The sequence below is a fragment of the Quercus robur genome, chromosome 2, assembly GCF_932294415.1.
Source record: "Quercus robur chromosome 2, dhQueRobu3.1, whole genome shotgun sequence".
Taxonomy (NCBI): Eukaryota; Viridiplantae; Streptophyta; class Magnoliopsida; order Fagales; family Fagaceae; genus Quercus; species Quercus robur.
The window spans coordinates 39,864,597-39,936,685 of NC_065535.1; the positions used below are offsets into that span (position 1 = coordinate 39,864,597).

Consider the following 72,089-nt stretch of genomic DNA (forward strand, 5'->3'; position numbering starts at 1 on the left):
CCCAAAAATCTCATATAAACAACTTATTAAACACTTGGTATGCAAAAGCACATGCTCACACTTAACTTGCATAAATTCATAGTTATCACTCCACACACCCACATTTGCCAAAGTCATTTAAAATGCAAAGAACACACTTCCAAAAATCAACCTAAACTTCCACAAAATCAACCCACACGATTGCTTAAGGAACCCAAATTTTAACCATGTAGAAACCCCAAATGATTACCATTTGTAAAAACGCTTAACCATTTAACAATTAAGTCCACCAAATCAAAAATCCATGTACTCAATCACATGTATATCACTCAAGTAGCTTAGATTAGAAAGAAATCTTACAACAACTTGAAAAGCTACCAAAATAGTTAAAGAGTTTTACCTTTAAAGTTTGAGATAATGGAGCGTATGGGGTTTCTAATGGGGTTCTCCGGTGAAATCCGCCAAAGGTGGGGGTAGATGGCTGGTTTACCGATGAGGGAGTGAGAGAAATAGAGGGAGCTAGAGTGTGTAGGTGTGTGGGCTTTGGTGGGTGGGTGAGATAGAAAGATAGAGAAATAGAGAGAAGGGGTAGCCAAGCAAGAGGGAGAGAGAGATATCAATGTGAGATGAGGAAGAAAAGAGGGGGGGAGGTTGGTGACTTAAGTTGATAAGCTTAATTACCAAATTGCCCCAAAAATATCTTTAGTAAAATTATCAATTTGCCCCTCAAGCTTCCTCTAATATACACTTAATAACTGGGATGTTACATATTCTATCCTCGCATTTTTACCATCCTCACTTTGTCATCATCCCCACCAAATAGAGCATAAGTGTAAGAGAGAAAAAGAGTGGTTTGATGTTGACTAATTGATAAGAGCCTAAGAGGTGCCTTTAGAGATAGAGGGAAATTATATGCTAAATCTAGTTTTTAAGAGAGAGGCGGAGACATAGATAGATAGAGGTTTGACTGAAAGCTGGAAAGGATTTTTTAAGAGAGAGAGAGAGAGAGAGAGATTAATATTAGTCAAACATGGACTACTTTAAAAAAAAAAAAAAAAAAAATTCTGGGTGTGAAATATATTTTATTTTAAATTCTTATAAAAGTATAGTATTATATTATAAGACTAAAATATGGGGGCCTTCTTCCATAGTACTAATGATAAAGACTTTCTTCTTCTTATTTTATTTTCTTTTATATTTCGGTAGTTATTATGAAGGAGAGGTGATATGAGGCACGGACATCTCCGTTGAAAATTAAGAGGTTCTGAATGAATTATAAGGCTCCTGGCAGAAAGGCCTTCCTTGGCCTTTATATTGGTTACTATTCCTTTAGTTAGATTAGTAGAGATGCAAACAATTTTGTCCATGTTTTTGCCAAAAGTTTGCTTATGCTAATACATCCTTTGTTTGCGACTTTGTGGTAATAAATTTTCCCTCTGCCCTTTAGTTTTGAAAGGGTGGAGGAAAGATGTTGATTTAATTTCCATTTAATGAATCGTGATTTAGAGAGAGAGAGAGAGAAGAATTCAAATTTATAACGAACATCATTGAGAGTTTCTTTTCAAGATAGGTCAAAAGTAGGCTAAATTGTAAATTGCACCATATGACTTTGACTAAAATTCAATTAATTCTTCTAATTTCATTTTTGTTCAATCGGGCTCTGTAAGTTTCAACCTTATTCAATTAAGGCATCCCAATTAACTTTTATTAGATGTTAATGGCTTACCACTAAGTGTTCCAATTTTTTTTATCAAATTTTTTAAATTAAAAAAAAAAAGTTTTCCAAAAAATTTGAACGTATATGTATGTATATATAGGGTTGGGTTCAAGTTACACTTGATGTAACTGTAAGCAACGTTACACCATCCTATAACTTGTTATAAAATTTATATTTTGAAAATATCACCATTGAATTACATGTTCTATACGTTCTTAACAATTATGTCAATTAGATGTTATTTTCCTTTTGATCCATAAACTCCTCTTTTATGCATTATTTTAAACTACAAAAATTTGAATTTAAAAAATTGATTGATGACATGGTTATTAATCTTTGATCGTCTTGAAATTTTGCAAGCATTGAGAATATACGAAGATAATGGAATCTAATGGTAGATTTGTCAAAATTTGCATCCAATTAAAAAATATTGAGTGATGTAACATTACTTAGAGTTACACTAGGTGTAACTTGAACCCAACCCATATACATATTTGTCAAATTTGTTCTTATTCTAGTATATGCTAATATATATTTCATTCTCAAAATAAAACTAATATGCTATTAATATATACTAGTTAGTTACCTATGCGATGCACAGATGATTTTGTGATATTTTATGTAAGACAATTTTAGATAATGGTGAACATATATTATAAAGAAAATATAAACTAAATTAGAGTAAAGAAACATATATATTTTGAGATATTAAAAATTAGTTTAGTAGCTTCACTACATATTTGTAGACTTCTTAAGGTAAGATTAATTTTTTTTTTTAAAAATCATGAAACCAAAAATAAATGCAAAAGAGTAACAGGACCATGAAAATCAACTAATTTGTGTTGTATTTACATATTTCATATGATGAAATGAAAATATGCCCAACACTCTGATCGTCTTTCACTCATCCATAGTGCGACATTAAGAAATGGTGTGGGCAAGTGTGTATGCATGTGTCTTATAGATGATTTAAAATTAAACCATGGTAGAATATGGCTTTACATTGTGCACCAAATATTATCTCTACTTATATACCCAAAAAAAAAAAAAAAAATACCCAACCAAATTACCTAAACCTAAATAATATTGAACAAAGTTTCTCTCCAAACTAGTTTGGAGAGAAACCCTACAAACTCATCATGTATATTTATATTGAGTATGAATTTTGAAAATATAACTGTTGGATTACATGTTCTTATTACATCCTTAATGCTTACAAAATTTCAAGAAAATCAAAGATCAATTGCTATGTCATCAAATAAATGTTATAATTTCAAGTTTTTGTAATCTAAAATTGTATATAAAAAATAAGTTAATTGATCAAATAGTAAATAATATCCAATTTAAACAAAATTTGATATGCATGTTAAGAACATAAGAAACATAAAATCCAATAGTTAAATTTTCAAAATTCACACTCAATATAAATATATGTGATGAGTTTATAGGGTTTCTCTCCAAACTAGTTTGGAGAGAAACTTTGTTCAATAATATTTAAGCCCCTAATTTAAATATATATATATATATATCCGTAGGGATTTCGACATCTTGATAGTGGTGGGAGGCTAGTATAACGGGGGTGGTGACCCCTCAGATTCTATTTCTCTCTCTTTCAAATGTTTTGTTAGTTTTAGGTCTTTTATTTTGGTAATATATAGTGAAATAGTGTGTTTTATTTAACAATCCACAATATTTTTGTGTCTCTTTCTCTCTCTAGGGCCTTATCTGGTTAGTTATTATTATTATTATTATTATTATTATTTTGCTCTTTTTTTTTTGAATACTAAAACAGTGGGTAAGATAAAAGACATGAAGAATAGAGAAATGTGTGGTGTAAGCTTAGGCAATTAATGAGATAACAGTAAAATAAGTTAATGTGAACTTTTGGGTAACAGTAATAAAAAATAAAAAATAAAAACTTAATGAAAGAGGTAAAAAAATGCTAAATGTAAAATTAGAGTACCACTTGGCAGGACCTCATGTACTCTTGCATGAGGTCTTTGTTTGTGTGTGTATATATATATTGATTTCATTTGACAATTCTTGATAATTGCCTTACATTCTCATCTAAGAGTTAAGCAACGCATTGACTCGTCTATTGGCATGTAATGCATGTCTTGTTGGGTGATTGTTCTTTATACCAATTTTTTTTATTTTAATAACCCATCTTCTAAAATGGTGCACTGGGTCTACAAACATCACCACCGTCACCATGTGAAGCGGTGCCAACCCTACCACCGGTGAATCAGTGAGCCATTATCGCCAAAAAAATTAAAACTTCAACTGCTTGTAGCTTGTATGATTCACTTCTCTCTTGATTCCAAAACTTCAACGCTTCTCTTCTCTTGACAGCAACCCTACAAACATCACCACCATATGATTCACTTCTCTTCTCTATGTGTGTGTGTGTTTTTTTTTTTTTTTTTTTTTTATATGAAAACTATTTTTTGATAATTAACTAAACCTTTTTTAATTCAAAAAATTTGAAACCAAAAACCTAAAACGAAATTGGGACACTTGACCATAACATTTAATGAAATATAACGAGAATGCTTCAATTGAATAAAAACTTGAAACTTAAAGGATTTAATTAAACGAAAATGAAGTTAGATGATTGAATTGAATTTCAGTCAAAATTAAAGAGTGTATTTTATAATTTTGCCTAAGGAGTATTTGACTTTACTTCTACAACTCTTATTTGATGATTAAAATTTCAATAATTAAGCTAACTGAAACCCATGCACATGCTGTCTTTCCTGGATTATTCTTTTATTTATTTATCTATTTATTAGGTGGAATCAATTTAGGATTATTCTAGGAAAGACCTCAAGCTAAGGAGAAATTTTCTCATGTGTTGAGCGTATAAGACATCTTTTTCATTAAAATGTGGGATCCACTTATCAATGAGAGATATGTCTCATATGCCTGACGCATAAGATACCTTCACCAATCTAAGGGGGCGTTTGGTTTGTCATATTATTACATTACACCGTAATATTTCATTATTGTAATCTTACATTAATATAATCTCAATACAAGAATACAACATTACATTATTTAAGAAGGTAATGAGATTAATATGATATAATATATTTTGTAATTTTAGATTATAGTAATATTAAAAAAAATAAAATAAACCAAAAATTTTAATATCACATTATCATAATGTACATCACATCAAGTACATATCACAATGAATCAAACACCCCTAATAGTCCATAAACCAAAAACGTGTTTTGTTCATAGAAGACAGTACATGCAATGCAGCTAGCCACCCACTTTCTCCTTGCTTTAAACAGGACTAGCTAGCTAGTTACCCACACCAAAAATATCGGCCCAGGAATACATTCCTTTACAATATTACCAAAAATATCTATGAAGCAAGGCATTTCTTTTACAGTATTTGCCCCAATTCTTCTATCTATCGACACGCACTTGTTCATGTATATATTTTGATGTAACTTGCATATTTGTTAATATGTGATTTAATTACATTATTTGCACATAAACAAATGTTAAATCATAGTACAATGTAATCCAGTCAGAGCTTAATTATCATGCATCTAAATTTTGGTCAGAGAGACTTTATGTATTTGTTCTAAGAAAATAAAATGTCGGTATAGACTTCAGATCATAATATATAGCTGGCTTCAATATATTACTAAATAAAAAATAAAATCCTCAAAGCGGGCTTCCTCTCAGTCTCAGAGCAGCAGATCTGAACAACAGAAAACGTACAGATTGATCTGGTTGATGACGTGGTGCCATGCAAAAGGTGCATTAATTTCTTATACCGTAACCAACGCGAAGCAGAGTCAGAATATTATTATGTCATGACTAGATGCTGTGTCAGCGGTCCAAGCTTTGCTGCATTAAAGATAAAACTCAAATTAGGATGTGATATCCACGTAAAGCTGACTCATACCCTGCGACTTGGGGTTTCACAATAATAATTAATAACCCGTTTTCTTCCTATATAAACTGCCCAAATTAAAGGTATGCACCCCTTTTTTTTCTGTAAATTATACTTTCTACAACCTTTTTTGCTAATATACCAAATTTTACTTACACGTACGTACTGTTAGAATCATATATTATATGTTGAATACTTTTTGTTTTTATAAAGTATTAAACATGTTAGTATATATTATTCAAAAAAAAAAAATTTATAGAACAAGATAAAACTTACTTTCTCTTATAATAAAAAAAAAATATATGATAAAACTTAATTTGACACGGGCCAAATTGTCAACTATTGAATTTGAATCATTTTCTTTTTAAATAAAGATATATAATTTGAAGGTGACCCTAACTCATCACAATGAAATTTGATTGAATGTGATTTACACACGCAGAAATTTGGGTGCATCTAACATTATTTACACATGTTTTGGATTCTTTTGAACGCTTCTTTCGGAATTATTGGATAAAATAGTAAGAGAACTAGATTTTCAGTTCAGGACTTCAGTTAAGGACTCCAAGGTTTTCAATATAGCAGACAAGGACTTTTTTATTTGACTATAAATACTCACATTCAAGACGTGTTTAACTACAGCCATTTATACCATTTTCAGTGATTCTATTTCTTTGGTTTTTGAGTTATATACTTATATTGCGTCAATTTTGGAGGCACAATGACCATCCTCATTGAGCAACCACAGCTTGGTACCATTCTTTTCTTCTTCTTCCTTTTTTTTTTTTTTTTTTAATTAATTATTTCTTGGGGTTTAATTCCTTTTCTTGATCATTGGGTCTCATTGCACTGGTTCTAAATTCTAATTTTGAGTTTGTTACCTTTGTTTGTCAGACTCACAAGTGGAGGACCAGAAGTTTTCTTCTGTGACGCCTAAAACCGTATCAAACAATGGATTGGTAGCAGAAGAACTTGTTTCAAGCAATGAATTCATGGCACCAGAAATTAATTCTTTTGGCCACTCATTCAGGTCTTTTTTTTTTTTTTTTTAATAATTACGATTCTTTTCAAAGATTTACATTTTTTTTTTTCATAAAAAAAAAAAGGTTCTTTTTATTAATGTACTTCATTGAATGAAATCTAACATGGAATTATGGATATAATGCTTGACAGAGATTATGATGCAGAAAGTGAGAGGCAAAAGAGTGTGGAGGAATTCTATCGCTTGCAACATATTAACCAAACATATGATTTCGTAAGCAAAAAACATCCAGGGAACTATATACATGTTTAAATTAACCACAAAATGTATAAGATGCCAAAGAAAAAGGCCTAGTATATATAGCACATGTAACGTACATTTAACTGACATATCTTTGGATGCAATTATAGGTGAAGAGAATGAGGGAGGAGTATGGAAAACTGAATAGAGTAGAGATGAGCATATGGGAATGTTGTGAACTCCTCAATGAGGTTGTGGATGAAAGTGATCCGGACTTGGATGAACCTCAAATCATGCACTTGCTACAATCAGCTGAAGCAATCAGAAAAGATTATCCCGATGAAGACTGGTTGCACTTGACTGCTCTTATTCATGGTATATACCTCATTAAATTTATTTTGTTCTATTCTATAAATTATAAACAAGGAACATGATATTATCAAAGTTTATATGTTTGCCTTTCAAAAAAAAAAGGTTTATATGTTTGACCTGTCCATGAAGTGGGTCCCACCCAATCTAAATATTATTAATTTGTTTAGCTCTTAATGCTAAATATATAATTTGTGATACTTAACAAAGTATAAAAATCAAGAACAATGACAAAAAGAAAGGTGAATAAATTAACTCTATTGTTGTATGGTTTCAGATCTTGGAAAAGTTCTCCTTCTTCCTAGCTTTGGAGGGCTTCCTCAATGGGCTGTTGTTGGTGAGTGAAATGTCAATTTTCTCTTCTTTTCTCCCATTGGGTTTAGAGTAAATATAATTGAAAATTCAATTTCAATCTTGCAGGAGACACATTTCCTCTTGGTTGCGCTTTTGATGAAGGAAACGTGCACCACAAGGTCCTTTAAAAAACTGAACTATAGTAGTAGTAGCACAATCTAGATAAGGTTTTTAATCAAAGTATACTGAGAAAAAAAATCCTTTTATATTGCAGTATTTCAAGGAAAATCCTGATTACAACAACCCTGCTTACAATACCAAGTATGGAATTTATTCTGAAGGATGCGGACTAGACAATGTGATGATATCATGGGGGCACGATGACTATATGTACTTGGTATGAATTTAGCCTCTCTCTCTTTTTCTTTTTCTTTTTTTACATATTTGTAGAACTTAATTTTGAATAATAAACTTGTACTGTTAAAAAATAAACAACAAAAACAAAACAAAACAATTTGATTAACTGGTATTTGTAAACTACTACAGGTGGCTAAGGAAAATAGGACAACTCTACCTCCGGCAGCATTATTCATTATCCGATACCACTCATTTTATCGTAAGTATTATCTTCCAAGCTTCTTAATTGTGCAAATTATTAATCCTCTTCGCTAGTCAACCATAATAATTAATCTTACTTCCTTCGATATATTATTGCAGCCTTCCATACAGTGGGAACATATAAGCACCTAATGAATGAGGAGGACGCTAAGAATTTAAAGTGGCTTAAAGTATTCAAGTAAGCTTTTTGTTCGTTCTCACCAGATTACTTCATATCTTCATTCCATATCTTGTTGCTTTAACCAGACTAATCATATATGTTGTACTTTGTAACATATACAGCAAGTATGACCTGTACAGTAAGTGCAAAGAGAAGATCGACGTTGAAAAAGTCAAGCCATACTATCTATCTCTCATTGATAAGGTAAGATTTTCATTTTCAATTTTTTTTTTTTTTTTTATACAGGAATTTTGTTTTCTGATTTCTTAAGTTTTTGAATAACTTAAATTTATCTCACTCTATCTCCCATTTAAAAAGCTTAAAATCACACTTGTTACAAGTGTTTATTGAGATAGAAGTTGGACACGCACATAAGAGATAGATAAAAGCTTAATTACAAGTTTAGAACCATTCTTTCTCAAATAAAAAAATTAAAAATAAAAGTTTAGAACCATCACGTTTATTTTCTAAATTGAAAATTTTTGTTACAGTATTTCCCAGCAAAGCTCAGATGGTGAACATTGGAGTTTTGTTACCACCGGATCAAGGAATAGCTACATGGCGTGACTGAGTGATGATATACTTGTGTAAAATGAAAATGTGATGTGTTCCATTCTCTGTTTCTAATTGACGCTAAGTTAGCGTGCTGTTTATGAATTATTTATTATATTCCTTCATTGTTCATTTCAGTCATATTATTATTAATATTAATTCTATTTACTAAAATTTTCTTATGGCTTTCATCCGTAATCAATTAGCTCTGATGTGCTATTGAATCTCCTGATTCTTCCAGAGGTTTTTTTTTTTTTTTTTAGAAACAATAAATAAAAATAAAAAGTAGGAAAAGAATGTGATTTCACAAATATGTCAATAATATGTAACCAAGCCATTAAAAAGTGTGACAATTGATGGCCAGGTCTCAGAACAAGAGAACAAATTTTTAGAGGAAACATGGGGATAAATAAACAAAATTTACTTTTAACTCAGTGGGGTTTCATTCAAAAATATCATGAATTGCATATTTAAAAGTAAAAGAACCTAAATGCAACCAAGCTTAAGATTGAACTGCATAAACTCCAGGGGGGCATGTACGAAGCTAGGATTTCTATTGACAGGGTCAAAGTATTAAACCAGATTTTTTTATGACGATTTTTTTTTTTTAAAGAGAATTTAACCTACGGCGTTCACTCTTCAACCATCAAAGACAAGGTTGTCAAAATCAAAATCTTATGTAAGATTGTGGGAGGTAGGTGGAATTGTGAATCGTAAGATCAAATCGTAAATTGTAAAATCAGATCATGGATCGTAAGATCCTACATTATTTGAGGAAAAAAAACACATTGATATGTCAAATAATCACATAAATTATACATTCATTCTTCCATTTGATGTAATTATCATAATATCATATATCACTACATTCATTTGTAAGTATCATTTTAAAAAGCCAAAAACTTCGAAACGTGACACTACTCTCCACCCATATTCTCATTCTCACCTACCACAACCATTTGTTCTCCTCTTTCTGTTATGTTACTTTACTTTCCTTTATCTCCCTCTTCTGCTGTTCACTCTTTTCTTTTTCAACTCAGACTTTCTAGCTACGAACTATGAATCCTCAATGGATAGGAAGAATAAAGATCTACTTCAAAAAATTTTACTTTTTGATATGTATCTATCTTGCTCTTGCAAACATGTAGGTATCATTGCTGTGAATTTGTTTTGGTTAAATTTTGTAAAATCCCCATCTCTCTTTCTTCTCATAAACCTAGAATAGCAAAACTAAGTTTATTGGAATGTTATGTTTCATTTAGATCCAACTAATGCCTTCTGTCAAGCTAAAGAAGATTACAAAAAACCAGGATCATTTAAAATCGTCAAGATCATACTATCCTACTAATCCTGAACGATTGTAGCATTTCTACCAAAGATTCTTGAAAGATTTGGAACATTTTAGGCAGATGGAATCGTAAGATAGTAGGATCGTTTTTTGTAAAATCTCCATCTCTCTTTCTTCTCATAAACTTAGTGTTAGGTTCTAAAGTTTAGGACTTTATGTATTTAGAACTCTAATTTGTATTGTTGGCAAACCATGATCAAAACAATGTATTTAGAAGTGTTTAAAGCTAGCTCAAAGTTGTATGTCAATGTAAAGTTGGAATCGAGTGTAAAGCAGAAAGTAGTGTGGCTTTCGGCCTGGTTCGATCGATCGAAGTTTAGGCTCGACCGATCGAACGTCGGGCAGATTGCTTTTCTGTAGAATTTTCCAACTCAGTCCTAATTGTTTTAAAACGTTTTTAGGGTTTCTTATTTGTCCTAAGTATAAAAGGCAAACCCTAGCCACATTTTAGTGTTGCTCATATTGCGGTTTGTGTAAATCTCTTGTGAGATCTAGAGGAGTTTTTCTTTACACAAACTTAGGATTTTCAAGGAGAAGATATTCTCTACACCTTGATGATCAAAACAGTTGCTGCCATTAAAGTGTAAAGAATACACAAGCGGGGGTGCTTGTAGCTGGTGGGAATCCAAGAAAGGAGTCCATGGATTCGGAACTTGCATGTGGTCGTGTCAGTAAGTTCTACTGGTTGGTAGCATTAGGAAGTCGAGCGGGGGTGCTTGTAAGTCCTTTTGTATGAATTTCGATTCTTTCTGATAGTGGATTCAAATTTACCTTGAGGATAGCTAGGTCAAATCCTCCCCAGGTTTTTATCGGTTTGGTTTCCTGGGTGATCATATCGTGTGTTATTTATTTTCCGCTGCTTTGCATTATTTGATCTTTTATATTGTGATAACCTAGAATTGTTTAATTGGACTAAGTAACAACTTGGCTAATTACCTGGGTTTAATCAATTGTTTAAGGGGTCTAAAAACTGTCACTTAGAATAGCAAAACTAAGTTTATTGGAATGTTATATTTCATTTGGATCCAACTAAAGCCTTCTGTCAAGCTAAAGAAGATTACAAAAAACCAGGATCATTTGGAATCGTTAAGATCATACTATCCTACTGAACCTGAACGATTGTAGCATTTCTACCAAAGATTCTTGAAAGATTCAAAACATTTTGGGCAGATGAAATCGTAAGATAGTAGGATCGTAGGATCCAGATCAATATTTTGACAATCATGATAAGAGATTTCACCAGTTAAACTAATTGGAACTCACTATGACGATTTAAATTAGCACCTTATATTCAGCCTATGAGACTATGGCTAGGAATACTCTATTTTCAAATATCTTGTAATTGATGTGCATAACTTCAGCATAGTAGTTGTTGCCTTTAACTTAGGCTAGAAATGCTCTATTTTCAAATTCAAATACCTCTCATTCATTACAGAATATTGCTTTGTATGGCAAATCCCATGTAAAGCATGTACATCATTATAAATATAATATCTTGAACCCTTTTTAGGGTCAAGCTAATTCATATAAACTTTTAGGGTATCAGAGCCTTTAATCCTATCACACTTATTGCTTCTTCTCCAGACATGGCCTCCTCAAATTTGAACACCTCATTTCCCATTGCCAACATCACAAACTTTGTTTCAATCAAATTTGATGGCAACAACTATCTACTATGGCGTGACGAACTAGAATCCATCCTTATCAGCACTGAGCTGATCTGCAGCTTTGTTGACGGGTCGATATCAACCCCTTCTAAAAACTATGTTCTCCGATAATACCCAACCAAATCCTGAATAAAACAAATGGAGAAAGTCTGATCACTTTGTGGAGGCCTCTATCAATACCACAGTAACTGAGTCACTGTCCTCCCAACTGCTTGGACTCAAAACTGAAAAAGAAGCATGGGATACACTTGAACAACTCTACCAACAATCCACAGCCAGAAAATCATACATTCTCAAAGAACTTCAAAGTGCTCATAAAGGGATCAACACCATTAACGTTTATCTTCATCGGATCAAATCGATATCCGACTCTCTTGGTGCTATAAATGAACGTATCAAAGATATTGATCTGGTCCATTATACTTTGAATGGTCTTGGACCTGAATATGGACCCTTTGTCACAACAATTGAGCATCGCAGCCCACCCATTACTTTCAGTGAATTGCGATCCAGTCTTCTCACACAAGAGCAACGACTTGCTCATGGTTTGGCAATCAATAATCTTCCTTTATGGATCCCAGCTCCCACACAGCACTTCATGCCTCCTATTGATACTGTATTTTGTCCGGTTCTAAATTTTGATAAAGTTTTTAGCTTTAAATTAAAGTTTGTGTAATTTGATTGCTCATGGGCAAAGAATAGGTTTGAATCGAATGAGATATTACTTAATCAAGGAAATTACTGTGTCTGCATTTTTAACTATGAAAAAAGTACATAATATACTATGTAATCATGTGCTAAGATTTTTTACTATGATTTTCATGGAGAATTGGTACCATTTTAGGACATTTTAATCAAGCATGCTATTAAGGTTTGAGTATCAAATTGATTAAGAAATTTATTTGATTTATAAATTACATGTCCTATTTTTATCCAAATCCAATTACTTTGTCTTTTTGGTCTCTTTATTTTTATCAGCTCATATATGTAATTTATTTAGAAGTCACTAATTTCTTTTAATTAATGAGCATGTCAATGTTTTATGTAAATTATTAATTGTTGATTTAAACTTTAAAGTCCACGATAGCAGTCCATGTTCTAATCTTTTGCACAAGTCACTCATGTGGTGTGTTAGTGTGTCACCAACAACCCTAAGAGTGTCCCACATAAATAGATATTTTTCTTATATTTAGCAACAATCATCAGCCCCATCAAGGAGCCCAAAAATAAATTCCCATAGACATCCCCCCATCTCCACAGCTCCTCAGTCTTTCCCCTTTTGGTTTTCATTACATCCACTCCTACCTCAACCAAACCTCCACCCAAAGATCTGAATGGTTTACAAATGAACATCTTCTATACCATAAAGTATGTACCATTCTTTGTTCCACTAATAAAAAATTGACACCTATGTTAGGTTCTAAGAAATTAGGAACTAATGTATAAGAACTACAATATGTATATGTTGGCAAATCATGATCAAAACGTTTAGTCTAGACTTAGGCTGCTCAAAGTGTGTGTATGTGTAAAGTTGGAATCAAGTAATTGCAAGAAATTACTATTCAATTTCTGCAAGGTTTGATCGATCGAAAATTAAACTCGATCGATCGAAAATTAAACTCAATCGATCGAAACTCGTGCAGATTGTTTTTCTACAGAATTTTCCAACTCAGCCCTAGCCACATTTTAGAGGTTGTTGATATGTTGTGTGTGTAAATCTCTTGTAAGATCTAGAAGTGTTTACCTTCATACATACTTAGGGTTATCAAGGTCAAGATTGATGTCAAGAACTTGGTGATCGCTTCAGTTGCTGTTTAAAGAGTTTAAAGAAAAACACAAGTAGGAGTACTTGTGGTTGCTGTGGATCAAGAAAAGAAGTAGTTCGTGGACTCGTAGCTATCACGTGGTCGTGGTAATAAGTTTTCTACTCAAGGTAGTAATAGGATGTTAGTGGTCTAAGTCACTATTGTAAAAACTTCAATTCTTTCACAGTGAAACTAGGTTAAATTCTCCTCAAGTTTTTTATCAGTTTAGTTTTCTTGGGTTATCATATCATATCATTGTATTCTTTATTTTCCGTATTATTTACTTTATATGATTTAGTTATATTAACCTAGATTTAAATAATTTACCTAAATAATCACTTGACTAAATAACTAAATTAAACAAACTATATTTTAAGTGTTCTAAACACGTACTACCTAGCTGCTTTGTTTTTTTCTTATTCTTTTTCCCTTCTCAACTAATAGGAGAGGCAAACGTAACTAACCTTAATGCCTCACGGTTACAGTTCTGAAAATGAGGCACCCTCCTCCACCAGTCTCTACAAACTCTGAACTCTCCCTCTCTCTCTCTCTCTCTCTCTCTTTCTCTCAGTCGCTACTCCACCACGAAGGACGCCCTCTCCGATTTAATTAATGTGCGTACCCCGACAAATGAAGTCTCGGGTAAAGGTAATCCCTTGTCTTCCCTGGATTTTGAAGGTTTGATGTGATTAATGTCCCAATTTCTTCTCTTTTGTAGATTTTGGGGATTGCCTTATGTAACACATTAATAACTTCCTCTCTGTTGGGGTTTGGCCGTGTGGGTGTTGACAATTTTTTTTACAATGCTTGGATCTTTTTGGAGGTAGATTGTGTCTTCTGCTTTTCTTTTCTTTTCTTTTTTTAATGATATTTTATTACTCAGATCCTAATTTGTTTCTTTTTTGAAACTGACAATGATTAGTAAAGCTTTAGTTGATTGTTATCCTGACCCTACATAACTTACACCAACCTTGTCTTTATCAATTCCCTTTTATTTCGTTTTCATTCTTATTAATTGTTTTCATTATTATTGGTCCAACATCATCACGATCATCTCTTTTTTCCATTTTTCTTTTTCTTTTTTTGGTGTGTGTGTGAGAGAAGAATCATCCCGATTATCTTAGTGTGAAGTCTGATCCCTCATTACATTATCACTGCGTTGTTGTGTTCTTCACAACGATAGAGAACTAACATTTACTCACTGTTTTGGTTGTTATGATATGGTGGGCAACAAGAATGAAATCTAAAAAGAATTTAACAAAAACTTAACTAAGGAACAAGTCAGGTGGTTATGTTTTGCTCAATTAGTGTGGTTGCTAGATTGTGTTTTATGTGTTTGTTGAAATTCTTGAATGAGGTTAGGTAAAAACGATAAAGTTGTTAATTATTTGCCTAGTCATGATCATATATTTCTATGCTGCAATTCTCAAATCTGTTATACACGGCATTGGTACATAAGTTTTAAGCTTTTCTTTTCAATGTTAAGCATTCATTCTTCTCTACAAACTTTGCTTCTAGCTATGTTTTAGCGTAACTATATTTCCCTTTAGAAACTAAGATGCTTCGTTGGAAAACTTTTGGTATAAAATATTTTTTCTTCCCCAATAATCAAATCTGGTTTTCTTTCACATTTGTTGTAGATATATGTCAAGCTAAGACCGGGTTATCAATATGTTAAATTTACTTTGAGGAGAACAACTTCACCCAAACTAGATAATGAATATGGCCGATCTATTGACTATTGCTATGAGATTACATCAAGTCTGCTATGTATGCACCAGATATTTGCACAAGGGTTCAAGGGATAGTTATTTGATTAAGTTGAAGAAAGATTGTTGGTAAGGGCTTTCTAGTTTCATGTACCAGACCCAAAAAACAAAAAAAAAAAAGGCGAAAAACACATTTTGGTCCCTACATTTTGACCCGATTCCCGTTTTAGTCCCTAAGTTTTTTTTTTACCGCTTTTAGTCCCTCTCCAGAAAAACGGTTCCATTTTAGTCCCTGCCGTTACATCAGAAACGGATATTGCTGACGTGGCAAACGGCAAAGTCAAAAAATAATAAACTAATGTCCACGTGGCCTAAATTAATAATAAAAAATATTTTTTAATGCCACGTCAGCATCTAAATTTAAAAAAAAAATTAAAAACTCTCATAAAAAAAATCCTTAAATAAAAAAATTAATTTATTAATTCTAATTAAATTAAAAAAATTAAAAACTCTCATAAAAAAAAAAATCAAAAACAAATTTAAAACTAAACCCAGCAAGAACACAAAACCCAGAAAGAAATAAACCCAGCAAGAACAAACTAAACCCAGCAAAGAAAACCATGGTGGACACTTGAAGTCACCTCTGTAAATCTTATTATACATGCCACAAGATTATTGTCCTGAAATGGCAAAAACCCAGCTAGAAGAACAAACAGGATAACTCCACAGGACCAAAGATCAGCTGTAGCACCATCGTAGCCTTTCTTTCCAATCACCTCCGGCGCCACATAAGCCGGTGTGCTGTAGCAACCCATCTTGCTTCAAATGATCAGTGAAAGCGCTGAGACCAAAATCAGTGACTTTCAAATTACATTCTTCGTCTAAGAGCAAGTTCTTAGGCTTGAGGTCTCGGTGGTAGACACCGCGGCTGTGACAGAAATCGATGGCGGAGATGAGTTGTTGGAAATAGACTCTCGCCACGTCTTCTTTAAGCCGACCCTTAGCGATTTTCGAGAACAGCTCGCCTCCACGGACGAGTTCCATGGCGAAGTAGATCTTGGATTTGCCCGCCAAAACTTCGTGGAGCTCGACTATGTTTGGATGCCATACCATCTTCATCACCGAGATTTCTCTCTTGATGTGCTCCATCATACCCACTTGGATCACTTTCTCTTTGCTCACAACCTTCAAAGGATATTGCTGGGTTTATGTTCTTGCTGGGCTGGGTTTATGTTCTTGCTGGGTTTTGTTGTTCTTAGTTTTAAATTTGTTTTTGATTTTTTTTTTTTTATGAGAGTTTTTAATTTTTTTTATTTAGTTAGAATTAATAAATTAATTTTTTTATTTAAGGATTTTTTTTTATGAGAGTTTTTAATTTTTTTTTTTAATTTAGATGCTGACGTGGCATTAAAAAATATTTTTTATTATTAATTTAGGCCACGTGGACATTAGTTTATTATTTTTTGACTTTGCCGTTTGCCACGTCAACAATATCCGTTTCTGATGTAACGGCAGGACTAAAATGGAACCGTTTTTCTGGAGAGGGACTAAAGCGGTAAAAAAAAAACTTAGGAACTAAAACGGGAATCGGGTCAAAATATAGGGACCAAAATGTGTTTTTCGCCAAAAAAAAAACAAAACAAAAAAAAAAAAAAAAAAAAGCAAAATTACAATGCAAATAAATATTCATAATCCAATTTCATCCTACCATCTGTCCAAAAAATGTTTGTTATAAGATCATCAAGGTCAACTTGAATTGCATAAGAAAAATTAAGGTCTTTAGATTGCATTTTTTGTAGATATTCAAGTAGGCCACTTGTATCTCCAATTTTCATATCTTCTATTCGTCTTATACGCAAATAATTGTTATAATTAGCAGGAATGAAGCTAAGATTGTCAATTCCTCCTACCCTTCTAGCCATTAGACCTATAGTTGCTTTTGGTGCAATTCCAGAACTATCCATTAATTCAGCTTCAATAGCTTGAGCAGGAGCAATGGTCCTTTGAGATTTAAGGAACATGCGCTTACGAGAAGTTAATACATGCGAATGCTTTGCCACAAATTTGACAACACAATATTTTTTAGTAGATCTTCAACTAATTTTCATCTCTCCAAACAATCATGTCTTGTTTCTGGATGATAGACTTTCGGCCATACCTAACAAAAGTCCATTTTCTTTCAAACCAAAAGGAGACTCAATCCCTAAATCCAAATCCCCAAACTAAAAATAAAAAATAAAAATAAAAAAGAGAGAGAACAAAAAATAGAAAGAAAACAAAAAAAGGAGGGAGAGAGAGAGATTTAAGCGAGACCGAGAGTTAGAGCCATCTCATGGTGGTGTCAGGTGGTGGCTCGCGGTGAAGCCACGTAAGCTTGGCTGGGTAAGAGAGAGAGAGAGAATACACTGCTCTAGCCATTTGTTTGCTGACCTACCTGGTTGGCTTATTAGGAAATCTTGGGCTAGGTCAAACCCAGGCACGCCCATCGGTTCCAATAGCCTCATCCGAAACCTCTAGCCCTCACAATTTATACTTAGCTTAAGCCCAATACGAAAATTCAAGATCACCCCACAACACTAATAATCAACAAGCCCAATCCGAATTTCTTTGGCCCAACTCCTTCCACGCCAGCCCACTCACATTCAAATAAAGACCCACTCACTCTCACTATAATAAGCCCAAACCTTGGACCTGCCAACACACACACACACAAATAATTAATTAATTAATTAATTACAAAGTGACCTCAAAACTTTGTCAAATTACATTTTGATCCTTGCACTTTCATGAAATTACAAAATGGCCCAAAAAATTCCAAAATTGCACAAAGGCCCTTGAGGTCACCAAAATGTTTTTTTTTTTTATTCTTGTTTTGCCAAAATAAAAAGATTTCTTCAATATCAATAATTTGTCAAATGACATTGTTTTCATTTTTTCTAGAAATTAAATCATTGTGTTCATTTTTTCTTTGTGTCTTTTTGCATGAGATAAAATAGTTTGCAAAAAGAATTTGCAAAAATTGCATTTGGCATATGCTATGTTATGCTATCTGTGAAGTAAGTTTTACTTATTTTCTTATGCAATTTACCTTTCCAATAAATGCCAATGGATCACATGTTTAGCCATGTCTTTGTTATCTTGTTTTATAAAATAAATTGTTCACATGTCCATGCATATATATATCATCCTAGGATAGATCATACACATCATGCATTCACATGTCACCTTAGGATAGAATATTCATGTCATGCATTCACATAGCATCCTAGGATAGACTTAATCTTTGTTTTATTGCATATGTACATGCATATGATTCTCTTTCAAAACCAAATGTCAAGTATTTTAGTTAGTCTTAAAATAGTGAAATTTAATATTAAATTTGAAATGAGGTAATATCTTTTTGGATAAGCGTTATCGGGTGCTTAATACATTCCCCACACGTAACCGGACTTCCAAATTTATAATTTTTAGTTCAAGGTTTTCTTTTATTTTCTAGTTTAGCTTAAGAGCCTTAGGGTTTTCTTAAATAATTTAGGAAATAAATTTGATTAGAATTTGGTGAGCAATCATTCCTTAAAATCTCAATGGTTGGTGGCTAGTGGCGACGCCACGTTAAATCTAGGATGTTCCTAGAACAAAAAGAATTATATATAATAATTTAAATTTTTTTATTTGTTTACCCTTAAAAAAATTAGGAACACACTCAAGCAAAATCAGGAACACCCTCAAATAAAAAATAAAAAAATTGTTTACCATTGTTGAAGCTTCTCAACCACGATGAGATGCTAGCAGACCATGAGCTTGCATCTCCATTTCTTTTTCTTCTTCTTCTTTTTCTTCATTCTCTCTCTCTCTCTCTCTCTTTCTTTCTTTCTTTCTTTCTTTTCTTTTTTTTTTCTTTTTTTTTGCATTTTTGGCATTTCTGCATTTTTGCTCTTTCTGAAGTCTCTGCTATTCTTTGCCCGTTTACCGATGATGAAGACGAACTTTTTATTTTTTCTATCATGGTCTTCCACAAGTCAGTAAATGCTTGGCTATCAAAGTGTAAAGTGTCAACACTTTCTTCTTTTCCTTGTACCAGATGATTGGTTGTCAACCATTTACTTGGGCCTTGTATTAGTATTTATTATTTAATTTTTTTTTAAGGGGATTTAATTAATTTTTTAAATGGCAAGTTTGCCACTCTTCCAAATTTTACGATTTTTTTTTTTAATTTATTAAATAGTTAACCATTTAAATGGACTTGGGCTACTGGGCATAACTTAAGATTAATTTAAGGGGTAATTACACATAACCCACCTGTGGTTTGGGCGAAAATCACTTTGGTTACCTGTGGTTTGAAAAGTATCACTTAACCCACCTGTGGTATGTTTCCGTCAATCTCCGTAACCCACCTCAAGCCCAGCTGTTACAAAAACACCTCTTAACCCCAAAACACAACATAACGCGAATCAAAACACCCAAAACTCATAAACTTTTCAAGAGAGAGACCTGTGGTGAGATCAACATGTTCTTCGTGGTTTGGAGTGTCTGAAGGGGGAGAAAACACAAGTTTTGCAACATCGAAGTTAGGGAAGGTAGTTTCGGTAAAGAAAACCAAGGTATTTGTGTATGTTCTCAATTTAGGGTTTTAGATTTTGTTCAAGTGTCAAAACAAAAAATAGCACAAAAATGAAAGAGAAACAAGATCAAAATGGAGGGTTTTGTGAAAATTAATATTTGAACCCTATATTCAAAACTTCTAATTTCACCTCTCCCTGTATTCAAAACTCCTATATTTGGACCCTATATTCTAAAGACCCCCTTTGTTTTCACCTCTCCCTGTATTCAAAACCTCGATGGAGTAAACCACAACCGACATAAGAGCCACAACCGACATAAGAGCCTTAAGCATTTGGATGAAGGAGGCAGAGAGGTAGATGTAGGTGGAGTTAGAGAACCAGAGGGAAAGGGAGTACAGAGCTCCAATGGGTACCATAGATTTGAGGTAAAGGTCACTAGTCATGGTGGATGGGAGTTCCACGACCTTGAAAACTTTGATGAGAAGGTAAGCGAGGAAGGAACAGAAGGACATGTGGATCATGGTGAGTGAGATCGGGAATGGCCGGTTGTAGAGCTTGCGGTGGAGGATGTACTTGTTGTACATGATGACGGAGAAGTTGAGGAAGATCCAGACTGCTTCTGTGTCGTGTTCATAGATCTTTTGCTATTTTTGGATGTCAAATAGCTACGTGTGTTAAAGCTTTGATTTTTAGGAACTGGGTTTTTTTTTTTTTTGGTTGAAAAATATTCGTTTTTGTGAAATTAATTGTAATGATGTATTTTTTGGTGATACCTATTTCAGATCGTGGTAAGTTATAGTGATTGTAGGACAAAAGCAATTGTGGGTTTGGTTTAGAAATTTGAGATCTTGTGAAGTTTTTTTTGGATTGGGTGTTATACTATCTATAAAGTGGTTAAAGATGATGTCCAGATCGTATACCAATACCACTTTTTGATCTTGTTTCTCTTTCATTTTTGTGCTACTTTTTGTTTTGGGAGGAGAGAGATATAAAATTTGAGCAAAAATACCTATTTACCCCTGATTTTAACAAAGGTGAGTTACGAAAAACAAATGGAATATACCATAGGTGGGTTAAGTGATATTTTTCAAACTACGGGTAGGCAAAGTGATTTTAACCCAAACCACAGGCGGGTTTAGTGTAATTACCCCTCAATTTAAATATAAACTAGCACAAAAATGTTATATAAGTATGTGGGTGTGTATATATATATATATATATATATTTCATCTCTTCTCTAAATTAAAACAATTTCCATGATGTTATTAATTCCTTGATTAAGAAACTTGATATTTAATTTATGTTTGCTTATAATTTAGTATTTCTTATTTTTCTTATGAAAGTTATGATATAAAAAATACACTTGAAAGATAAATCTCAATATTTATTTTAACTATTTTAGTCAATTTTTCTACTTTTACTAATTAATGTATTTATTTATCTTTAAAAAAATTCTTAAATTAATTATGACGTCATCACGGTTCACTAGTTTATTTGCTTATAAAGTTAGTTTTGACCCTTTTTGTCGCTACTGCAACGGTAGAAAGAAGTTTTTCAGCAATGAAATATATAAAGAATAAACTGTGCTATCGAATGGGAGAACAGTAGATGAATGATTGCTTGGTTATGTATATTAAAAGAGATGTAGCTTGTAACATTGATAATGAAACTATCATGCAACGATTTCAAAATATGAAAACTCGTAGAAGGCAATTGTAAACTTTATGCATTTGTATGTTTTTTTATTGTTGTTGTCAATATATGAATTTCTCTTTTTATTAAATTGTGTAATTTAAGCTTTTTAAGGAACACTCTAAAAAAAATTCTTGGAGCCACCACAGTTGGTGGCAACTCCTTAAAATGAATATAGTTGTAAATATTTACCCTCACATATCTCCCTAGTATTGCACTTGTGCACGTACTTTTTGCATCTTATGCATTAAACAGGCATCGCTGGGTGAAAAACCTTGAACAGGTTGGGGTACAATGTCGAATGTAGGCTGAAATCCGAATATGGCACCTCCTTTTCACAAGCTCCAAATCAGTTCTTTCACATGAATTACAAGCAAGGAAAACAATCTCGTCCCGGACAATTTCAGAATCGTTGACAATGAGACGATCAACGTCATCCACCTTCCTTCAATACATCACAATACTCTACTCTGACACACACATCTTTAGTCAATACAAGTGCTCGAATGAAGTGCCAAATCCATTGATGGAGAATGGATTGTTATCCATTTCCAAGTTCTCAGTTGAAGTTTTACCTTGGGTTTGTAAGTTAAGGATCTTCAAACAGGGACAATATTGGTGAAGGGACCACTCGAGGGTGATCTGTACTCTGCCGATTCACAAGCTTCCTTCAATAAGAACCAACATGGCTTTATTTGTCAATAAGAACCAACATGGTTTGGCATAGACAATTGGGACATCCTTCTACTATAACTCTCAATTTATTTCCCAAGTAGTGACAGGTTGAATTTTTCAGATTTCCTACTCATTAATAAAATTTTTGAGTCTTTTCAGTTAGCTAAAAGTCACAAATTGCCATTTAATCATTCAAAACTTAGATCTTTTGTTTGCTTTGAACATTATCCATTGTGATGTATGGGGACCTACTCCAGTTGCTTCTTTTGGCGGTTTTCGATATTTTATCTTTTGTGGATGATTATAGTCGTTTTACTTGGATATATCCTTTGAGGCTTTAATCTGATGCATTGGCTTCCTTTCAACACTTTAAGCATATGGCAGAAAATATGTTCTCTATGACTATAAAACAATTTCAAAGTGATGGTGCTCTTGAATTAACTTAAGGTTCCTTTAAAATTTTTCTGGATGAATCTGGCATTATTTGTAGGATTTCTTGTCCTCATACACTAGAACAATATGGAGCAGTTGAATGAAAACATCGATGATGAGGAGAAAAATCACCCTCGTCCAAAAGGAAAGAAAGCCAACTTCGTCCGTCAAACTAGTATCGTCCATGTGACAAACAACTACAACACATACTAAATGAGTTCCCCATAAATGACATGAGTAACGGTTAATGTGCCAGATAGGAAAAAGCGTAATCGACAGACCAACAGGCAGAAGACCATTAAAGTCTATTACGCCTCCGCATTCATTACCAATGAATGATTAAGATTGTCCATCTCTCGATAGACGAATTAAACACTATTCAATGCAAGGAGTAATGTATGGGCATCAATGACCGACGAAGCTATAAAAGACATTCAATGCCTAAGACAGCTAAGGAGTAACGTATGGGCACCAACGAACGAATAGTCGTTGGTAGACAATAAAAGCTAGCCATTAATTCCAATAGCTCCATATCTCATGAATGCAAATATTCATTCAGACAATGAAAACAATGGCTATAAAAACCCACACAAACCAAAGGCAAAGGTACACATAACTCTCACCCCAAAAACTATTCTCAAGTTGAATTCTTTTGCAATATACTTCAATTGAATCTCATTCTAACTTAATCATTAGATGGTGTTTGGCAAACACCACACTGGTGTGTTCATATTTCTCCATACCATATCTTATTGCAAGTTCATCACTAGACGAAGCCAATAGCTTCGTCCATTTGTATTGACAAGCCAAATAAGAACAACACTAACAGATTTGTCTCTCGACGAAACCAACACCTTCGTCCATCTATATCAAAGAGGAGTTCATACTGACGATTTTTCACATCATCAATCGACATATTATAGAGATGGGACTTACACTATTATTTGGGGCAGCAATGCCTAAACAATATTATAACACCCGCCTCACTTATATTTAATTTAATTACTTATAAAGTGAAATTGGAGAATTATTTGATTTGTTTTTAAGGTGTTATTATTTAATTTTATGATCACTATAGAAAAAATGAATAAAATAAATAGATTGATGCACGAGATAGTTGATTTGAAGGACATGGTCCAATTATAAATTGATTATAGAGATATCATTATTATTTACTTGGAGTTAAATGTAAGACTTACAAGTATTGTGGGCTTCTTGGGAACCAAGTAAATAATATATAGGGGCTATGTGCTCCAGCCCAACCCAAATAAGTAAATAAAAAGAAGTCGATGCTTAACGCATAAAAGCTTATGAGTAGAGAATTAGGGTTTCTCTACATTGAAAAGAATAGAAGGTCATGGCACTACTAGAGGCAGCCAGCAAGTTTGTATTGTACTAAGCTAAACTTCTATCTATACATGCTTTGTTGAAAATCATTAGATGCATAAATGACTTAGGAGCTTTTGACTCATAATATAATAAAGTAAGAATGTTTTTAAATGGTCAATTAAATAGTCTGCAACCTTTGTCAACACAGGATTAAGGGTCCGTTTGGTTAAGAGGATGGAAAAGTAGGAAGATAGAAAATGCAGAGATGATAGAAGAGATTTTAGTTTCTCTCATTTGTGTTTGGTTGGGAGGGTGGAAAAGTAGATGAATGGAAAACTTTTTTGTTTTGTTGAAAATAAAGTTTGTATAAATTGACCATCATGTCCCTATTAAATAAAATAAAATGTAACACATTATACTTTTTTTTTTTTTTAATTATGTATAGATAGACACTAATTAAAGTATTAAAAAAAAACATAACAAAATGTTTTCCCAAAAAAAAAAAAGAGAAAAAAAAAAACCAACCAAAATTAATGAGAAAATAAACATATGAGCACAAAAAAAAAAAAAAAAAAAAAAAAACTGTGAAAGACCGCACCCCCAGCCCGTTTTATAGGATGTTGAGTCAACCCACGTGAATGGGTAGAGTCGTGTTATTGCTTTTTAATATGAAGGTTCGATTAGTTATATTTTCTCTTTTAGATTAAGGGTTTTACAATGGAGTCGCCACTTATTTAATTATTGGAATAAATAAGAAAACCAAAATTGAAAAATTTCTCATTTTATTAATTTGTAATTGAATTTACATTGATCATAGGAAAGTTACATGGTTTTAGTCCTAGATACAATCTAAGATAAAGTACATGGTTTTATTTTCTAGTTACAATCAAAAAATTGAAAAATTACATGGATAAGCATTTGATCTACTAACCCTTGATCTAAGCTCGGAGGATATGTTACAAGGTGGGAAGATGTTAGGCACCCACCTTGCATGGTGAAACCAGTCTTCTAGACTATGGTGGTTAACATTTATATCACATCATCCAATATGTTATCAATCAATTTGCATGTGATAAACCCTAATTCAATTTATTAAGCATTTCATTTGGATTGAAAAATAAATTCTAGTGGATGTGTGTGTGGATAGTGATATCCTAGATTCAAGGATTTGAAAGAATTATTAAACAAACATGTTTTTCATATTTTTTTATGTGGATTTAAGATTAAAATTAGTGTTATGCATGAACATGTGATAAACAACTAAGAACATGTGAAGAACATATAAAAAAAATTAAGAACATTCAAACATATTCAAGAGAATTTAAATAATTATTATCATCCTTTAATCTTAAATTCTCATCATGGCAACACAAAAAATAAGTTAGGGAAATGAATTATATCTTCATGCACGATCCATATGGTAGAGGATGAGGCTCTTAGTAGAGGTCCTAAGAGTGGAGGAAAAGAAGAGTTAGGAGAGGAAGAGTGAGTTTCACTCAATATCTTGAGTCTCAAGAAGACCAAGTTATGACAAAACTACTCAACTTTACTAGAACTTAAGAGAGGGGAATAGAGGGGGTTTTTGTGTCCTGGAATGAAGGAGATGAGAGGTTTATATAATAGTGATGAAGGAAATATGAATGGAAGGTCATTTAATGAGGGTTGATAAAAAATCATGAACCTAGACCTCATTTTAGTCTTAAGGGAAATCTGGTGCATTAAATGGAAAGTTTGGTGGGAGTGAGGAGCAAGCCAAAATTCGGTTTTCCCGTAACTGCTATAACAGCCTATAGAGCCAATTTCGAATAATCATACCTGACTCAATTCTGACTGGAATTGTCTCGTTCTTATACTCAAATTGAAGCCCCGGATGTCTAGTTTCTGGGAAAATTAACCTCATTCACAGATTCAAAATATTTTGAGAGATATCAATGAAATGGTGAGCAGAGGTCATTTGTTAGAAAATGATTTCAGCACAATTAACATTAATAGGTCCTAAATTAGCTCCCAATTAACATTAAATAGCTCCAATCACTCCCATTTCAGACTTAATTTGTTCCAAATTTACCCTAATTAAAAGATAATTGCACAAATTACTCATTAAATAATTAATGTTTAACTATCTATATAATTAATTAGGTGTATGCAACCCTACCATAAAATGTAGTCCTAACTAATCAAATTATAACACATCATCGTTCTTAAATTGATTATACTTATAACCAATTACAATCAATTGTTCATAATCACATATAGTCGGACTCAATTTGTAATAGTGCATCTCGGCCACTAGAACTTGATTTGATGATAACTTTCAATCTGATAGTCTGATTAAGGCTTATGACCAGTCAATTTGATCGTTACAACATCAAGATCATTTTGGTGAAATGAGACTAAGGATCTAGTGACCAGAATCAAGATGTATATTTTCAAGATGAAATTACTCTTTTACCCTCCATGTGAGGTTAAATGCGGGTTGCAAAATGAGATGTCAACAGAATGCCCCTCATTGGCAGAGCTTGAAAAGTGAATGTCAATGTATGAAAAAGACACATAACTTTGCAATCAGTATTTAACTGTGGTGAATTTATGATGCATGTAAATAAAAATGTAGATGGTCATGTTGTGGATCAAAATGTGGACCGAATCTCGAGGGAGATTGCCTACGTACCTCTTGGTGGGGGCATCAGGTCCAAACGTAGTTCATGCATGCAATTTTTTTTTTTTTTTTTTTTGATTAAGTACAAGACATGCTTACCTGAGGTCAAGAAAATATGGAGATTCTAGTCATGTGTTTTTGAGGATCAAAGGTTCTTGATCCTGACTCATGTTTTCAGAGGACCTAGAATTTTTGGACTTTGGCTCATGGTTTCAGAGAACCAAAGGTTTGGGATCTTGGCTCATGTTTTCAGAGGACTAAGGGTTTTTTGGGCTTTGGCTCATGTTTTTAGAGGACCAAAGGTTCTGAATCCTGGCTCATGTTTTTAGAGGACCTAGGATTTTTGGGCTTTGGCATCTTGTTTTCAAAGGATTAAAGGTTTGGGATCTTGGCTCATGTTTTCAGAAGACCAGGGGTTTCTGGATCCTGGCTCATGTTTTCAGAGGACCTAGGATTTTTGGGCTTTGGCTAATGTTTTCAGAAGAGCAAAGGTTTGGGATCCTGGCTCATGTTTTCAGAGGACCTAGGATTTTTGGGCTTTGGCTTATGTTTTCAGAGGACCAAGGATTTCTGGATCCTGGCTCATGTTTTCAGAGGACCTAGGATTTTTGGACTTTGGCTTATCTTTGTGCTGTAAACACTGAGGATCAGTTAAATATCAATCAAGTGTGTTTCCATAAGCAATGTGAGTCCCCTTTCATGGCTTTTCCTTGAATTGGATATTTTATAACTTGTTCTTGTTGTTCTTAATGGATTTATAGGTTGTGTATTCTATAGAAATATGATTTGATTCTGTTTGGTTTTGATTTGTTGTGTCTCCCCATATTTTAATTAGAGAGTTGAATATTTGGATATTTTGATAAGCATGTTTTGATGTGTTAAGTGTGTTCTTGTTTGTTGTTAGATTCAATGCATGTTTAGGAATAAATTTTATTTTGTTTATTTTGGATATTTTTGTTGTTAGTTTAGGTTTTTTATTTTTTATTTTTTATTAGAAGCATGTTAGGTTGTTATTTTCCTTAGTTTTCATTTCTACTTTGTTTCTGTGTTTTTGAGTTTTTGGGTTAGGGTTTTTGGGGGCGTGTTTATGCATGCATAATTCTGTATGCACATACAAGCTTGAAGTATGCGTACGCATATAACTAGCCCGCGTACGTAGGCTTATTTATGGGCACGCATACTTCAACCCAAAAACCCTAATTCGAGTTTTTCTACTTCTTTTTCTTTATTTCCTTGTGTCATATGCCTCTATTTTGGCTTCTTTTTATGTTTTTGAGTCTATGTTCCTCTGTTTAATTGTTTGTTTGCCTTTAACATGTTAGATTAGGGTTTTCTTTTTCTTTTCTTGCTTTGATACCATGAACATGCATTCATATGTCCATTCATTGATGCATAGGTGCTGAGATGCAATAAGGTAAGTCATGCATCCACATGAACATGCATTGGATATATATTAATGATAAGTTGAACATGCTTGGTTGGATGATGTGTTCTTGATATCTAGAATGCAATCACATGTTTCTTTGATATTGCCATGTCTATGTTTCTGCCCTTGTGATATCTTGTTGTTTGCTACCTTGGATAAGATGATATGATATGCATTATAGATGTATGTTAGGGTTTTTGGAATGATTGATGTCATGTTGATTACTAGATGTATGCTAGTGTGTGTGTGAGTATAGATGACAATATTGAATGAGCCTTTAATGAGATTAAGACGTAAGACACAATGATTGGAAGCTGACCTACGGGTCAGGTGGGATTGGGTGCCTAACGCCTTTCCATTCCCATACCTAAACTCGGAACCCCTACTTTGGTAGTAAGACTAGTTCTTCTACATAAGGGTGCTATAATTATGGTTCCTAAAACTAATCTAGGTGGCGACTCCATTAGTCCACAATACCATACTCCTACAAAACCCTCTAAATATTATTGCCTTGGTTCAGCTTTATGCTGCAAAGGATACTATCGTCAGCAAAGAACATGTGGGATATTTTAGGGGCTTAAGTGCAAACTGAGACTCCCTTGATATTCTGCTAGAGTTCTTTTTTTAACATGGCTAAGAGTCCCTCTACACAAAGAAGGAAGATGTATGGGGATAAGGGGTCACCTTAACGAATCCCCCGTGAAGGATGAATCATGCCTTTTGGATCCCCATTTGGGATCACAGAGTAAGAAACTGATGAAATGCACATCATTATCAGAGCTATCCATCTCTCATGGAAACCCAACTTTCTCATAACTGCTACAATGTAAGGCCATTCTACCTTATCAAATGCTTTACTTATATTAAGCTTTATAACCATGAGCCCCTCCTTTCCTTTTCTTCTTTGATTTATATGATTCATGGTTTCAAAAGCCACAAGAACATTGTTTGTGATTAGCCTATTGAGCATGAAGGTGCTTTGGGACCACTGATAATGCTTGGCAAGATCTTTTTCAATACATTGTCTAGCACTTTAGAGATGATTCTGGAGAGGACATTTGTTAGGCTAATTGGGCAGAATTCAGTGATTTTCTAGGGGTTCTTGATCTTAGGGATCAAGTATATGTTAGTTTCATTGAGACTCCTAGGCATAGTACCAGAGTTCAGAATATAAAGTATAAATTGAGCAACATCATGACTAACAATAGACCAATATTTTTGGTAAAAGATAGGGGCATACCATTTGGGCCAAGCGATTTCAATAGGTGCATTTGCTTAAGGGCCGCCTACGCCTTATGAGGGTGGAATTCTCGGAGGAGCTCATCATTCATTTATGGAGTCACTTTACTTTCCATAGCGTTTACCACTGGTTCAAAATAGCTAGGCTTGTCAATCTAGAAAATGGCCGAGAAATAGTCAAGAGCTATCTTCTCAAAATCCTTTTCATCCTCCCTCAAAACCCCCATGTCATCCCGCAGACCCAAGATTTTGTTTTTTCACTTACATTGGCTTGCCGCTGCAAGAAAAAACTTGGTGTTATGATCGCCCCGTTGAAGCCATAATGTTTTTGACCTTTGGTGCCACATCTCAGACTCACGAGTGAGCAGTTATTTCCTTTCTAAGGGCTTTTATTTCCTTGGCATGGTCATGGAGAGTATTTTGAGCTTCAAGATTCTAGAGTCTATTTTGCTTCTCCTTCAGTTGCTTGTTAACATGGCTAAAGACATGCCGGTTCCACCATTGAAGTTGCCGCTGGCATTCTTTTTATTTTATCTTGGATATGATGGTCACCACTTGAATTGGTCGAGGAGCACCATGCCATTTAAATAATCTTTTTGCCTTCTTTAGTCCACATAGATTCAAAGTGAAAAAGATGCTTCTTCTTCTTTGAAAGCTCAATCACAACTTTACATTCTTCAATTTGGGGCTCTGTTTAGGGTACAGGATCGAGAGGTAGTGGTATGATGCTGCCATTGACCTATGGTAGTCCCTTGCTTTTGGGAACATATCCGTCCACCCATAGTTTACCACCATTCTATCTAATTTGATTAAAGTACATTGGACTACCATTCTACCATTACAACGGACTAGTGAATCCCGAGTCTTGAAGACCACAAACATCTAGGACATGATGAAAAGCCATCATCTAATCAACATCTCTTTTAGCCCATCCATATTTTTTCTTACTATGGGTGATTTCATTGAAGTCACCATAGACTAGCTAGGGAAGATTCATACGCGTATTAAAGGCTTCTAGTAAACTCTAGGAAGTATGCCTCTTACTTGCATTAGGGTGCCCGTAGAAACTTGTTACTTTCCAGGCCTTATCCTGCTTAGGATCAATGACAACTACATTGATGTGAAAGTTTGAGTATGTTTTAACTACAACATTAGTTCCTTCCTTCCATAAAAGAGTTAGGTCTCCACTCTTCCTGTCACTTGGAATGACAAGGCCTTGAGTATAGTTTAAGTCTCTTTGGAGTAACTTTACTATTAATGCTAACTTTTGTGTTTGCCTGAAAAACTAGCACGGGAGTTTCTGCCTTCACCTCATTGCTAAGGACTTGAACTGACCCAAGGTTTCCAAGCTTCATGAGTACTTTTGCCTCGACAGTTCCAAGCAAAAGTACTTATAAGGCTCAGTGGGGCTGCACCGTAGCCTTTGCCACACTGCCATCCTTAAAACTTCTTTCTACATAGCTTCCTTCAATTTTTACGTAGGACTTATTACCAGCATGTTTTTTACCCTTCCTACGCTTTGAGTCCAGGATATTTGGATCTATTTCATGGAAAGGCACCAAGCCAGCCCATTGTAATTTCATCCCACTAGCCTCAAGAGTTTCTCTTAGGCCCTGAGTCTCTTTGGCCTTGGCAATGCGCCTCCAATTCCTTGCATTGGGCCTCAATTGCTTTTTGATCTGGCACAAATCATTTTCATAAATCATAGGGGTAGGCCCTTCATCATTTTCATGTTGAGGTTGACTTTCTGAACCTCTTGAAAGTATCATCTGGTGGCTATTCTCGATGCTAACTGTCTCATCCTCACTTGTCACCATTTGACATGGGACTTTTGATTTTTCAACTTTTTGCCTTATTCTTGCGTTCGAGGAAATTTCACCCGCAAAAACTTGCGAGGGATTTTTATCGTACTCAGATGCCTTGGCCAATTTTTGAATGGGGAGGCAATGGTATGACAGGTCTTCTTTTGGTTTTGACTCAAGTGCTTTTCTTGGGGATTCGGGTTGAGAAGTGGGTTGCACGTAAGGGTTGCCACTAGGCGGCACATGTGGCACGTGAGATTCACTAACCACAATTTCCTACTCTGAGAGCAGTCCCTTATTCTGTGATTGCCCTTAAGGAGTCGCCACACTAGGTTGCCGCTTGGGGATTATGTGGGTACGTCTTTAAGGGTCACCTTGAAGCTAAGGCTTATACTGGTATTCCTTCTTTCCTGGCTCAGTTACTCCCAGTAGGGTTTCAAGGCACTCATTTTTACCATGGCCCAACAAACCACAAATGTAGTTCATATTTGAAGTAGACCCACCCTTAGTCATCTCCTTCTATTCTAACCTTCTTTCCCCTTATTAGCCTATTTGAAACATCAATCTGTACCCTGACATGAAGATATCTCCCCCACTAGACTCCTGTTTCTGGCACATCAACGTTTGTTACCATTCCCAGCTTACCACAAATCTTTAAACTTGTTTCCTTTGTTTTACTTTTCAAAGGGAAATTATGGATTTGGACCCCAAAAAGATGATATCTTGAGTTCAATATCACTTGGAGTCATCTCTCATTTGAATTCTTGAAGCAGGATCAAGTTCTTTTTGAAACTCAATGGGCACATATCTAAGACCTTCTTTTTGTCTTTTCTATCTCCAAAATCAACAAGGAACAACTCATCTTCAATATCGGATATCTGGAATCCTTTATTAGGTTTCTAAAGCATTCTTAAGTTTTTCCTAAGGGCCTTTATGTTTATACTTTTCTAAGTTAGGTTAGTCATCACCAGGAAGTTGCTGTCGATTTCCTTGGCTGCCTTGGTACTCTCTTCCCCCAATACTACGCCTTCATCTTCTTCTTCTGAGTAGTGACCTTGTTCCATATCGCTTCTAGTTCTATAGCCATAACTATCTATGTAGAAAGGAAGGAAAAAAACTAATCCGAGAGTTTGCACATGAGATTTACTGAAGGTGTGAAAGGGAAAAAGGAGACAAAAACAAGAAAAGAAAAACAAGATGAGAAGGTAAGCCACAAAAGAGAAAAGCCTCATAGGAAGGCTACTAAAGAAACCTTGCACAGAGGCAGGGACTAAACATTGCATCTACGCGAAATGCACTAGGTGCACGAGAGAATGGTGAAAGTACCTGAACCAGTGGTGACATCGGCAGCACACATACCCGTATCTAAGAAGAAAACGTTTTCCCTTTCAATTTGTTGATAACTCCAACCGGAAACCTCTCCTTTTGGAAGGTGTTGGCAGACCCAACATAATATTTGAGAATCTCCCATGATTGGAGCTGCCTTTTATTAGACTTTAATTGCCTTTAAGGTCTATAGATACTTGAAGGAATATTTACCAATAAAGTGGTAGAGCTTTTGACAGGATAGAAGTGAGTAGTAAGGAAAGGAAAAACTATTTCAGAAAGGGGCTAAATGTTATTAAGAATGAGAGAGAATTGTGGGGTATGGGTGATCAAATGGTAGCGTAAGTGAATTTAATTCTAACTAACTATATCCACCAATTTAGTCAAAAGGAATACAGGTGCTACCCAAAAATTTTAAAACATATCCAACATAAGGTGTGTTTGGATAGAACTTATTTTGCTGAAACTGAAAACTGAAAACTGAAAACACTGTAGCAAAATAATTTTTAAATGTGTGAATAGTATCGTGGGACCCATTTTTAATGAAAAAGTTGCTGAAAAGTGTAATTTGTGGGTCCATGAACAGTGCATTTATGCACTGTTCACGGACAAAAAGTCAACAAGTGCGGCTTAAAAAAAAAAAAAAAAAACTGAAACGCAGGAAACGCAAAACGTAGACGCAAAAGCTCAATACAAACACACACATAGTTGCGTTGGAAACCTTTCATTGTTTCTCATTTGACCACACTACTAATATAACTTTTTTTTTTACTAATATTAACAATTTGTCACATCAACCAGTGTGAAATATTTTTGTTAAATTTGTTGTGTTTATGGACTCTCTCACCTCTACAAATCTTGTTTTCATAAAGAACAAGACATTGGGAACTTTCTTTTTTGTTAAATAATCCTTGTTCCATTTTTGGACTTTGGAATTAGCTTGTATCTTTGAAGATTTTTAACTTATTTACTTAAGTAGTTAAAAAATTTATTTTTTCTAGGTAAGAATGTAAAGGTATTTTTGTTTGCTTTCAACAAATCCAAAGTCCAAACCAAACACATACCTCAATGGTGTGTGTGTTGCTTACAAGTTGGGGTTGTTTTGCGGTCAATTGAAAAGTCCCAAACCCAATAACTCCAAAACATGAATAATATATGTAGAGTCTGTTCTTTGTAGAGTATAGACCAACTGACTAACACTGAAGTGTGTAGGTGCCTAAAAGAAGCACACGTGCCACGTACGTGTAAAGATCCTTTCCCTTTGACTAGGGATTTTTTTCAAAATAACAACATTTTGCAAACAATTTCGTTAGTTAACACAGTTTCTAAACTATTTAGGAAACTAACATCCCGAGCTTGTTGGAGTCGATTTTGCTATAGTAACTCGAGCATAACAGACTCGAGTTCCTTGATCTAGCCCCGTTGAAATCGAGCTCAGGAGACTCGAGTTTCACACAAATTCCATCTCCAACAAATTCTTCAAGTTTCACATAGAACCCATCTCCAGCAAATTCTTCAAACCCAAATAGCAAAACCTAGGTACAATTGTTCCGATCAAAACCCAAACCCTGCAAACTCAAACCTAAACCCAACAAACACGCCACCACCACCGATCGGAACTCACAAACCCAAAACCAACAATTGCGCCACAACTCATCCCGATCGGAACCCTAAACCAAAACCCAATAAATGCTATTCATACCCACGGAGAAGAAGAGGGGGCCCATACCCACATGTTCTCATCTCAGTGGCGAATTAGGTCTGTCTCTCTCTTTTTCTCCAATTCTCCTTCTTTTCTTTTCTTTTTTTTTTTTTTTTTTTTTTTTTTTTTTAATTCTAAGAGTCGCTCTGATGTCAGTGCTAAGATCGTGATTTTTGAGTTGGAGAAGAAGAAGGAAGAAGGAAGTTCTTTGGTTTTTCAGAGCAAGAACTCGAGATTTACAAACTCGATTTCCTGAGGGAAATCGAGTTTTTAAGACACGATTTGCTAGCGAAATCGAGTCTAACAAACTCGAGATGTTAGACTAAATAGTTTGGAAAGTGTGTTAATTAACGAAATTGTTTGCAAAATTGTGTTATTTTGAAAAACAACCCCTTTGTTTGTGCTCCTCTTCTAAACTCAAGATGTTACATTTCTAAATGGTTTGAAAACTGGGTTAACCAAGGAAATTATTTGCAAAATGGTGTTATTTTGGAAAGAAAAAAACCCCTTTGTCTGTTCTCGTCTAGGCCTTCCCTGTCTGTCTAGCTGTTACTCTCTTTTCTCACCATTGCTGTCTCTCTCTCTCTCTCTCTCTCTCTCTCTCACCATTTCTGTTAGCCTCACTATACATTTCCTCAACTTTCACGTATATACAAATTCAAATTCCACCTAAACTTTTCATCCAAACAAACCCCTACACTTCAATTCAGTTTCAATTTCAATAATTCAATCTCTTTCTCCTCCTTAACATTCAAAATTTCCCAAAAACCCTCTCTCTCAGAGTTAGGGTTAGGGTTTTATTCGTTTCTGTAATGACTTTCACCTCCTCCAATGGCCCACACTTTCTCTTCCTCATACACCTTCAAATTCTTCCTTATTAGCTTCCTCCTCACCATAAACCCTACCCTCTGCTTCACCAACGATGAATTCTCGATTCTAGGGTTCGATGACCATCTCCTCGATGCCTTTCACGGGGATTACACTCCACCGTCACCGCCTCCACCTCCTCCGCCGCCTCACCCTCCCTCGCTCATTTGCGAGGACGATCTTCACGGTATTGGGTCCCTTAACACCTCCTGTGTCCTCAACTCTAGCTTAATTTTCATTGATGATGTCTATATAGAAGGAAATGGAAGCTTACATATAGGTCCTGGTCTGAATTTGAGTTGTGCTGTGTTTGGTTGCTCAATTACGGTTAATATGAGTGGGGGTTTTAGTTTAGGTGGTAATTCGGTTATAATCGCCGGGTCGGTGAGGGTGTACTCGTGGAATGCGAGTTTGTTTAAGGGGTCAATGATAAATGTGAGTGCAATGGCGGGTATTCCCCCAGCACAGACTAGTGGCACGCCATCAGGGGTGCAGGGTGCTGGCGGAGGGCATGGTGGGAGGGGTGCTAGTTGCGTATTGGATAACACAAAGCTCCCTGATGATGTGTGGGGTGGTGATGCCTATTCATGGTCATCTTTGGATGCCCCCTCGAGTTATGGGAGTAAGGGCGGGACGACTGTTAAAGAAGAGAATTATGGCGGTGAAGGTGGTGGGAAGATTTGGATTGAGGTGAATACTACGATGGAGGCTAGTGGGGATCTTTTCGCGAATGGAGGCGATGGCGGTGTCAAGGGTGGAGGAGGGTCTGGTGGTAGCATTTTTGTTAAAGCTCAAAGAATGTAATTATCTTTCCCTATTGCAATTTAATTCGAAATAGAAATAATCATCAAATAATGCTTTATGCTTATGCAAATTGTTATATCTAATTGATAATGAATCGTTAAACTACCAGTTTATCATGTCTGATTTCTTTTTGTCATTCTTCTTTTTTTGGGAAAAAATTTTATTGGTCACCTTTTTATTACTTAACATGTGTCATATGTTTCCTTATATTTCCATATGATTTCTGAATGGTTCATTGCTTCTAACAGTGCATAATGTCATAATCTGCTTAATGCTAACATCTCAAGCCAAAGAAAGGCCAGTTCTAATACTACATGATTTAAGGAACAAGGTTTTTAGCTTGAGATATCAGATATTACATTCTTCACCAGATTAAATGAAAATGTTTTAATTACGATGTCATGACCTGGTAACAACTGTACCTTCTCGTAGTTGCTAATATAGCCCAAATCAACCTAGCACATGCCACAACACTCCACAATTTGAAGTCACACAAAAATCCATACAATCCGGGTCTGGGGTATTTTTTTTTTTTTTTTTTTTTGATAAGTAATAAAAATTCATTGATATCAAAAAGAGAAAGACACCCAAGTACACCGGGGGTATACAGGGGAGAACAAATAAAAAACGAACATTACAAAAATCAAGAAAATCCAAAATAGAAGAAAAATGATGGTTTCTCCACACAGAGAACCAATCAAGTAAGGTTCTAAAGAAAAGAAGCTTGAGATCAGGCATGGAACGCTCCTTGTCTTCAAAACACCTTCTATTTCTCTCCTTCCAAATACACCACATCAAACAGTGAGGAACAACCATCCAAATATCTCCATTACGATGGCAGCCAAAACGACCTTGCCAGCAAGCCAAAAGCCCAACAACAGAAAATGGCATAACCCAGCAAACTCCAAATAACCCAAAAACCATATCCCACAACTCTGAAGCAATCGGGCAATGAAGGAAAAGATGGTCAATAGTTTCACTATTACACTTGCACATATAACACCAATCCACAATGCAAACCTTTCTTTTCCTTAAGTTATCAATTGTCAGGCATTTCCCCAAGGCTGCGGTCCATACAAAGAAAGCCATTCTAGAGGGAATCTTTTGCTTCCAAATGCTTTTCCAAGGGAAAAACTGCTCACTATGGCCAACTAGAAGATGGTAATAAGCACTGACCGTGAACCCCTTACTCTTACAAGGAAGCCAACATCTCTTATCTTCCCCGTTCCCCCTTACAGGAGTGCAATAAATGGAATTGATGAAGCTTCTGAAAGCTTCCAATTCACGATTATGCACCTCCCTACAAAACTGAAAATCCCAATGGAGAACTCCATTGGTGAACCTCATTAGATTCGCCACACTTGCCTCTTTGTTACAACAAATCCTATATAAATCAGGATAGTGGTCTGCGAGAGGAGAAGATCCACACCAACGATCTAGCCAAAACTGCACTTTTGATCCATTCAATGCCTAGTTTTAGAGTTTTAATCAGTATTTTTTCCCATTAGTCAAACTTATGTCAGGACCATTGGATAGATTCCCAGTTGATCCCCACATTCTCATGTTTTGGGGGACCTTATAGCAATTGTATAGAGATGAGTTTAGGGTGAATATTCTATCTATACTACTATTTAAGGGGCTTCCCTTGCTTGGAATCCTCATTTTGTGGTTCAAAAATACCCCTGCACCCAACATTTAAACAAATTCAAAATTGGAGGATAACCCAGTAAAAATACATCTCAAACTCCCACATAAAACATGGCCTACAAAATAGGATCACTTTTTTGTTGGTTTTCAAACTCAACTCTCCCACGTAATCCTCATTTTCTTTTTTCTTTTTTATTTTCTATTTTCCATTATCAAGACTTATCTGTTTCTTTTGTCCCTTTTATTTCACTGTTTCCTAACTCTAATTGCACTTTTTTTTTTTTTTTTCAAACCTCTTCTTCTTTATTTTTGAAATTAAAAAAAAAAAAAAAAAAAAAAAAACTCCTAATATAAAACTACTACTATAACCTCTCATTCATATCCTTAAATTTAGGTACTACCATATATATATATATATATATATTTTCCCCCTGAATGTCAAGCCAGTTGCCAAAACAAAAACATAAATAAATGCCCTCTCTCCCTCCCTTTCTTTTTCACTGAGACATAAGCAGAGGTAATTTTCTTAATACTCTTCTTTTTTTAATGTTTTCTTGCTAGTATGTTTGTATGTGTGTCTTTATTTTATACAAGTTTATAATTCCAAAAAGATTTTCCTCTAACTCTCTTTAGGCGTTCAAACTTGAAACACTCTTCTATACTAGAACTCTTCTATACTAGAACTGGTGTATATTTCAATTGTTCACTTTGTATATAGAAACGCAATTTTTTATTTTATTTTATTTTATTTTATAAATTTTAAAAACTAGCCTCTAGTTATTTATAATTGGCTTAGAAACATCCTCAACTAATAATAACCCTCTGTGAAGAACAGGACTGGAAGTGGCAGGATAAGCGCCACTGGGGGTAATGGATTTGCTGGAGGTGGAGGTGGAAGAGTTTCCATCCATGTTTTCAGCAGGCATGATGATACACAAATCTTTATTTATGGTGAGACTCAGATTATTATTTCACTATATATTTTTATCTTTAAATAAATGCCTCATAAAACTTCATTTTGGGTCATTTGGTGAAAAACTTATATTTGAAACAAGCTTTTGAACTTTCCAATTTTTGTATATTATTACTGGTATATGTGCTTCGATATACTGTTTCAGCACATTATCGTTTTAAAAAATATGTTAAGTGATTCAAGAAAAGAAAAAAGAAGAAGAAGAGATTAGTGGGGGAGAGAGGAGGAGGAGGAGATGGTGTGGTATGAAGTTTTTTTTTTTTTTTTTTGGGGGGGGGGGGGTGGGGGGGGGGGGGGGGGCGTGGGTGTTGGCTTACGACTAGAAAGGTAGTCATACCTAGTGCATAAAGCTCCTACTTGTCCCACTTTTTTTTTTTATGGGAGAGGTTGAAGAAAGGTAGAGTATGCCTGAAAATTTTCTCTTCTTTAAATGAACTTCTAGGTCGTGATAAACTTATACCATCAAGTTAGTCAAAGGCAAAAGGCAACCTTAAGGCACCAAGACTTGGTATCACCCTAGGCTTGACGTGATGAAAAGACACTCACCTGAGTGATGCGAGCCGCCAAATTCTAAATCTAGTTATCATACATATAACAAACTCAAATCGCATGTTTCCTATTAGACATGATTGGAAATTTTCAAACTGGTAGGAGGCTTTATTAATTAATCTTTTAGCTTTGATAGTTGCCGTGTGTGTGTGTGTGTGTATTTTCATATATAAGCTTGTTATAAAGTTCAAACACACAGCAACTATCAAAGCTAAAAGATTATGATTGAAATTTTAGAAATAAAATCCAATTCTAAATTCGAGGGGAGAGAGACCCACTGACTTGAATCATATTTTAAAACTACTCTTTTTGCCGAATTACAAAATACCCTCTCTTTTTTTGCTGAATTTATTGAGGCTCTCGCCTCCAGCACCTTATAGGTTGTTTTAGGCACTCACCTAGGCCCTTAAGCAAGCTCTTCACTAAAGGTGCCTTGCCTTAGGGCTTCTGAGGCATTTCAGTGGCATCTCACCTGAGCGGCCGGCTCGCCTTTGACTGCAGTGCATAGCAGAAAGCTTTAACTATATATCCAAAAGGGTGGTTTGATAAATCCTGATAGTGGGCAGAGAATGCATGAATCAAGTATGCCATATGAACAAAAAAGATGGTCAGTATACATCTCAAGGAGAATTCTAAAAGAGAAATCTTTAATTCAAAATTTAAAATTTTAAAGAAAGATAACGTGCAGTTTTTTTTCAAGCCTGTACAAGAGAATACTACTTGGTGGATGGAAGGTATACATCTTTGTTTAATTGATCTTTTTTGGTTCCTAATACTAATTAGGGGTTCATTTATTGACTAATCTGACTGTTTGATCTGACAGATTAAGTGGCAAATAGGTTTAAGCCTGGAGTATTTGGTCTGTTGGTTGGTGGTTGAATTATAAATTCTTAGCTTTCTAGTGCCTCTATTTCCTAATTTTTGTTTTAATTAGAGCTGATTACTTTGTTTTCTATCAGTTTGCATGGTTTTTGCCTATGAAAAAGGGTTGACTCAAATATTATTGAGTTTGATAAAAATATTTGCAGTTAATTAGTTGCCTTTTTGTGTTCATATCCCGGCAGAGGAAAATTTTGTTTACTGTTTTATTTATCAAAAAAAAAATAGTTGCCTTTTTGCTGCAAGTTTTAGAGATATTGACCTTGCTGCCTTTTTTCCCAATAATTTAGGAGGAGCCTTGTCACCATATAGGTTGCGATACTAATGTAGGACAAACTAGGAAATATCCCGGTGTGTATTGAACCAACAAAGGCCAATGTGCCTATTGCTCAAACACTCAATTTTATTAATCAACTCATTCTATCACTTCTGAATACATTGAGCACAATATATATAAAGGACGCCTACTAGTAGTAATAGGATTCCTACTAGTATTAGGACTACTAATAAAACCTACTAATAAAACTTGGACCCAAAGAAAATAAACCTAAAATACTTAGAATATTCTAGAAGATCCTAGACTCAACTAAATTATCAAAAATACCCTTAATTTGCAGGAATTGCAGAGATTACAGCTTTGCCCCTGAATATAAAATTGACCATAACTAATAAAATAAAAACCCAAATTAAAATCTGTTTTAACCCTAAAAGACTCATACTAAGACCATTAAAATGACATGACTTTCAATTCAATTGGACTTCACATGAGGACCCAATAAAATAATTCTTGAATAGGCAAATTTGCAAAGAAATAGCATATTAATCTCCCATGACTTCATAAATAACCACAATTATGTTATCTCATGCTTGTCATTTTGTTTGCAGGGGGAAGGAGTTTAGGCTGTCCTGATAATTCAGGTGCTGCAGGGACATATTATGATGCTGTTCCCCGGAGTCTCGTTGTCAGCAATTACAATAGGTCCACAACAACTGACACACTTCTGTTAGAGTTTCCTAAACAGCCACTTTGGACAAATGTTTACATTGAAAATCATGCAAAGGCTTTGGTCCCTTTGTTCTGGAGCCGTGTTCAGGTCATTGAAGAACTAACATCTAGTGGCCCTATTTGAATGTATTCTGTGTTTAATTCCTTTATAGGTGATGATTGTTTTATGCTGAGACAAAGATGATTCTTTTACCAGACAATATCCTAACTATGCATTTACATGTCAACATCACCCATTACACAAATTACATTAATGGCTCAATTTGAGAATACTGAATGATAAACTTAGCATGGTAGCTTGAGGTGGTTGTCAAAAACTTATCATTGGATAATAAATATATTCCAGTATTAGTAACAATTTTTCTTGTTTATGCATCTTCCATATATCCAGATTATAACACTTTGTTATACTCGAATTTGAGTGCTCAAAAAAGTATGTTGCTGCACATGACTTCCTTATAGCTGGTATAGTTGTTGGGGTTGTAACATTATTGTTTTGCTTCTTCTCAAAGAAAGATGCTCATGTCAATAAGCAAATAGTTTCAGAGAACTCTTTTTAGGAGTCAGTGTGTGGAATAGAGAGAGAATTTAATTTTGATTAATGCCATAGGAACATTGTGAAAAGTTTAAAAGAGTTTCTATGCAAACTATGAAGTAGAAGTCAGTAGGCCAAAACTCCTTATTAAATATATATATATATATATATATATCTTAAGCAAACTATGTCATCCATAGTTGATAGTTTTTTGTCAATTGGTTTGTCACTGTTTGAACTAAGTAGTCATGGTCGATGGGTTTATTTTATTTAAAATTAATAATGCATTTTACAGGTTCGTGGACAAATTCATTTGTCATGTGGTGCAGTTTTGACCTTTGGGCTTGCACATTTTGCTACATCAGAGTTTGAGTTAATGGCTGAAGAGCTTTTAATGAGTGACTCTACTGTGAAGGCAAGTGAGAAGCATTTTGTTTTTTTTGCTTTTTTTTTTTTTTTTTTTTTTTGTTTTTAGATTCAAGAATTTCCTTTTAGTGATAAGATGCCCCCTTGTATTTTTTTTTTTTCAATAGGAAAAGCCCACTTTAGAATAATTATTTGACATGCTGTGGTGGTGTATTTTATCTGCCTGCTGAATGATATAACCTTCGTAAGGCATATTTATCTGAACTTCATTTTTATTACATTGCCTCTATTGCCATGAGGAATAGTTTCAATCTTTTTACATCCACCCATCTTCTTTTGTTAAATGTTTATCATGGATTATTGGTTAGATATGCTGATCTTCATGTTACATACAATTATATTTAGATATATGGAGCTCTTCGTATGTCTGTCAAAATGCATTTGATGTGGAATTCCAAAATGCTTATAGATGGTGGTAGCGATTCACTCGTGGCAACATCATTACTTGAGGCCAGCAATTTAGTAGTTCTCAAGGTACTTAATTTTCAATATTTTCCCATTACCTAACCACCCTTCATGTTGCTTTCACGTACGAGATTATGTTTCCATATTTCGTTGTCAGGAATCCTCTGTGATACATTCTAATGCAAATCTGGGAGTTCATGGACAAGGTTTTTTGAATTTGTCTGGACCAGGAAATCTGATTCAAGCACAACGGCTGATTTTATCATTATTTTATAGTGTCAAAGTAAGGTTTAGTTCCTTCATGTATTTTTTATTAACAACTTTCTTTGGAACTGTACTACAGGTTTATGAGAAAAAGTCATGGGTTAGGTTAATTTAGGAAACAATTATTGCAACAACATATAAAAAGCCAATGAGCTCTAGTTGAAATGACACCTGCTCCCTTTGTAAGAGTAAGGTGGATGGTGAGGTCATGGGTTCAAAACCCACATGCGCATGGTATTGCCTGAAAAAAGTATATATATATATATATATATATTCACATCTCCAAGTTGAGGGAATGAAAAAAGGTAGAGGAAGACCAAAAATCACATTAGTAGAAGTAATAAAAAAGTATATGTCAATTACAGGAGTAACAGAGAGTATGACTTTAGATAGAGTAGAATGAAGGAAAAGAATACATATGGCTAACCCTAACTAATTTGTCAAGAATCCATAGCGGACCCAAATTTTGGAACTAAGAATATTCACTTGTGCAAAAATTTCTGTCAATTTTAGCACAAGAACCTACTTTTTCTATTTTACATACTTTTCAAATCAGCTCACATCAGATTATCTATTTTACACTGTATTTTGTTAAAATATCAAATTTTCTTGATTTTTAAATTGGATCTCTTTCTTCAGACAACCACCACCATCCACTCTATTCTGTCATCCTCAAGATATGTAAAGAAAGAATAAACAACTAAATGTAAAATGAATAGTGTCAGTATAAATTTACATGGTTATTGTAGCAAACTTGTAAATTTGCACAATTATATACGGACTGATGTAGGTTGTTTTTAGTCAAAATTGTGTAAATTCTACACCTTTTTTCTATCATACACAAACTGATGTGAATGCTGTAAGGCTTTTTTTTATTGTTATATTTATTTTTTCTATTTGATTCTTTCTCCAATATGCTCTTATGGTGTTTCTTGTTGTGAATTCTGAATTTTTAGTATTTTGCTACTATATTCGCATGGCAATTAAATCTACTGCGTAGCTTTACCATTTGCTCATGTGGTGATCCTATCTTTATAACATGAAGGTTGGACCTGGATCTGTTTTGCGAGGTCCCCTGGAGAATGGAAGTATTAATGATTCGTAAGTGATAATTATATATTCCATAATGCTTCCATTACTTATTCAGTTTAATATTCGTTCTTTTGGATTTACCATTTTGTTTTAAAAATCATTCTTCTGGATTTGATAGGACGCCGAAGCTCTACTGTGAACTTGCAGATTGCCCCATGGAACTGCTTCATCCTCCAGAGGACTGTAATGTGAACTCTACGTTGCCCTTCACTCTTCAGGTGTTCCATTAGCCAGATTGAGCACTAAGTCTGGTCATATTAGTGAATGGCTCAAGCTATTAATTGGAGAATGGCCTTTGTATATCTCAAAATTGATTGGATTGGCTTTCTGCTGCAGATTTGTAGGGTCGAAGATATCATTGTTGAAGGCATTGTAACAGGATCTGTTGTTCATTTCCACTGGGTTAGAACTGTGGTTGTCCACTCTTCTGGAGCAATTATTGCATCTGGGCTGGGTATGACCTTTGCCTCTTTTGTTAAAAATTCACACAATAATAACCAACCAATTTATGGAGTTTTCAATTCATAAACAGAATATCTTTCTTTGGAAACATATTTTTCATTCTGCCATTTATTACATTGTTAAATTCATGTTTCATAGTTAACTGAACCACACATCTCTAAGTTGCATCCTGTTGTATGGATTCTTTTTGCTGTATTGGTTCTATGCAGGCTGCATTGGTGGAGTGGGCAAAGGAAGAATGGCTGAAATTGGTCTTGGTGGTGGCGGTGGACATGGTGGCAGAGGGGGTGATGGGTATTACAATGGCAGTTTTATTGATGGTGGCAGTGCCTATGGAGATGCTGATTTACCTTGTGAGCTTGGTAGCGGTAGTGGAAATGATAGCCTTGCTGGTGCAACTGCTGGTGGTGGTATTATCAGTAAGTCTTTGAATGTGTTTAGTTAGTATTTTTTTCCCTCAATTATGTTGTGTACTCTAGATGAGACTAAAGCAATGTGATCTTAGGTGCCATTAAAGGTACGAAGCTGAGACATTAAGCATATTATTCCCTCCATCCCAATTTTAATGTCTCGGTTTCTCTCTTTTGAGACATTTCAAAATACATATATAATTTCTTCAATTTCCTGTATTTTCCTTACTTTTTTTTTAAAGAAAACAAAATTCTTTAAAAATCGTGTTATAACTAATATAAAATAAATGGCACTTTTAGAAAGAGCACTATGTTTTTACTTCTCAAAAAAAAAAAAATAGTAGTCATGCCATTTCAAACCCATAAATATAAATATGAAGGGAAAGAGTAATATGTCTTATTCATTCTTCACTCACACATAAGGCTGCCTGAGGAGCTTGAATCCCAACGTGATCACTCGTTTAAGCCTCATTCATGAGGCATAGTTTTCATGTTGCAAACCTTTCCTTATATCCGAAACTAGCTGAAGGCTCACATGTTCTACGTTAACTGCCTGTTGAAATCAACAAAATGGAAAAGATCTACAAGCACTACCTTACCAATTATTGAAAGCCTCCCACTCCTTGTCTTGAATAGTGTGAACAGGAACAATACTTGTAGTGAAAATGTTGAAGATCAACTTGCCACTTGTGGGCTTAGTGTAAAGGAGAATGCTGTTTCTCTCAACTAAATAAGTTTCTAGTACCCAAAACACCTCATGAAGTGAAGCAGACTACAAAACATGCATGCAGGAAATGCTTTATTTTCTTAGATGAATAATAATTTTATTGACTTAAAAAGAGACACCACCCAGCACATGGGAAATGTATCAAAGGTGCAATACAATCAACAAAGATTACAGTAATAAAGAAAATCTAGCAAACTGAAGGAGTGACTACGCAAAGAAGCCATCCAATCATACGAAAGGCATAGTAAAATAAAATTCACTTCCAGCATAGATCATTCCAAGCCTTCGAATGTCCATCTATTCCATTCTCTCCAAAGAATCCACATGAGGCCTAAAGGAATAGCATTCCAAATCTCTCCATTACAGCGTCTAGCATATTGACCCTTCCAACAAGCCAGTAGCTCCACAACCCTTTGTGGCATAGCCCTTTGATCCACTGATGCTTGATTACACATACAGCACCAATCCACTAGGATCTTGCCCAAGGCAGCGGTCCAAGCTAAAAAAAGAAGAAGCTACTTTGGCAGGGACTTTAACCTTCCAAATACTCTTCCAAGGAAAAGGAAGCACATTCCCACATGTGGCACTCTATGGTAAGACTTTACTTCAAAAAACTTACTCTTAGTAGTTACCCAATAATTTGTATCCTCAACACCCCTTCGTACCTTTGTGGTATAAATCTGACAGAAAAAGATCTGCCAGGATGCCCATCTCCCAATCATGTAGAGCTCTCTATTAAAAGTAACATCCCATTGCGTCCAACCTTTCCTCCAGCTTAATAATTCCACAACAGCAACATCCTTCTTTTGAGCAAGAGTATATAAACCAGGAAATACCTCTTTAAGTGTTCACCAATCCTGCCAAAAGCAAACATTGGCACCATATTCCCCTCAAATTTGATTAAACCATAAAATTGATCCCATCCCTTCCTAATGTGCTTCGACATGAACCATGAGCAGCAACATCCTTCTTTTGAGCAAGAGTATATAAACCAGGAAATATCTCTTTAAGCGTTCACCACGCCACCAATCCTGCCAAAAGTGAAGATTGGCACCATATTCCACTCAAATTTCTTTTGGCATATTCGGTGATTCATGTTAGTATAGAGAGTTTTTTTTTTTTGAAAGAAAGAAAAAAGGACTATATACGTATGCACACTGTATTTTAAGTGGCAGAGGGATTCTATGTGGTTGATGCTTTAGTAGGAGAACTAATGGACAATACATGTTTCTGAGTTTTTTTTTTAGCTGGTATCCACATTCTGATACTAAATAAACAGTCCTGTTATCAAATTTTCCAGTACCTACTAAGACCAATGATCTTTTATTTTTTACTTTTTATTTTTCCCTGATCTTGATTGTCTTGGCCAAGTTATATTATGTTTTTTATGATTTTTTTCTCTGATGGATACTCATAATTTTATAAATTTGGTCTTGTAAACAGTCATGGGTTCAATAGAGCACTCATTGTCAAGTTTGTCTCTCGATGGTTCACTTAGAGCTGATGGAGAAACCTTTGGAGAAGATGGTAGGACTATGTCAAGCATAGGACCTGGGGGTGGATCAGGTGGAACTATTCTTTTGTTTGTTCGTTCATTGGCACTTGGTGGTGGTTCTTTTATCTCAACTGGCGGAGGACATGGTAGTAAGAGTGGTGGTGGCGGTGGCGGTGGTGGACGAATTCACTTCCATTGGTCAGATATTCCAGTCGGGGATGCATATCTACCCATAGCAAGTGTGAAGGGGAGCATTTATACCGGGTTTGTACATCTTTGTCAGTACCATACAATATACCTATGATGATCAGGTTGTCCAAATTTATTGTCATCTTGGTCTAAATTAGTCTCTTACATAGTGTTAATGTCTTCTGTGATAGCTCTGTTACTTCCTGATGTTTCCAATGGAGCCGACCAGGGAATCCCCCTCACCCACTTAAAATGTATCAGAAAAAAATTTGCTTCTCCACGTAAAAGTACTTAACATAAATTTCGTTCAGAGGGGGTGGTCAAAACATTGAGTGATTAGGTTACAACTTATGGAAGAGAAGGCCAATCATTTCTTGGTTTCCCATAACTAAATCTGAATGCTTTGTCGACATTGTGATGATCTGGTTTTCTCTTCAGTATTACCACCATTTTGGTCTTTGTGAAATCAAGCAGGCTTTGAGACCCTTTTTTTCCCCTTTCTCCCTAATTGCAGGGGAGGAGTTGGTAGAGGTCAGGGCCGTGCTGGGGAAAACGGTACAGTCACTGGGAAGACCTGCCCAAAAGGGCTTTATGGTACCTTTTGTGAGGTAGATTTTTCATCAACATATCATTTGATTTCTGGACTTCTTTTAAGGTCTATGTGGTATTAGTAATGTATAATGTTTAACATGGAGTTAAAATGCGTTTATAATTGATGTTTAGTGTAGTTGGCATAGCTTCAAAACTGTAGTTGACTTCCTAGTTTAGTTGGTTTGAATTATTTACTGCATATACTTTTCAAATTGTAGCTAGATCCTTAAGTATCAGTTTGTTGGTGAGATAGTTCACTTCACCAGTTCACCTTCATGATAATTTTATGAAGTTGCTTATTTTTTATTTATTTATATGTGCTTGTGTTTACTGTATGAATAATTGTGCTTCAGGAATGCCCTGTTGGCACGTTTAAGAATGTCAGCGGGTCTGATAGAGCCTTTTGTCATGATTGCCCATCACATGAGCTTCCACATCGTGGCATATATATTACTGTTCGAGGTACCTCTAATAATTAACTGCTACTCACTTCTGGGCAACAGGACATTACATTGCTGCAAGCTTTATTTTGAACTTTTTCTTTTTCCAAATATTTCTTTTCCGAGATTTGGAGACTCATTGAGTGGTGATAAAAGTGGGTTTTCCTTTCTTCTTCTCCTTTATTTATATATTTAATTTAAATTCTACCATGGATGGTCAAAGTCTTGTCAGACAATAATAAACCATAAAGACCTCTCCTCTCTCTGAGTTACTTAGTTCTTAAATCTCATTCCAATCCCTTTAACAGGTGGTGTTACTAAGACTCCTTGTCCATACAAGTGCATCTCTGACAGATATCACATGCCGCATTGTTATACCGCACTTGAAGAGTTGGTGTACACTTTTGGTGGTCCATGGTTATTCGGCCTTATTCTCTTGGGTATCCTCATCCTGTTAGCTCTAGTGCTTAGTGTTGCTCGGATGAAATTTGTTGGTGGGGATGAATTACCAGCCCTTGTTCCTGCTCGACCTGGCTCTCGAATTGACAATTCCTTCCCTTTCCTAGAGTCATTAAATGAGGTCCATCTCCAATTTCTTCCTTTTGCTATTCATGCTTTCTCATCTGACATATTGATAGTAATGCACCAACTTAAAAGGCCTGCTTTGGTTTGCTACTTATTGTTCTGAAGTTGATCATTTGGATTTCAGGTTTTGGAAACAAATAGAACAGAGGAATCACAAGGTCATGTGCACAGAATGTATTTCATGGGGCCAAATACTTTCAAGGAACCTTGGCATCTACCTCACTTTCCTCCTGAACAAGTAAAAGAGATTGTGTAAGTTCTTTATCTCACTCTGGTGTATGAATTGATGGTTAGATGTCTGCTGCACTAATAATGCTGTCTAATATTTTGTTATAATAATAAAGCTATTTATTTCATTGTCATGGCAGTTATGAGGATGCGTTCAATAGATTTGTGGATGAGATCAATGGCTTAGCTGCTTATCAGTGGTGGGAAGGATCAGTTTACAGCATTCTCTCTCTTCTTGCATATCCACTTGCATGGTCATGGCTACAGCAGTGTCGAAAGAAGAAATTACAGCGTCTGCGTGAATTTGTTCGATCAGAATATGATCATGCCTGCCTACGATCTTGCCGTTCACGTGCTCTCTATGAAGGGCTTAAGGTTAATATCTTTACAAAATATATTCCCAAATTTTCTTCCCTATCTTTAAAATTATGGGTTTCTTTGGAGTTAGTGGGTTTGAGGATGTTAATAACATAGATCTAGAGGCTCTATAACTTATGCAATCTATTGTCTTGTAACGTGCAACATTATTCCCAGTCTTCAGGTTTTTAAAACCTTGTGGGGAAAACATGTGTTGGGTTTGTTAACTAAACCCTAACACATAAAATATTATTTATATATAAAGGATTACAGTGATATTACTGTTTTCCCCTAGCTTATACCCATAATACTCCCCCTCAAGCTGGAGAGTATATATCATACAATCCTATCTTGTTACATAATAAACTCAAATGAGCCTTACATAAAGCTTTGATAAACATATCGGCAATTTGGACTCTTGTAGAAACATATGGAGTAACAATTACACCATCTTCTACTTTCTACTTTTTGTCGGGTAATATGACAATCTACTTCTATATGTTTGGTTCACTCATGGAACACATGATTGGAGGCAATGTGAATTGCTGCTTGATTATCACAATGCATAGTCATAGGCACCTTCACAACAGATTTTAATTCGTCAAGTAAATGCTTAATTCACATAAGCTCACATGATGTGTGTGTCATGGCTATATACTCAATCTCTATGCTAGATTTGGCTGCAACAATTTGTTTATTACTTTTCTAGGTAATCAAGCTTCCTCCCAGAAAAGTGCAATACCCAGTAGTGGATTTTCTATCTGAGTGATCCTGCTCAATCAGCGTCAGTAAAGGATTCTAGCCGTAGGTGACCATTAGCTTTATTCAAAAGATCACCACCTAGATGTGCTTTAAGATACCTTAGAATTCAAATAACTGCCTCCCAATGTGGAAGGCGAGGATCTTTACTAACTGCAAATGATATATCTAGGCGAGTAATTGTTAGATAATTTAGTTTATCAACTAGACGATAATATCCATTAGGATTAGATAACAGCTCCCTCTGATGTTCATACTATTTGACATTAGGATCCACATGAGTCTCCATCAGATTAAATCCTAACAAGCCAGCTTCTTCCAAAATATCCAACACATACTTTCTTTGTGATAAACTGATGCCTTCTTTAGATCGTGCTATGTCAATACCCAAGAAATAACGAATTTTTCCAGATCCTTAGTTCGAAAGGAATTTTGAAGGTATCTCTTCAAATCATCAATACCCTTGTCATCACTAGTGATTATAATATCAACCTACACTATCAACAAAATCTTTCCTCTTGCAGAGGTATGAGAAAACACAGAGTGATCAGATTGGCAATGTCACAATCCAAACTTTAACACTACTTCATTGAATTTACCAGCTCTAGGAGATTGTTTAAGACCAAAGATGGCCTTATGCAACTTACACACTTTTCTAGACTCCCCCTAAGCAACAAACTCAAGTGGTTGCTCCATATACACCTCTTCCTTCAAATCTCCATTCAAGAAGGCATTTTTAACGTCTAATTGAAGTAGTGGCCAGCCCAAATTAGCAACTAAGGAGATAAAAATCCTAGCAGAAGAAATTTTAGCAACAATAGAGAATGTCTTTGAATAGTTGACTTTGTATGTCTGGTTATACCCTTTGGCATCCAAGCGAGTCTTCAAACACTCAATAGAACCATCAGGCAAGTATTTTACAATATACACCCAACGACAACTAACAATAGTTTTTAAGTTTTTCCTAGAGGACTAGTAACTAAATCCCAAGAAGCATTTTGAGACAAGGCAGACATTTTTGCTTCCATTGCAGACTTCCAACCAGGGATGGACATAACCTCACGGACAACTTAGGAACAACAATAGAATTCAAGGACGTGGTAAAAGCAGGGAGAGATGAAGACAATTGGCCTAAGAGACAAATTGAAAGATAGGATGCGAGGTACAAGTACGTTTACCTATGCGTAGAGCAATAGGAAGAGAGTTAGGGTTAGGAGGCGGATCACTAAGTAGGGAAGAAGTCTCAGTTGGAGGTTTTTGCCGACGATGGTACACCTAGAGTGATTTATGAGGAAAAGATTTGGTAGGAGACACAGGTGGTAAGCGAGGAAGACAAGTAAGAGAACTTTCATTACCAACCGAATGAGAGAAATAGGATTGAGACTCATTAAAGGTGACATCAACACTAATGAAATGATGACGAAGAGTTGATGAGTAATGTTGGCATCCCTTCTAAGCAGGAGAGTACCCCAAGAAAAACACATTTAATTGAACGAGGATCATGTTTGTCACTCCCTGACCTAAGATATGAACATAGCACACAACCAAAGATCTTAGGAGGTAGATGAAATAAAGGTGCATTAGGGGAGAGTACAATATAAGGGATCTGACCACCAAATAGTAGATGGCATGTGATAAATCAGGTGACAGGCAGTTAATCAATGGCCTAGTTGTTAGATTTGTGCCAGCGGACTCTCTTCTATTGGTCTCGGTGTTGGGGTCTTTCAGATTGTTCTACTATTATTGATTTTCTTTTGTCTTTTAGAATAGGATTTTGATTCCTTTATTTCTTTTTGTTGCTATGTTGTTCTTTGTTCACTACCGTGAACTTTGTGTATCTTTTATTCTTTTCTATTAATAATATTACTTTCTTACCAATCAAAAAAAAAAAAAAAAAAAAAAAAAGATTTGAGAACACACCTATGAAACAATAGGACACGGGTGACCTCTAACCTCTAACAAATGATGCATTTTGCGTTTAGCAACGCCATTTTTTTGTGGAGTATGGGGGCATGAAGATTGGTGAATTATGTCATGATCATCAAAAAATTGAGACAAAGATGTATGAAAATGTTCACGGATCAAAAAATACAAAGTGAAGCATTAAATTGAGTCTTTATTTCCATAAATAAAGTTTTTGAAAAATTGAGCATAATTCAGACAAACCTTTCTTTCATAAGATAAAGATAGGTGACCCTAGAATAATCAACAACAAAAATGACAAAATATCTAAATCCCAATAATGAAGGAGTGTTTAAAGGACCCCAAATATCAAAATGAACTAAATGAAAAGTACTATTGACACGACTCTCATGCCTAGAGACAAAAGGCACCCTAGGTGTCTACCCAATAGACATGCTTCACATTGTAAGGACTCAATTTGATGACATGATGGGACTAACAACTTCAAATTCTAGAGAGATGGATGACCAAGGTGACAATGATGCTGAAAAGGTGAGATAGACAAGTGAGAAGCTACTTAACTGGAAGAACCACGCTGATTTAGGTAATAGAGTCCACCAGCTTCATGCCCTCCACCAAGAATCTTCCTTGCCTTGAGATCCTGAAAGCTACAATGAGTGGATAAAAAAATGCCTAGGAAATTCAAAAGTTTAGTAAGCTTACTAATCGACATAATATTAAAAGGAAAATCAAGAATATATAACAGAAGAGAGACAAAGATTAGGACTGAGATTGGCAGTGCCCAAGCCTAAAACTATAGTGGTTAAGCTATCTGACAAAGTAACATTGGAAAAATTGCTAGAGTGCTCAAGGTCAGAGAGTAAACTTGAGGTACCTGTCATATGATTAGTAGCACTTGAGTCAATGACCCAAGGGTCCTGAGTGTCAAGATAAGCAATGGAAGTACCTTGTTGAGCCAAAGTAGTTGTTGAGCCTGGCCCAATAGAATTAGAATGCATAGACAGGAGGCAATTGTACTCTTCCTCTAGGATAGATGTCGGTGGAAGTGATTGTGAAGTCAGTTCTTCAGCCTGAAAACTAGCTTGGTGAGCCGAGGGTTTACTATACAACTCTAAACATAAGTCTACCATATGATTCTTACCATGACAATAAGTGCCCTTACGAAGGTCACGTCTTCTTCCATGACCCCCTTGTTCATGACCTCCATGGCCTCGATCACCATGACCACCTCTATTAATCCCCATAGAAGTGGCAAAAGCAAATATATCACTAGAAGGTAATGTATCAGTGCTAGAGAAAGGGAATGTAGTAGTACTAGAGTAAGATGATGTGGTCTGTCTAAGTCTACCAAAAACTTCACTCAAGGTCAAGGAAGGGAGGTCCTTACTAGCCAAAATTTTTGATTTCACTAGATCCAAAATTTTAGGTAAGCTAGAGAGGAAGCGAGCAACATGCATATAATCTCGTTGTTTTTTCATAGTTTTAACATTAGAGGAGATGGGTTGATAAATATTAAGTTCTTGACATATACCCTTAAACTTGTTATAATAGTCTTCCAAAGACGAATCACTAAGAGTCATGGAGAGATAAGCTTGATGAAGATCATAAATTCGCTTCAAACTGTTAGCACCAGAGTATAGTTCCTTGGCCTGTTCTCAAAGAAGTTTAGCAGTTGGTAAGAAAACAAAACTTCAACTGATCTTAAACTCATGTTATTCCACAAGCAACTCCTAATCTTTGCATCTTCGGCTCTCCAATCAGCATATTTAGAGTTCGTAGATGCGGGGGGTCCACTAATCATGTAATCAAACTTCTTTCTTCCAAGAAGAAACACTTCAACTGTCTGGGTCCACTGAGCTAATTACTTCCATTAAGACAAATGAAAGTAATAGATAACATGTTTGGAGGCAATAAATAATTATTGGGTTGAATACTAACTTTGGTCTCCATAGCCGCCATCTGATCAACACACCCACAATAAATAAACCAGTGGATCGAAACCAACTAACTACAACTAGACAAATTCAACACCACAAAGTCCAATAATCAGCAAGTCCTAAGGCCATTCACTACAGCCACTCCAACAGGACCAATAAATATCTCCTCAGCAACACAAACAACATCAAACCAGCAACACAAATAACATCAAACCACCAGCACCAGGTAATATGTCCAATGACCAAACCACAAAAAGAAGAAACAGTAAAGATCACCCGAACAGAAAATCAAAACATAGCTGACTGAAAAACAACAATAATCTGAACCATAGAAAACAAGATTGATACCCAAGGCTGGAGATCCGGTGGCAGCACTAAGATCGGATCTATGGCTGGTGGCGAAAAAGTGTGCAGGTGGGTTGCTAGAGGAAGGCGACAAGAACCAGGATGGCATGACGGTCAGATGGCAGAACAGTGTTGCGTGAACCACAAAGTAGTGGATGGAGCTAGTCGATGCCTCCAACCATTGTATTTGGGTTCGTCAGTGGGAAGAGGTTGGATTGTGGTTGTTGGCAGTGGAAAGTGGATGGTTTGTGGTTGTTGGCTGCAGAAAGGTGGTGGGTTGTGGTTCTGTGTGGCTAATGACAGATAGGTGCTTGCTCTGATATCATGTTGTGGGGAAAATGTGTGTTGGGTTTGTTAACTAAAGCCTAACACAAAAAATATTATTTATGTATAAAGGAGTACAATGATATTACTGTTTTGCCAGTAGCTTATACACAAAACATACCTTATAATTATGAGATCATTTTGTTGGCATTTTAAACTTTCAAAAGTCAATATAAGGCTTATGTATCTTCTTTAAATTCCGTCTTCCTTATTTATTGGTAGATCAATGACTTCTTTGAGAAACTATCAATAGGATTTACATTGTCGAACATAATTATCTATCACCCAAACCTTCATCTGGTAGTGCATGAGGCAGCAGTTTAGAACTCTTCCTGTTTCATGAGGTAGAACAAAGATTTCTGCCATGGCCCATGGCAGATTGCATGTGTTTATGGATTGAACGAGATTCAAGCTGGGGAAATGGTTGAATTTGCCAGCGGTGTGAAAGGAATAGCCTGTCTTTATAATACATGATGAATTCTAACAAGCTCAACAACTTATAAATGTGTTATATCTCTAATTGACTACAATGTAAATCCTTATTGTTCTGATGTGCTTTTGCTAACATCATCTGTTTGCACAAGCATTTTATTGGATTATAATGGATTCAACAATTGCCATGTTAATGGTTATCCTCTTATGTTTCAGGTGTCTGCAACTACTGATCTGATGCTTGCTTATGTGGACTTTTTCCTTGGAGGGGATGAAAAGAGAGCTGATCTTCCTCCTCGTCTTCATCAGAGATTTCCAATGTCTCTAGTTTTTGGAGGAGAGGGAAGTTACATGGCTCCTTTTTCTCTACACAGTGATAATATTCTTACTAGCCTCATGAGTCAGGTTTGGTATCTATAAATGTATAACGTTTTAAGCTTCTCCTTTATGTGTGTTCTTGCACCGCATGTATCATGTATTAGTATACCTAATGGAATGAATCTGCTGATTTTCAATTTTAACCCCCCTTTCAGTCTATTCCACCTACCATATGGTATCGACTTGTGGCGGGTCTAAATGCTCAACTACGCTTAGTTCGCCGTGGACACCTAAAACTATCTTTAGGTCATGTTATAAGCTGGCTTGAAACCCATGCAAACCCTACTTTAAGTACATATGGTGTACGTGTTGATCTAGCTTGGTTTCAGCCTACAGCTTCTGGATATTGCCACTTCGGACTACTGGTATGTGCTATTGAAAATGAAAGTGCCCAGCCATCAATTGAAAGTCAAGAAACATCATTGCCACCTGAGCAACAGTCATGGTAACAATTTTCTTGTGATTCTCTTAGTTGCTGGTCATATAAAGTCATGCTCAATTTTCTTTCCTTTATAATTTGCAGTTTGCACAGAAGTGACAGGGTGGAGCGACTGGACCATTCCAGAGTCAGTGAGCATTCAATGACATGCAAGAGGACTTTTGGAGGGATTTTACATGCCAAGAGCTTACGGATGCTTAAAGAGAGGAAGGCTATATGTTATCCTTTCTTTTTCATAGTTCATAATACAAAGCCTGTTGGTCATCAGGTGGTTAAATTGCTTGTAGTCTAGTGTCATTGAATCTACAAAAGACATCCTTATTATAAAATCTGGTTGTATCATTTGGTTTCTGTTCTAACTCTTTATCACCCATTTTTGCAGGATCTTGTTGGTTTGGTCATCTCCATACTACTGTTAGGAGATTTTAGCTTAGTCCTGCTTACTTTGCTACAAATGTATTCTATTTCTCTGTTGGACTTCCTTTTAGTTCTGTTTGTCCTTCCTCTTGGTGTTTTATTTCCGTTCCCAGCTGGAATCAGTGCTTTGTTTAGTCACGGACCTAGGCGGTCGGCAGGTCTTGCCCGTGTATATGCTCTGTGGAATATCACATCCTTGATCAATGTTGTGAGTTGTCTCACCCCCTATGTCTTCAATATTCGAGAAAAAAATACTTCTTATTTTGTTGAGAATGAATGCTTGAAAGTAAACACAATGATGGGAAGGTTGTTCCAGAAATGTGCCAGTCAATTAAAAAAATTTATTTAAAATTCCAGAAATATATATTTTTTTTCCAATTCTTAATTGCTCACCATGCTTGTGACATGATCATTAAAAGAAATTGTTTCAAACTAGCGTTAATTTAGGAAAGATGGTTTGTAAAATCGTATGAGATTACTTGTATTGGTCAAACTTGTGTTTTGACTGCTGTGGAAGTTTTATTTTTTATGATTTTTTTTTTTTTAAATATTATTTGTTTTTTTATGTATGACATTGGGGCTGCTTATAACTCACCCACATTTCACTAAGGTACAAATTTCCAAAAAGAAATTGGATAACTAACTAATGACTTTGCATTCACCAGTGTTGTAAACAACTGAACTGCTTATGTCTCGGTTTCTATAAATACCAAATGCAGCCTAGGATGATTCTGATTGCTTTTGGCTATTTAGTATCCTTCCATAAAGAGACATGTACATGTTGCCTGCTTGATTCTAATAGTCTCAGAACACACTTTCTCCTGTAACAGGTAGTTGCCTTCATGTGTGGATTACTTCATTATACTACCCATTCAAGTAAAAAGCATCTCAACTTTCAGTCCTGGAATTTTAGCGTGTAAGTAGCTTGTACTAGCTGACATGACACTAATTGAATTTGATTCTTACTAGTTATAGTGAATGCAGCAATGACTCAAATAATCATAATCTGGAATGTTTTTCATCTGTTTGTGGTTTGATGGGAAATGCAGGGATGAAAGTGAATGGTGGATGCTTCCTTGTGGTTTATTGCTGTGTAAAATTATCCAAGCAAGACTCATTGATTGCCATGTAGCTAACCAGGAAATTCAAGACTTCTCATTGTATAGCGGTGACCCTGAAGTGTTCTGGCAGTCATGAGGCATTCTGTGTACAGCCTAAGTTAGATAGGTGCCTTTTTTTTTGGCCCTGATTATTTTTTTCTAATACATATTTTGAGATAGCAGCAAAGGTCGCACATAGGATATAATTTAATTTTTGAGAGGACAAGTGGTGCATTGGGGGGAGACGGGAGAGGAGAAGAGGGGGGGGGGGGGGGAGGGGTGGTTGGTGGAGGGGAGAAAGAGAGACATCAACAGTTGCCCTTGTTAACAAGTTGGGAAAGTTTTCTACCATATATTTCTTGGTAACCTGTTCTATCTCTTTGGCCCGAATTGGATTACCTGTTCAATCCCAATTATCATGCTTAATTTAATTTCTTGAAAGATTCCATGGTTTTTTTTTTTTTTTTTTCCTTGTTCTAATTCTATTCTATTTTTGGTAGTCTGCTTGGTGCCTTAATGGCTTTTAACGGTTAGGGATAATAATACTTTCTGAGGCGAACCTTGGTTGTCTCTTCACTGCCTCTTAAATTTGATTATGATAATGGTTACCTCTTCACTGCCTCTCTAAATTAGTTTACGATATTTGCCTGCCTATGTGTGTGGGATTTAAATATTTTGACTGCATAAGGGACTTTGTATTTAGACCTCATTTGGTTGGAGGATGGAAAAAGAATGGAAAAGTGAGATGATAGAAAAAGTGGGAACATAAAAGAGATTTTAGTTTTTATCATTTGTGTTTGGTTAGGGGTGGAAAAGTGTGGAATGGAAAATATTTTTGTTTGGTTAAGAAGAAAAATGAGAGGATAAAAAGTGTGATTTGTATAAATTTACTTTTATGTCCATGTTACATAATATTAATTTTTTTATAGGAGTTTTTTATTTTTATTTTTTTATATATATATATAAGAAATAAGTTGACATATTATAAAATTGGCATAAGACAATTATTATTATTATTATTATAAATTCCCGGTAGACAGCATAATTGAGATATCAATGGGCAATAGGTAGATTGAGAAAAAAACAAAACAAAGAAACAAATTTGTTGGTATTTGCTGCCGTTACGTTAATATTGGACAAGGAAAAGTAGAAAAGAAGAAAGTTTGAACTTTGAATAGGACTTGGACAAAGGAAAAGTAGAAAAGAAGAAAGTTTGAACTTTGAATAGGACTTGGATAAGAAAAAATAGAAAGGAAGAAAGTTTGAAGAGTAACGTTGGTGACACACAAAGTGGCATAATTTGTGCTGTAATTTATCCACGTGACGAGTTGTGAGTGGTAGAAGGGTGTTAACACCATCACCCCTCTACCACTAACATCTTGTTACGTGGGCAAGTTGTGCTATTTTATGTGATACCAGCATTTCTCAAGTTTGAATTGGACTTCGGCAAGGAAAAAAATCTGTAAAAATGAATGGCATAAAAGATTTGTAAATTTTTAGTTTTTAAAAATAATTATTAATTAGACAGAATTTGAGTACTTGAAATCTTTTTTTTTTTTTTTTTAAATTTTTTTACACCAAATAAACATGCATTAATAAAAGGAAAGAGTACAAAAGCCACTTGGCTCACAAAGGGATGGGGTTTAGCCTACATAGGTGGACTGGAAAATAGGTAGTGATGTAGGCTAAATCTATCACACGAGAGAGAACTAGTCTAGGGACACAAAAGGAAAGAGCGTTCAGCCCCTGTTGTAACTGGTTCAGGTCTGTAATGAAGGTATGCTCCTGCCACATTGGACTCTTTGACCCATTGCAGATCTGTTCTAGCCTTCTGCTGTTGCTGAGGATAATAAGTTTGTTGAAACCAAGCTCCTTCGCCTTGATAATTGCCTCACCCACTGCTTCCTGTAGCACTAGATAAGGGGGCTTCCTTCCTTTGCTGACTCCACCTGTAAAAAGAACTCTACCCTCCATGCTCTTTGCTTCATACGCATACCCACTCCTCCTGGATCTTCTGTTTTTGTGAGCTGCTACTTTGATGATTATTTGCCACTCATGATTTGGATTCCTCTGTCGAGTTTGTTGATTGGGCTTGCGAACTTGAATTTGGCTGTCCTTAAAAGGCATCCTGGTACCTGCCATACAGCTCTAGCAAAAGGGCAGTTTAGAAACAAATGGTTAATGGTTTCATCACTATCATCACACGAGAGGCATGTGGTGGGAGCTGCAATTACCCTACTAGTTAAGATTGAAAAAACAGGAAGACTGTCATGAAGAAGTTTCCAGATAAAATTAAGGATTTTCATGGGCAATTTTACTTTCCAAACTAACTTCCAGACATATAGGGGGATAGCAAAAGGCCTCTCATTTAGAGTTATAGAGGTTTGGTCATTTTGATGAATCATTTGGTAAGCTTTCTTGACCCTGTAGTCCCCAGAGGGGGAATGTCTCCATAGCAGTTCATCCTTGTTACCATCAGTTCTATGTAGGGGGAGATGAAGAATTTCCATACACGGGATATTGGTAGAATTTTCTAACCAAATCATATCTCCAAGTTTTTGAGTTTGGTTCAATTAGATCAGCCATAGTGCCATCTAGAAGATTATTCTCAGCTAAGGCTTGTTCTGAACAATGGTACCAATCTAGGTGGGTGAGAGGTATATGATGACCATTACTTATTAGCCAACGACCCTGGTGTAAGGCAGAGTGGTGAGGGGTAGCAATGTTCTTCCAAGTCCAAGAATGGTGGGGTTTGGGAATGTAGCTCTGTAGGTTTGAGTTGGGGAAGTATTTAGCTTTGAAGGTCTTGGCCATCAGGGAATTGGGGTATCTTTGAACTCTCCAATACTGCTTAGAGAGCATGGCTTGATTCACTAGGTTGAATTTTTTGAGGCCTAATCCTCCCCTGTACTTTGGTTGACAGAGTGTGTCCCAATTCAATAAGTGTAACTTCCTTACACCAGGCTCATGACCCCATCAAAATGCTCTGGTGATAGCATTTAGTTTGTTGCATACAGCCTCAGGAATTCTAAAACAAGAAAATGAATACAGAGGCATGGATTGCAGAACAGAGGAGATCAAGGTACTTATGCCAGCTTGGGACAGCAGTTTGGCCTTCCAACCTTGAAGCTTTGCTTGAACCCTATCTATAAGGTCCTGGAAATCAGATACTCTTTTTCCTCTAAGCTTAAACTTGATCCCTAAGTACTTACTAGGTTCCTGAACTAGGTTTACCTGAAGTGTTGAGGCAAGGGATTCCTGTATATTAGGAGAAATATTGGGAGAGCAGTACAATTCAGACTTGTTGAAGTTTATAGATTGCCCTAATAAGGAGCAGTACCACAAGATTGTGGTTTTGAGGGCATTAAGGGAGCTTTTATCATTTTGGAAGAAAAAGAAGGAATCATCTGCAAAAAGAATGTGAGTGAATGAAATTCCATTCCTTCCTATCTTAACACCTACCTTTAATTTTCTTTTGGTTCTCATCTTTGGTTAGAGCTATAGAAAGGATATTGGCACAAAATAAGAAGAGGTAAGGGGAGATAGGTTCACCCTGTCTTAGACAACTAGAAGGGTGGAAAGGTTTTGTGGGGCTACCATTTAGTGGTGATATGACATGATTATAACTTTTTATTTTTGAACTATGACAAGAACCGAAAGAATTCTAGTTTATACAGTATCCTTAAAATATCATCTTATGAACATATTAAAAACTCTAAATAAATAAAAAATCTTGTTTTGGCTTAAATAAATTTGCATATTTAACGGGCATTATGTATTACAGAGATATAAATGAAAATGAGTGCCAAAAAAATGTATATCATGCTAAAAACTTCACGTCTACCATTTTTTATGATAAGAGAAAAATGCATTGTCAAGAAAAGAAATAGAGGAATGGGGGAATCAGGCTAAGACAAAGGATTCAATTAGGAATAGATGAATGTAGAGCGGGAAAATTCCCAACCTATCACAAGCTGACATATCATACTACCAAGTCCACAAAGTATGGCCAATTATAAAGCGCCACATACTACTACTACTACTATGTTCTACTATCACTATTTAGAAACCAGCAAAAATTTGCCAAGTATCATTGAAATAAAAACATAAAAAGCATGCAAAAAACCAATCACACATCGGTGCGTGTAAGCAATGATATAAGCTATCCAATCGATGTGTCACCTTGAAAATTAAGACATTTCGGCCAATCAAATGATGTCATGTGTCTTGGAGAAAAAGTCTTAAAACTCCTCCAGTTAGGCTATGACATATGTCACCAATTAGAATCTACCATGTGTCGCTCAACCACCCCCAAATTCCTATAAATAGAAGCCTTTCTAAGGCATTTCTACACACTGAGACATCCAAGAAGGTGCACATCACAAGCAGCATCAAAGAAGATTCAAAAATACAAAAGCTCTACTAAAATCAAGCCCTAAAACTTCCAGGAACTTCAAGAACTTTAACCTCGAATATGAAGAACATTCAAAGAAGAATCATCCAAATCATCTTCCTAGATCTTAAAGTTTGCTAGAATCAAGCTCAAAAGCCTTCAAAAACTTCAAGAAACCACAAATTAGTGAAGCTCTGCAGATTCAAGCCCCAAAAGCTATAAAGAACTTCCACCACAGACCTTTGAAGACGAAGAACACCTGAAGAACGCGAAGAACAAGAATTTCGAACAAGTTCATAGCCAGAGATTTATTGTAATTCCGTTTCAAAGGTCTTTGATCCATTCTTCAACCAAATTGAAGGATATTCTATGTTCGAACCAAGATTACTTCCTCACAATTCCCAATTAACAAATCTTTCAAGGAGATCGAATCAAGGGATCACTCTATTGTAATTTTAGAGAATTGTATCACACATTGATCAATATAACTTTACATTTGTGAAACTATTTTGTTTATTTGATTTATTTCAAACTTGAATTTAGTTGTCCACAATGAAATTGTGAGCTAGAAGATGTTTTGGCACGTCTGTTCTCTCAATTGAGTGACGGAGCCACATCAAAAGTTTTGAAAAAAAATTAGAAAACATATTGATATATGAATTATGAGAATTATTTTTAAAATTTTCAAGGAATATATCTACTTCTAGCCCCCCAATTCCCAGTAAAATATTTTTCTATATATATATATATATATATGAGTCTAAAATCACATTTAACCTTCATTTATACTATATTAAAATTTTTATTTTCAAGAGGAAATTGTGTTATAATTTGATTAGTGATAAATTGAAAAATGTATATATCACTATATTAAAATAATTGGATCTTCAAAAACATTAAGATAAATACATAGTTATTTTAACAATCATTTCAACAAATAAAAGAGACAAAAATCATTTTCTAATTTTTCCTCCTCCATCCTTACAAAACTTCTATTGCCTACTCTGGACTAAACTACAAAAGGAGACTATGAATAGCAATCAATGTAACTCTACTTTTTATCCTCAAAAAATTACAATATCACACAACTGTCATTCTTGCGAAAGATTAGCATCTGTGACTCTATTATTAGTTTCTCCCCCTCTCAGCGTGTTCCAACTCTAAACTCACTGTTAAAGTTAAGTTTGATTTGCTCTTTCTTTTTTCCCCCTTCTCTTTAATCTTTAGCTGTTTATGAAGCAAACAACTGGTCTGCATTGCTCCAATTTCCAAGAGACCGTGCACCATGTGTATGATTTGAAGTGGTTACCATGTGCGATGAGGCTTTTTTTAAATGTCATAATTTTTCATTCACAACCAAATTTTCTATAACAACTTTCATATAATTCATGTATCAAAAAAAGTCATAGAGTTACCAATTCACAATATATGTAATTGAGAAAGTACGATACACAACATAATTAAATTGATAAAGCAGTATATAAATTTTGTTCAAAAGCTTACCAATTTTGATTGGAAAATGCTTGAATATTGAGAAGAATTCAATATAAGAAACAGTAAGTGCGGAAGAAGATACTGTCAATTAGAAATAGAATGAAAGAATGAAAAAGAAACTAAAAGTATATTATGGGTTTGGAGTTTGTGAGATCTAATATAATTAGAATTTTTCCTTATGCATTCAACAACATTGGAAAAGGGAAGAGATGAAAAAATGAAAGGAGAACCTTTTTTTTTTTCCAGGAAGTTGTAAGTTTTTACATAGGTTTTTTTTTTTTTTTTTGGGGGGGGGGGGGGGGGGGGGAGTTTCATGGTTAGTTTTTTTTATTTATTTATGGAATTTGCTTTTAGAACGTGGGAATTGGATAGAGTTTTTTTTTTTTTTTTTTTTTTTTTTTTTTTTTTTTTTTTTTTTTATAGGAACTGTAGGTAGTTGTTTGTGGTTACTTATAAAATTTCAACCAAAAAAAAAGTTAGAAAGTGTAAGGAGATGTGGTGCCTAATTTTATGGGATAAGGAGAAAAGTAGTGAAAAAAAATATTAAAAAAAATTTAAATTTACCTAAAATTATGAGTTTTATTTAGAGTCCACAGCTTAGAATTCACGGCTTAAATGGCTTGAAAGCCCCTTAAATAGTAGTATAAATAATATTATAATGTTTATATAAAAAACTAAAATTATTAAAATATAATACAACATATAATATAATATATAGCGTTATTTTTTGGCTAAGCAAATAATTGATCAATATTTAAAAAAAGTAAATGTAATTGATTATTTGATTAGATTCTTTTGTATATTGAGTTTTGAATGATTATTTGTCTGCTTTCTAGCAAATCTTTAATCTATTAGTATTTTTTTTAATGAATTAACTATTTGTTATCTTAATCATTATATTTAATGATTTATATAATTTAATTTAAAAACTAGATTTATGGAAAGTTAAAAACTATTAATTCATTTTTTTAAGAAAAAAACTATTAATTCATATTTCTAAAGAAAAAGAAGAGAATTATCATCAGTTTAGTCTACCAATAGTGCTTCCTTGTTGAAACGGTTGATGAATGATTGTAGGCTTTCATCATCCCTTTGTTCTATTTTTCAACAAACTTGATCTGCTTGTGCACTTGCTCCCCAATAAAATTATTAATGAACGACTTACTCAATTCTTGGAAAGATGATAAGGTATTAGAGGTTAACTTGCTGAACCAAACTCTAGCTGAACCATTCAGCATGGCTAGGAAAGCTATGCATATAATTTCATCAGGAATCCCTTGAAGATGCATTAGGGTTTCAAATGAGGCAATATGATTACATGGGTCTCGTGATCCATCATATGAGTCCATTTGAGGCTTTCTAAAACTTGGGAGATAAAGCATGAGAAGTGGTTGACACAGTAAATGGGGAGTTCGTCCAATGGACTAAGTCATCCAGGTGAGTCTTCCCCTTCATGGTGTCCATTATCGCCTTCATAGTTGTTGATGACGTTGAAGTTGTCAGTTAGAGTGATCGTCCAAAAGGAAGCCGTCCACAGCCAACAAGATCCTGAAAGGGTAAATGAGAAACGGAAGAGAAAGTGGGTCACCGGTGTGGTGCCTGCCTCAAAGTCTCCGATGATAAAGTTAGAATGGCTAAAAGGGAGAAAATCCAATACTAGAATATGATAGCCAGATAGAGTGTAAGTACCCTCTTAGGTCTTGGGGTGCTGGTGTATATATATGCGCTTGTTCCTCCCTTCTAGCCGTTGGTGGTGCTTTAATGGTAGCTTCAATGTGGTATTTGTAACACCCCTATGGGGTGTTAATGATATGATGTCTATTCAATGGCATGGAAGCTCATTATTATCATATAATGTTTTGTCATTGATTGTGAGTGAATGGAATCATCTTCGTTTGGCGGGCATCATGATATGGATGAAGATGGGTGCTACCTTCGTCCACTGTCGTCTCTATGGACAAGTATATAATCGGGAATATCAGTTGCCCCCCATTTCGAGGTCGTCCGTATTTGGGATAATCACAGGAATATGAAGGGTTTTTTTTTTTTTTTTTTTTTTTTTTTTTTTTTTTTTTGTGGTTACGGCGCTTGGGGTTCCACTCCCTATATTAATTGCTCAATGGCGGCGTGGCACGCATCGTGGTCCTGTGTCATACTCTGACCGACTGAAGGGTTTTGTTTCCGGTGAAACCTTTCAGCTTTCTTGCTCCTTTCGAGGCAAACCTTTTTAACTCTTTGCCTTTCTACTTTCACTTCTTCATTTTTTTTGCGTTTAGTTTTTCTGACTTCATCGCTGTCCTTTCTTCCTTTGCATGTTTTGCTCTCTGACTGCTCAGTTCCCCTTTTTTTTTTCTTTTTTTTTTTTTTCAGGTACGCCTCTTATTTACGCCCTTTTTTTTTCTTTTGGAGTTTCACTGCTTTCCTTTCTTTGTGCTCCTATTTCCTTTTTAGAGTTGCATTGTTCTCCTTAATGGTTGATTATTTTGAAATTAGGCACGCTTCTCCCTCCATAATCTTCTTGTTTGCTTGTTTAGAAGGGTTAATAGACTCCTATAGTGACCAATTAGGTGAACTTTCAGACTGTTTTAGTGACCCACGCCTACAGATTGGGGATTTTGTTCTAGGTGATAATAGCCTTGATTTGGTGTTGAGTAATCTGTATCCCTTGTTGCGCCAATCTTTATCTTGGTTTAAGTTTGTGTATGGGGTTTTAAGGAGGGAAATTATGGGGTTTGAGGTGAGATCAAGCGATTTGGAGATTGGTTCGTTGTCTGGTGCTGTCACGAGTGGGGTTGAGACAGATACAACTACCTCCGTGCCATCTTCCATATCTTCATCCTTTAATCCTTTCGTCTCTGCTACTCCTTGAACCTTTCACACCCTAAAAGAAAAGTGTTCTTTGAAAGTGGATACCTTTAGTAGATTCAGGGATAGGTTCTAGTTTCCTGAAGAAACTAGGGTTCGCCTCCTTAGGAAGGGCGAAAAGGCTTGTGCCTTCTCTCATGCTAAGGTTTGCTTTTATGAGGTAGCGTTCCTGTGTGGCCTTAGATTCCCCATCCACCCATTCATAATGGAGCTTCTCCACCACCTAAACATAGCTTCGGGGCAACTTATGCCGAATTCTTGGAGAATCGTCATAAGGTGTATGGTGATTTGGACGACCCTAGCTGACGGGGATATGATCACGCTTAATGAGTTCGTCCATCTTTACTGCTTAAAGGAGTCCAAAGAGTTTGGGTATTATGAACTTGTGCTCTAAGACAGAAAGTCTCGTCTTGTTGCCAACCTCCCGTCGTCCTTTTGTTATTGGAAGTCTTGGTATTTCTTTGTCTCAAGTGATGGTTAGGAGACCCTATCTTATGACTTTTGGGGGGACGTCCCTAGGCTACTGCATCGGTGGGAGACCCCTCAGCTTGGTGCATTTGCCTCCCATGAGATTTTTTTATTTTTTTTTAATTTTTTTTTCAATCTTCTATTTATTTGTCCATTCTAACCTTATATACCTTTCTACTTTGTAGTGAAGGAGCGTCCTGATCTTGAGAGTAGGTTCGAGGAGCGTGTTTGTGAGGTTGTCAAGTACGCAAGCACTATTGAAGACTTTGACAACTTGGTTGATCCACGAACTTTGGCTCGTCACTGCTTAGGGCTAGAGCCTTCTCTCTACGTCCTCAGTGCCAATGATCGGGAAGCAAGGAATCGTGAGTCACCTTGATACTTGGAAAATAGATCGTCTTTTCCTTCTCTTGCCTTCCTTTCCTGATCTTAACTTTGTTTTTCTTTTCCACATAAATGATGACCAAGTTCAACCAAGAGTTGTATGTCAAAATTAAGGCAAAGAAGAACGAGCCCCTCTCCAGCATTGGTACTTGGAGGTTGAGGGTTGTAGAGGGGCAAAAGGAGAAAGAGGCAGTGGAAAAAGGATCGTCCACTCCTACTCTGGACGAGGGACGTGCTGCTTCCCTCGGAGTTTCTGTCAAGGAGATCGCTCCTCGTAAGAAGCGTAAGGCTGGAGATAAAGGGAAGGAGAAAGTGGGGGCCATCATCTAAGTGGATGCTGGGATGGCCGTGGCTCGGGCAAACGAGGTCGTGAAGCCTAAGGACTTAAAGGAAATCTATGCCGTGCCCTCCCATGAGATGGTGAACCGTCACGTGCATAAGCTCGTCCAGGTATTTTATCATTTCTCTCAATTTTGTTTCCTTTTTTTTTCTTTTTTTTTTCCCCTTGCTGATCTTGATTCCTTGTGTGACTATGATTGCCAGGTGTTGGGGGAGACGATGCACATTACCTCCCAGTACCTGATGAGTGAGGGGAAAGCCGTGGTGGCCACTTCCAAGGCTGAGGTGCTGAAGGCAGAAGCTTCTGGCCTTAGGAAGGATCTAGTAGAGGCTATGGATGCGAACAACTCGTCCAAAGAAAAGATCCAGGCCTTAACTAAGCAGCTGAATGCTGAGAAACTATTGGTGAAGCAGAAGGACGAGCAGATCATCGCTGCCAACCAGAAGATGAAAAATGTTGTTGCCAAGGCTGTCCACGCTTTCTAACTCACGGATGAGTATAATGTAGTTTTATTTGGCTGGTATTTTAAAGGCTTTGAATTGTTGAGGAGGTATTTAGTGAAGCACGGTCCTCAGACTGATCTAGAGGGTTTGGACTATAAGGCCATAGACAAAGAGATCGAAGCGGACAAAGTTGCGCAGGCTGCTGCTACTGAAAATCCCCCGACTGCTGAAAAAGAGGACGACGCCCCTCCGTCTTAGGTTTTTTTTTTTTTTTTTTTTTTTTTTTTTTTGGTATGTTTTGGGGTTGTTGAACACTTTACACCTTTTTGGATGCCCTATATGTTTTGGGGCTGTTGAACAATTTATAACCTTTCTCCATATATATGTATATTTGTTTATTTCCTTCATGTGATTTGTGAATGGTTTGCATTTTTTTTTTTTTTTGTCTTGCTTTTCTCTACTGGGGCATGTTCTTTGTCCTTCTTGGGACTTAGAAAAAAAAAATTTGTTGGAACATGCTCCTCGTCCTTCTTGGGACTTGGAAAAGGTTTGGTTGGAACCAGCTCATCGTCCTTCATGGGACTTGGAAATAATTTGGTTCGTACGTCCATTTAGGGAATCTTGTCGTTTCTTTTACAAGGAAAATGTACATCCATTTAAGGAATCTTATCATCTCTTTTATGTGGACGATGTACATCCATTTAAAGAATCTTATCGTCTCTGTGGACGATGTACATCCATTTAAGGAATCTTATCCTTTTTTTTATGTGTGGACGATGTACATCCATTTAAGGAATCTTATCCTTTTTTTTATGTGTGGACAATGTACATCCATTTAAGAAATCTTATCGTCTTAACTTGGTAGAGGGTTTTTGTATCCCGTTGGCGATTTATTTCAGACATAAGGGGAAAAGTTAGGCAAAAACATTAGTAATTAGATGCTGAATAACGGGTTTATTGATCTTCTTGAAAGAAAGGGAACATTAAATATTACTAATTGCTTACAAACGGGCTACAGTTTCTATTTTTAATACCTTTTCAGATGTTCAACATTCCATGGACGGGGCCAGGTCTTCTAGGTGATAAATTCCACGTCGGGAGTAGTGGATTACTTTATATGGTCCTTCCCATGTTGGCCCTAATTTGCCTTGTGTTGGGTCCTTCGTTGCAGGCGTTACTTTTCACAGGACGAGGTCTTCGATGTTGAATCTTTTGAGCTTTACCCTTTGATTGTAGTACTCGGCCATATTTTGTTGATACTTGGCCATTCTCTGAGAGGCTTGATCTCTCACTTCGTCCAAACAATCCAGGTTTAGCTTCAATTCGTTGTCGTTGCTGCATTCGTCAAAGAACTCCTTCCTAAGGCTGGTGAGCCCTATCCCTATAGGGATGACTGCTTCTGTGCCAATCGTCAGGTTGAAGGGCGTCTCTCCTATTGGGGTTCTTGCTGTGGTTCTGTAAGCCCATAAGACGCTTGGTAACTCCTTGGGCCATGCTCCCTTTGCCCCCACTAATCGGGCTTTGATGATCTTTAGCAATGTTCGATTTATTACTTCCGTCTGTCCATTGGCTTGAGAATGTCCTGGGGATGAGTACTTGTTTTTTATGCCAAGGCTTGAACAGAACGATCTAAATCCTTGACTGTCGAACTGACAACCATTATCTGAGATGATCGTTTGTGGGATCCCAAACCTGCACACAATATTGTTCCATACAAAACTTCGTACCTTTGCTTCTGTAATCGTGGCTAGAACTTCTGCCTCCACCCACTTCATGAAGTAGTCGATAGCGACGAGTAAGAACCTTACTTGCTTCTTTCCTTGTGGCAGAGGTCCCATAATGTCGATTCCCCATTATGCAAATGGTCAAGATAAGGATATGGTCGTCATCTTCTCTCTTGGGACTCGTTGGACGTTCCTATACCTTTGGCAACTGTCGCATTTCTTGACGAAATCAACTGCGTCCTGCTGCATTGTGGGCCAAAAGTAGCTTGCCCTTGTGATCTTTCTTACGAGGGACTTTGCTCCCATGTGATCACCACAAATGCCCATGTGGACCTCCTCTAGGACATATTTGGATTCTTCTCCTTCAACACACCTCAAGTAAGGTTGTGAAAAGCTTCTCTTGAAAAGCTTGTCATTCAGTATCGTGAACTAGTTTTTGGACCTTCTTGGCTTCGTTAGGATTTGGTGGCAATTGTCCATCCTTTAGATATGATAGGATTGGGCTCGTCCATCCTGTGTGGGTGTGCACCAGGAAGGTTTGAAATTCTTCAATGCTGGGAGAGTTTTGTTCTTCCAGTTTCCAATCGATCACCTTTGGCTGATCGTCTGCCGACGCATTCCTGGCCACTTCATCAACTTTGGCATTTTGATCTTGTGGGATCTAAGCAAATTCTGCCCAATCAAAATTTCTTACCAATTGGTTCATCAGTTTGAGGTATCTCTGCATCCTTGTCTCCTTCACTTTGAAATCTCCCTTGACTTGCCCTATGACGAGTTGCGAATCACTCCTTATCAAAGCGTTCTTAGCTCCTAGTGCCTGGGCTATTCTTAGTCTTGTCAATATAGCCTCGTACTCTACTTTGTTTTTGGTTACAGGAAAATTAAGTTGAACTCCATATTTCAAAATAACCCCATCAGGGGAACCGATGACAACGCTTGCTCCACCTCTCTTCTGTGTGGATGACCCGTCAGTATGGATCGTCCAAAGTTCGCCTTGGTTGTCTTTCTACTCGGGGGAGGTGAATTCTGCTATGAAATCTGCCAACGCCTGGGCTTTTATGGCTATTCGAGGTCGATATTCTATATTGAACTGGCTAAGCTCGATGGCCCATTGTATCATTTGTCCAGCTACCTCGAGTTTGTTCATTGCTTTCTTAATGGGTTGGTCTGTCATCATTATGATTGGGTAGGCCTGAAAGTATGGACGAAGCTTTCTAGATGCCACTATTAGGGCAAAGGTGATTTTCTCCATTCTTGGGTATCGGGCTTCAACTCCTTGGAAGGCCTGACTAACGTAATACATTGGATGTTGTATCTTATCTTCTTCCCTGATCAAGGCTGTGCTCACCAAAGTTGTGGACACGGCTAAGTACAAGAACAGGTCTTTTCCTTCCTTGGATGGACTCAGGAGTGGGGGGTTGCTTAGGTAACGCTTTAGCTCCTAGAATGTTGTTTCGCATTTGTCCGTCCAGACGAAAGCCTATTTCAAGACCTTGAAGAAAGGAAGGCATTTATCTGTTGCTTTAGAGACGAACCTGTTGAGGGCTACCACTCTTCCCATTAGAGATTGTACTTATTTGACTGTCTTCGAAGATGACATCTGGCTCTCACCTTTTCTGGATTTGCTTCTATTCCTCTTTGTGATACCATGAAACCGAGGAACTTTCCAGAGGAGACTCCAAATGCACATTTGGCTGGGTTTAGCTTCATACTATATTGCCTGAGTGTGTTGAACGTCTTCTTGAGATCGTCCACATAGACCTCTACATTCCTCCCAATCTGCTTGTTAAACATTTGGTTTACCAGTCTTTGGTACGTAGCCCCCGCATTCTTCAAACTGAAAGGCGTAACCTTGTAGCAATAGAGTCCCTGGCTAGTGACGAAGGCGGTCTTTTCTTGATCCTCCTCTGCCATTTGTATTTGGTTATATCTGGAGAAAGTGTCCATAGAGGTGAGAAGCTTGTGCCCTGTCGTCAAGTCCACAAGCTAGTCAATCTTGGGCAGAAGGAAGCTGTCCTTTGGGTAGGCGCTATTCAGATCCATAAAGTCAACACACATTCTCCATTTCCCGTTTCCCTTTTTAACCATGACGACATTGGTCAACCACTTGGGATAATATACTTCTCTGATGAAGTTAGCAGCGAGTAGCTCATTCACTTCGTCCATGACTGCCTTGTTCCATCCCGGAGCAAAAACTCTTCTTCTCTACTAGACGGGTTTCTTCTTAGGATCCACATTCAGACAGTGCTGAATGATGTCCGCTGGTATGCCAGGCATATCTTCGTGACTCCAAGCAAATACATCTAGGTTGCTCCTTAGAAAGTTGATGATTTCTTTCTTTGTTTAGAGGTTCAGACTCGTCCCTACTTGAGTCGTCTTTGTGGGATCTCCCTTGACCAACTCAATTGTCTCTAATTTCTCTGCAATTTCCAGCGTCTTTTCTTTAATCATCTACGTATAGTTTTCTTTTGACGCCAGGACAGCCTGGTAACATTCTCGTGCTAGCAACTGATCTCCTTTTATCTCCCCAACTCTATGTTCCATTGGAAACTTCACCGTCAGGCAATACATAGATGTGGTTGCTTTCCAACGATTGAGTGTAAGCCTTCCTTTGATCACATTGTAGGACGAAGGTGAGTCTACTACCAAGAAGTTGTGTTTATTGGTTACTTGGAGGGGGTATGAGCCAGCCGTGACCGTCAGCATTACTATTCCCAGAGGGTACACCTTGTCTCCACTGAAACTAACGAGAGAGATTTGAATGGACGAAGTCTCTTCGGGTCTACTTTTAACTGT

The 72,089-nt window shown here is 35.9% G+C and overlaps 2 protein-coding genes, 1 long non-coding RNA gene and 1 pseudogene across 3 annotated transcripts in view; 2 read left to right on the plus strand and 2 right to left on the minus strand.

Annotated features, from left to right (window-relative positions):
- LOC126713672 (uncharacterized) overlaps positions 1-711 on the minus strand; it is a 2,919-nt gene extending 2,208 nt beyond the window's left edge. The window contains exon 1 of the long non-coding RNA XR_007651396.1: positions 380-711. This is a non-coding gene — a long non-coding RNA (uncharacterized LOC126713672). The remainder of the gene's footprint in view (positions 1-379) is intronic.
- Positions 712-5,720: 5,009 nt separating this feature from the next.
- Positions 5,721-8,998, plus strand: LOC126713673 (probable inositol oxygenase). Its single transcript, XM_050413503.1, has 11 exons — positions 5,721-6,361; positions 6,504-6,639; positions 6,783-6,864; positions 7,002-7,206; positions 7,478-7,537; positions 7,621-7,673; positions 7,769-7,891; positions 8,041-8,110; positions 8,212-8,290; positions 8,395-8,476; positions 8,764-8,998. The coding sequence occupies exons 1-11, from the start codon at positions 6,331-6,333 to the stop codon at positions 8,788-8,790; spliced, it is 948 nt and encodes a 315-aa protein (XP_050269460.1). The 5' UTR covers positions 5,721-6,330; the 3' UTR covers positions 8,791-8,998.
- A 6,954-nt stretch (positions 8,999-15,952) lies between these two features.
- LOC126698855 (CBL-interacting serine/threonine-protein kinase 6-like) lies at positions 15,953-16,538 on the minus strand (annotated as a pseudogene).
- An 18,218-nt stretch (positions 16,539-34,756) lies between these two features.
- On the plus strand, positions 34,757-57,560 carry LOC126713674 (uncharacterized). The gene is made up of 22 exons (XM_050413504.1): positions 34,757-35,864; positions 38,351-38,466; positions 40,802-41,010; positions 41,753-41,872; positions 42,229-42,357; positions 42,446-42,571; positions 43,598-43,653; positions 43,763-43,862; positions 43,981-44,098; positions 44,316-44,525; positions 46,687-47,002; positions 47,442-47,535; positions 47,872-47,980; positions 48,267-48,538; positions 48,668-48,795; positions 48,912-49,146; positions 55,065-55,253; positions 55,382-55,671; positions 55,750-55,933; positions 56,048-56,290; positions 56,913-56,998; positions 57,132-57,560. Exons 1-22 carry the CDS (start codon positions 35,029-35,031, stop codon positions 57,277-57,279), a joined length of 4,314 nt encoding a protein of 1,437 aa, XP_050269461.1. The 5' UTR covers positions 34,757-35,028; the 3' UTR covers positions 57,280-57,560.
- The last annotated feature ends 14,529 nt before the right edge of the window (positions 57,561-72,089 follow it).

What these genes read in the sequence shown, in the direction of transcription:
- LOC126713674 (XM_050413504.1), top strand. Translation starts at nt 35,029, where the DNA reads ATGGCCCACACTTTCTCTTCCTCATACACCTTCAAATTCTTCCTTATT. An exon ending in TGAGTGACTCTACTGTGAAG is followed by an intron (nt 41,873 to 42,228) that starts GCAAGTGAGAAG and finishes AATTATATTTAG; the next exon opens with ATATATGGAGCTCTTCGTAT. An exon ending in TCCTAGAGTCATTAAATGAG is followed by an intron (nt 48,539 to 48,667) that starts GTCCATCTCCAA and finishes TTTGGATTTCAG; the next exon opens with GTTTTGGAAACAAATAGAAC.
- LOC126713673 (XM_050413503.1), top strand. Translation starts at nt 6,331, where the DNA reads ATGACCATCCTCATTGAGCAACCACAGCTTG. An exon ending in AAGGAAACGTGCACCACAAG is followed by an intron (nt 7,674 to 7,768) that starts GTCCTTTAAAAA and finishes TTTATATTGCAG; the next exon opens with TATTTCAAGGAAAATCCTGA. An exon ending in CCGATACCACTCATTTTATC is followed by an intron (nt 8,111 to 8,211) that starts GTAAGTATTATC and finishes ATATTATTGCAG; the next exon opens with CCTTCCATACAGTGGGAACA.